At 49.1% G+C, this 67513-nt stretch overlaps 2 protein-coding genes across 12 annotated transcripts; both read left to right on the forward strand.

Annotated features, from left to right (window-relative positions):
• The first annotated feature begins 8799 nt into the window (after positions 1–8799).
• CCL24 (C-C motif chemokine ligand 24) lies at positions 8800–23521 on the forward strand. 9 transcript variants are annotated; one of them, XM_077995211.1, is made up of 4 exons: positions 8800–8938; positions 20250–20325; positions 20545–20662; positions 22023–23521. In XM_077995211.1, the coding sequence occupies exons 2-4, from the start codon at positions 20253–20255 to the stop codon at positions 22189–22191; spliced, it is 360 nt and encodes a 119-aa protein (XP_077851337.1). In that variant the 5' UTR covers positions 8800–8938; positions 20250–20252; the 3' UTR covers positions 22192–23521. The 9 variants fall into 9 exon arrangements, 8 of the variants coding, with proteins under 8 accessions (XP_077851337.1, XP_077851332.1, XP_077851331.1 ...); XM_077995206.1 differs by having other exon boundaries at positions 8801–8938; positions 20194–20325; XM_077995205.1 differs by lacking the exon at positions 8800–8938 and adding an exon at positions 8941–9079 and having other exon boundaries at positions 20194–20325.
• Positions 23522–41061: 17540 nt separating this feature from the next.
• Positions 41062–60662, forward strand: CCL26 (C-C motif chemokine ligand 26). 3 transcript variants are annotated; one of them, XM_077996601.1, is made up of 4 exons: positions 41062–41191; positions 57898–58048; positions 58150–58264; positions 60405–60662. In XM_077996601.1, exons 2-4 carry the CDS (start codon positions 57976–57978, stop codon positions 60499–60501), a joined length of 285 nt encoding a protein of 94 aa, XP_077852727.1. In that variant the 5' UTR covers positions 41062–41191; positions 57898–57975; the 3' UTR covers positions 60502–60662. The 3 variants fall into 3 exon arrangements, with proteins under 3 accessions (XP_077852727.1, XP_077852725.1, XP_077852726.1); XM_077996599.1 differs by lacking the exon at positions 41062–41191 and adding an exon at positions 48054–48194; XM_077996600.1 differs by lacking the exon at positions 41062–41191 and adding an exon at positions 49898–50037.
• Positions 60663–67513: the final 6851 nt, after the last annotated feature.

Here is a 67513-nt window from a genome sequence, read left to right on the forward strand (position 1 = left end):
CGAGTAGCTGGGATTACAGGCGTGCACCACCACGCCAGGCTAATTTTTGTATTTTTAGTAGAGGTGGGGTTTCACCATATTGTCCAAGCTGGTCTCAAACTCCTGACCTCAGGTGATCCACCCGCCTCAGCCTCCCATAGTGCTGGGATTACAGGTGTGAGCCATCGCGCCTGGCCACTATGACTTTTTCCTTTATGATCCAGCTGAGGTAGGACGTGGGACTCAACTCCAGAGGGAGGGAATCCAACTTTGGACCAGATTGAGGACTAGCTAAAACAGAAAAGAGGCAAAAGCACCTCTGCATGAGGCAGAGGGAAAGAGGACTTCTTGCTCAAGAGTTTGAGACCAGCCTAGGCAATATGATGAAATCCTGTCTCTACTAAAAATGCAAAAATTAGCCAGGCATGGTGGAGTACCCCTGCGGTCCCAGAAAAAGAAAACGAAAAAGAAAAAAGGATTAACCACCAATTCTTCACCAACTCTTCCAAAACATAGAAGAGGAGAGAATATTTTCCAACTCATTCTATGAGGACAGTATTACCCTGATACCAAAAGCAGACAAAGATATCACAAGAAAAGAAAAATACATACCAATATCTCTTATAAAATAACTAGGAATAAATTTAACCAAGGAGGTGAAAGAATTATATACTGAAAACTACAAAACATTGTTGAAAGAAATTAAGGAAGACCCAAATAAAGTTTTTAAAATCTCACATTCAGATTTTTCAGCTGTGGACCTCTCAAGAACTCCAAAATATGGCTGTGTGTGGTGACTCACGCCTGTAATCCAAGCACTTTGGGAGGCCAAGGTGAGCGGATCACTTGAGGTCAGGAGTTTGAGACCAGACTGGCCAACATGATGAAACCCCATTTCTACTAAAAATACAAAAATTAGCCAGGTATGGTGGTGTGTGCCTGTAGTCCCAGCTAATCAGGAGGCTGAGACATGAGAATTGCCTGGACCTGGGAGGCTGGTAGGGGGAGGATGCGGTGAGCTGAGATGCACTCCAGCCTGGACAACGGAGGGAGACCCTGTCTCCAATAACAACAACAAAAAATAATTGCAAAATACTCAGAACCTCTCGTGTCACATAGATGTTCTCCAATTGGAGTTGGCACATTCTGGGGACTGTGTTCCTAAGGAGACCATTCCTTGGGAGGAGTCATTCTTTAGGGCTGTGGACCATAGTGGCAGAAAGCAGGGAGAGAGACTAGGGCAGGGGAAGCAGGAATCACTAGGCATTTCTCAGACATTCTGGAGAAGAGGATGAGCAAAGTGGTCTGTCCTGTGCCCCTTGCCTTCCTGGCGAGGTTAAAAGCCTTGTGAGGGCAGAGATGCTCCCGGATGCCGCAGAAGGGTTGGTGTTGAGAATCTTCCTATCTCCCCTCTCAGTGCCTTTGTCTGTCTTGGTGTCTCCTGCCTCCCCGTGGGGCTCCCTGGGGATTCTACCTTCCCCAGGCTTCCAAACTCACTGGGTGACTAACTTTCCAGCTTGTCCAAAGACTTCCTTTGTGGCCTGAGCTGCTGAGCTAATGAACAGAAGCTGATTTCCAGTGGGGTTGGGTGGCTGGGGCATCACCTGTATTTCACTGTTCATTTCTCTGCAATGCTTTGCAGTTTGCAAAGTGCTCCTGTGTGGGGTGGGTGTGGTGGTTCACGCCTGTAATCCCAGCATCCTGGGAGGCCAAGGCAGGCAAATGGCTTGAGCCCGGGGGTTCAAGATCCACCTGGGCAACTTGGCAAAACCTCATCTCTACAAAAAAAAAAAAAAAGCAAAAATGAGCTGGGCTTGGTGGCGTGTACCTGTATTCCCGGCTACTTGGAAGGTTGAGGTGAAAGGATCAATTGAGCCCAGAGAGACTGAAGCTGCCAGTGAGCTGTTATTATGTGGCAAAGCAAAACCCTGTCTCAAAAAACAAAGTACTCCTGTGACTCTGTCTCATTCAATCTCCCAATAGTAAAATAAGGTGTTGCAAGCAAGCACCATTAGTGCCAGTGCATGGAGGAAGAAAGTGCTGTCCAAATTCATATCCTCCTAAAGGGTAGAGTCAGGGCCCTGGCTCCAGCAGCCGGCAGCTCTCCACTGCACAGGGCTTTCCTGTTTTCTGCCAGATGCTCTCTCTCTCTCTTCTCTTTTTTTTTTTTTTTTTTTTTTTGGAGACAGAGTCTCACTCTGTTGCCCAGGCTGCAGTGCAGTGGCATGAGCTTGGCTCACTGCAACCTCTGCCTCCTGGGTTCAAGCAATTCTTGTGCCTCAGCCTCCTGAGTATCTGGGACTACAGGCGCACCACCATGCCTGGCTAATTTTTGTATTTTTAATAGAGGCGGGGTTTCATCATGTTGGCCAGGCTGGTCTTGAACTCCTGACCTCAAGTGATGCACCCGCCTTGGCCTCCCAAAGTGCTGGGATTACAGGTGAGAGCCACCGTGCCCGGCCCACACACTGTCTCTTGGGATCCCGGATGCACACGTTTCCTGGCTATTCCAACTGACCCCATGAGTGTTGGGGTCAAATAAGTAGGCAGAGTGTGTCCATCTCCAGCCTCAGACTGTCAGTGTCCTGCGGCAGTGTGGTGAGGGGGTTGGGTCTCTGCAAGCAGGGCTCCAGGGTTTTTTGGTTTTAGGGAAGCAATCCAGCTGTGTGGGTCCTTCAGGAAGGAAATCCTTTCACTTCTTCTTTTTTTTGTTGTTTTTTTTGAGACGGAGTCTCGCTCTGCTTCCCAGGCTGGAGTGCAGTGGCCGGATCTCAGCTCACTGCAAGCTCCGCCTCCCAGGTTCATGCCATTCTCCTGCCTCAGCCTCCCGAGTAGCTGGGACTACAGGTGCCTGCCACGTCGCCCGGCTAGTTTTTTGTATTTTTTAGTAGAGACAGGGTTTCACTGTGTTAGCCAGGATGGTCTCGATCTCCTGACTTCGTGATCCGCCTGTCTCGGCCTCCCAAAGTGCTGGGATTATAGGCTTGAGCCATCGCGCCTGGCCCCACTTCTTCTTTTAGTGAAGTTCTTGACCATCATATTTTGTGGATTAGCAGAATCTGGTCCCTTCTTGGCCTCCAGTCAGGAGGTATTTCTACCTACAAGGAGAGGCATGCCACCTAGTCTCAGGGATTGACAGGAACACTGGACGGTTAGGGCTTCCGGCCCCCTTCTGTCCTGGAATTCCCTGCCTTCTGGGCTTCCCCAGCTGTGGATCCTCAGCAAGAATCTTGTGCATATGCTTGTAGCTCTTCCTTTCTCTTGCATACATCTGTTTTCAGTGAGCCTCAGGTTAGTCAAGATCCTCCAACCTCCTTCTCAACACCGTTCTTTTTCTTTCTTCTATTTTTCTTTTCTTTTTTTTTTTGAGACGGAGTCTTGCTCTGTTGCCCAGGCTGGAGTGCACTGGTGTGATCTCAGCTCACTGCAACCTCTGCCTCCTGGGTTCCAGCGATTCTCCTGCCTCAGCCCCCCGAGTAACTAGGATTACAGGTACCCACCAACATGCCCAGCTAATTTTTGTAATTTTTAATAGAGATGGGGTTTCACCATGTTTGCCAGTCTGGTTTAAAACTCCTGACCTCAGGTGATCCACCCGCCTCAGCCTCCCAAAGTGCTGGGATTACAGGTGTGCACCACCACACCCGGCTAATTTTTGTATTTTCAGTAGACACAGGGTTTTACCATGTTGGCCAGGCTGGTCTTGAACTCTAGACCTCAAGTGATCCACCCGCCTCGGCCTCCCAAAGTGCTGGGATTATAGGAGTGAGCCACCGTGCCTGGCCTCAATGTTATTCTCTTCTCTCCATGTGTCTTAAGGACTTACAGAGCAGGAGCTCCCTAAGACAATGTCCTGGGCCCCACCTGGCGGTATATCATATCATAGCCGGCTCACACCAACCTGGGAGAGTGGATTGTCAGCATCTCTCCCCAACTCCACTTTCAGGGACATCGTTTGGGTAGCTTGAATTCAGCCATGGTGGGAGGGTTTACACCATGGCAATTGGCAAACGCTGCCAATCACACTTGTCCCCACAGAGCCAGTTTGTTAAATATTTGCCAGTGTAACCCTGGCTTCACCTTACCTTGGTCAACCAGACCTGCCCAGGTGTTGGCTAATAATCCTTGGTGTTGGTATCAGCCTCTCCCATGTGGCATTCCTGTGTCCCCCTCCCCACCAGGTCAGCCTGGCCTTGGGGGACTGAGCCAGCCAGAAGGTGGCAATTGAGGTCAAACCAGCATCCCTGAATTGGGAAGGATAAGAGGATATGGATGGAGGATGGATAGCTTCTGTGACAGACATCACATGTGCACACACACACACACACACACACACACACACACACACACACCTGGTTTACTTTATGTTTTCATTATTTTTAAAAAATTGAGACAGGGTCTCACTCTATTGCTCAGGCTGGAGCATAGTGGTGCAAACATGGCTCACTGCAGCCTCAATCTCCTGGGCTCAAACAATCTTCCCGCCTCAGTCTCCCAAGTAGCTGGGACCACAGGCACGTGCCACCATGCCCTGCCAATTTTTTTTTCTTGCTCTGTTGCCCAGGCTGGAGTGCAATGGCGAGATCTCGACTCACTGCAACCTCCACCTCCCAGGTTCAAGCGATTCCCCTGCCTCAGCCTCCCAAGAAGCTAGGATTATAGGTGTGTGCCACCATGCCCGGCTAATTTTTTTTCGTATTTTTAGTAGAGATGGGGTTTCGCCATGTTGGCCAGGCTGGTCTTGAACTCCTGACCTCAGGTGATCCACCTGCTTCGGCCTCCCAAAGTGCTGGGGTTACAGGCATGAGCCACTGTGCCCGGCCCCAGCCAAATTTTTAATTTTTGGTAGAGATGGCATTTCACTATGTTGCCCAGGCTGGTCTCAAATTCCTGAGCTCAAGCGATTTCCCACCTCAGCCTCCCAAAGTGCTGGGATTATAGCTGCGAGCCACCAGAACTGGCCTGGTTTCCTTTAATACTGGTGGGTTTATTTTAATGGGTATAGGGGAAAACATAGCTAATGCACTAAATCTGTGACTTTTTTTTTTTTTTTTTTTTTTTTTGAGATGACATCTCCCTCTGTTGCCCAGGCTGGAGTGCAATGGCACAGTCTCGGCTCACTGCAACCTCCGCTTCCTTGGTTCAAGCAATTCCCCTGCCTCAGCCCCCAAGTAGCTGGGACTACAGGCGCCTACCACCATGCCTGGCTAATTTTTGTATTTTTAGTAGAGAGGGGGGTTCACCATGTTGGCCAGGCTGGTCTGGAACTCCTGACCTCAGGTGATCCACCCATCTTGGCCTCCCAAAGTGCTGGTATTACAGGTGTGAGCCACCACGCCTGGCCCTAAATCTGTGATTTTGTGGCTATTTTTGGATGAAACCATTAAGTGTACCATAGATCGGGTAGCGAGAAGAAATTATTTTAAAAAAAAATGAAGGTTATGAGTGAATGGATGAAGTTTGGCTGTTGGCGATGGAGCACTGGTGAAGAATTTTAGGTGGGGGTGACCAGGCTGGTGTGCGTTTTAGGAGGGGCTTTTTTTTTTTTTTTTTTTTTTTTGAGACGGAGTCTCACGCTGTTGCCCAGGCTGGAGTGCAGTGGCGCGATCTTGGCTCACTGCAAGCTCCGCCTCCTGGGTTCACGCCATTCTCCTGCCTCAGCCTCCTGAGTAGCTAGGACTACAGGCGCCCGCCACCGCGCCCGGCTAATTTTTTGTATTTTTAGTAGAGACGGGGTTTCACTGTGGTCTCGATCTCCTGACTTTGTGATCCGCCCGCCTCGGCCTCCCAAAGTGCTGGGATTACAGGCTTGAGCCACCGCGCCCGGCCGGGGCTTTTGTTTTGCAGCTGTGCACGGAACAGAGTGGAGAGATGTGAGTTGGGAGGCAGCGGAACGGGCCAAAAAGGAACAGGTGGATCTGGGAGGTGTTAAATAGGTAGAATCAACAAAATGAGAGGCCTGATTAGGTGTGTGTGTCGGGGAGGAGGCGGGGGGCGGTGGGAGGGAATTGTGGGGGAAGCGATGGTGCCTTCCCTGGAGAATTTTTAAGGAATGATACCACCAGTTGCATTTGGAGCAGGAATGTGAGATATCACATGATAGATATTCCTGCCGCTTGTCCCCAGCCGCCCAACCTCACTTCTTCCTTTTTTTATTTTTTGTTTTTATTTTTTGAGACAGAGTCTTGCTCTGTCGCCCAGGCTAGAGTGCAGTGGCACGATCTCGGCTCACTATAACCTCCGGCTCCTGGGTTCAAGCGGTTCTCCTGCCTCAGCCTCCCCAGTAGCTGGGATTACAGGTGTATGCCACCACGCCTGGCTAATTTTTGTATTTTTAGTAGAGACAGGGTTTCACCATGTTGGCCAGGATGGTCTCGAACTCCTGACCTCAAGTGATCTGCCCACTTTGGCTTCCCAAAGTGCTGGGATTACAGGTATGAGCCATCATGTCTGGCCTGATCATGGACTCTTATTGGCCGCCTTGCCTTCCTCTTGTCAGAGCATTTAGACAGGACAAAGAAAGAAAAGGCATCCAAATCAGAAAGGAAGAAGTTAAGGCCGGGCGCGGTGACTCACGCCTGAAATCCCAGTCACCATGCCCGACCCACCTCTTCCTTTTGCCTTCCAGAAACTCAGCCACATCCCACTGTTCACCTGGCTCTCCTGCCCCTGGTCTTCCCTTGGCCTGGAATGCCCTGCTTCCTTTTCCACCTGGGAACTCCCACCTGTCCTGTTCTGAAGCTTCCCAGATTCCCTGTGCAGAGCCCTTTCAACCTGGTAGTTACCTGGCAATAGCAACGAATACCCCTTACTAACTAGTCCTTATCAATATTTACTGTAGGCTGGGAGCTGTGCCTGCACCATGAGGGACAGTCATTCAGTCACTCCTTGTGATACCTAGAGGAGGGACAAGGACTTGTCTCCACTTCCCAATGACAAAGCCAAGGCTGGGGTAGAGCCAGGATCAGAATCCAGGACTAATTGCCTCCCAAATGTATGTTCTCAATGAGTCTGATTCCTAAATCTTATGCTGTATTGTAATTATTATTGTTACTACTCTGAGACAGGGTCTCACTCTGTCTCCCAGGTTGGAGTGCAGTGGCATGATCATAGCTCACTGCAGCCTCGACTTCTGGGGCTTGAGTGATCCTCTCACCTCAGCCTCCTGAGTAGCTGGGACTACAGATGTGTGCCACTGCACCTAGTTAATTTTTTTTGTTGTTGTTTGAGATGGAGTCTCTATCTTTTTCTTTTTCTTTTTTTTTTTTTTTTGAGACGGAGTCTCGCTCTGTCGCCCTGGCTGGGGTGCAGTGGCGTGATCTCAGCTTACTGCAAGCTCCGCCTCCCGGGTTCATGCCATTCTCCTGCCTCAGCGTCCCGAGTAGCTGGCACTACAGGCACCTGCCACAACACCCGGCTAATTTTTTGTATTTTTAGTAGACACGGGGTTTCACCGTGTTAGCCAGGATAGTCTCAATGTCCTGACCTCGTGATCCTCCCGCCTTGGCCTCCCAAAGTGCTGGGATTACAGGTGTGAACCACTGCCCCCAGCCAAGATGGAGTCTCTTTCTGTCACTCAGGTTGGAGTGCAGTGGTGCAATCCTGGCTCACTGCAACCTCTGCCTCCCGGGTTCAAGCAATTCTGCTTCAGCCTCCTGAGTAGCTGGGATTACAGGTGCCCACCACCATGCCCAGCTAATTTTTATATTTTTAGTAGAGACGGGGATTCGCCATGTTGGCCAGGCTGGTCTCAAACTCCGGTTCACACCTGTAATCTCAGCACTTTGGGAGGCCAAGGTGGGAGGATCACTTGGGGTCCAGCAGTGTACCTGGCTAATTTTAAATATTTATTTTTTGTAGAGACGGGGTCTTACCATGTTGCTCAGGCTAGCCTTGAACTTCTGGGCTCAAGTAACCCTCCCAAAGTGCTGAGATTACAGGCATCAACCACTATACTCAGGCTCTAATTATTTCCGTGTTGGTTTTTCCAGTGGACTCTGAGCTCTTATAACATGAAGTCTGAAATACATCCTTCACTGGATCCCAGAATGCCTCGGCTGAATAGGGCTCCCTCGTCTGAGACTTGAATTTCCTACATGGAGATCTGTCATGGGGTGCTTGCATACCTGCCTTGGTGGGGCTCTTGCTGTCATCCGAGGTGGTCAGATATGTCTCTGGACAGCTTGATCTGCTTCCTTCTCTTTGGGCCTTTAACATCTAAGAGGCAGCCGTGACACTGAGACATACAAAAAGATCCTCTCGAGCTGGGCACGGTGGCTCACACCTTTAATCCCAGCACTTTGGGAGGCTGAGGCCTGAGGTGGATCGCCTGAGGTTGGGAGTTTTGAGACCACTCTGGCCCACACGGTGAAACCCCATCTCTATTAAATATGCAAAAACTTAGCCGGGCATGGTGGTGGGCACCTGTAATCCCAGCTACTCAGGAGGCTGAAGCAGGAAAATCGTGTGAACCTGGGAGGCGGAGGTTGCAGTGAGCTGAGGTTGCACCACTGCACTCCAGCCTGGGCAACAGAGCGAGACTCTGTGTCCCTTCCCCCCACTCCACCTCCCCCCAAAAAAGATTCTCTTGACTTCTTTGATCTGCAGCATCCCCGTTTACCATCTGATTAGCAGTGCCCTCGGCTTCAGCTGCTATCTGTGCCTCCTGTTCCCGTCCCTGTTGAACTGTTGAAAGCCCTCCCATCCGGAGATCAAAGGGCAAGGCACTCCACAGCTGCCACCTGTTTTCCTCCCCAGCCCCATCTGGGACCACACCCTTTCCAGGGCAGAAGTCTGCATGGACAGAAGTCTGTCTGACAATGGGCTCACTGTGCTCTTCTGACGGGGACCGCCACCCACGCTACACCTGGGCCCCCATCAGGGTCTGCCTGTTGCCACAAATCCAACCTCTTGGAAGTCCTTGTGAACCTTGAACTCCTGAATTTCCCAGCCAAGCCAGGTGAGAGGCACGGGAGGCACCCTTCCCTCCCCAGACACCCCTCCTCTCGTCCCGTTCTTCCTGCCACCCCAGATCGAGTGAGTCAGAGGAAATGATTTCTGCTCTGCACTTGGCACCAAGTTGTCACCCTGTCACCTCTGGGTAAGTGGCTCCCCTGTGTCCAGTATTCTGGGACTGTGTGTGTGTGTTTGGTAATGAGGAAGCAGGATACCCCAGGGAGCAGTGACACCCCCAGTCTGCACACCTGAATCCAGCCCCCTGCACTCCCCACCCCAGTGCCCATTCATCCTGGCACCCCACTGCCCTCTCCCCCCTGCATCACACCCCAGATGTCCACCTGCTTCCTTTAGGAGGCTGGGACAAGAATGCAAGAAGGAAGTGAAGGAGGCTGGGCAAAGATGGTGGCCGTGAGAGTCTAAAGGAAGGGGTGGATTGGAGAGCGGCTCAGAAAGTGAACTCGGCGTGGTGGCATTGGTGCCACTCAGCAGAGCATGCTGCCTGGCACCATGACAAGGGCATAGGTTTCTTCCCAGGAAGATGTAGGGCCAGTTCTGCTCCATCGTGGCTTAGGAGTCTTGAGCAAGTCATTTAACTCTCTAAACCTCAGTTTTCTTTTTTTTTTCTTTTTGGAGATTGAGTCTTGCTCTGTCGCCCAGGCTGGGGTGCAGTGGCACAATCTCGGCTCACTGCAACCTCTGCCTACGGGTTCAGGCAATTCTCATGCCTCAGCCTCCAGAGTAGCTGGGATTACAGGCACCCGCCACCATGCCTGGCTAAGTTTTGTATTTTTAGTAGAGATGGGATTCACCATGTTGGCCAGGCTGGTCTTGAACTCCTGGCCTCTGGTGATCTACTGCCTCAGCTGCCCAAAGTGCTAGGATCACAGGCGTGAGTCACCATGCCCAGCCTGAACCTCAGTTTCCTTACTGGTGACATGGGGACAATAAGAGGATAAGATGAGTTCAGAGGAGCCATGTGGGGCTTTAGGGGAACAGCTGAAGGGATACTGGTCTAGTGGCATTTGATGGAGTCCCTCACTGAGGCTTGAGGCCTATTCCCTCCACCATTCTGGGAGGTGTACCGTCACACCCATCTTTCAGTAAATGAGTTAAGCTTCACAGAGGCTAAACACCTTGCCTGGGGCCACCAAGTGAGCATATGGTTGGGACAAGGCTGAAACCCAGGAGTGTCTACCTCTAGGGTCATGCCATCCCCATGGTACTACACTGGGTCTTGAGCTGGGTGGGGCAGTTGAGGCTGTCTAATCTCCCTGGGCTTCCAGTTCCCAGCCACAAAGTGTGGGGACAGGTGAGACTCTAAAGGGTCTTCTTGTTCTGATTTTTTTTTTTTTTGAGATGGAGTCTCGCTCTGTTGCCCAGGCTGGAGTGCAATGGTGCAATCTTGTCTCACCGCAACCGCTGCCTCCTGGTTTTAAGCAATTCTCCTGCCTCAGCCTCCAGAGTAGCTGGAATTACAGGCATGCACCACCATACCTGGCTAATTTTGTATTTTTAGTAGAGACGGGGTTTCTCCATGTTGATTAGGCTAGTCTCGAACTCCTGACCTCAGGTGATCTGCCCGCCTCAGCCTCCCAAAGTGCTGGGATTACAGGCTTGAGCCCCTCCCTTGTTCTGATAATTTATTGGACATCAAGACCTCTCCCTACCTTCCCTGCCTGCCTCGATTATCTACTAGAACCCCTGGTGCTCCAAGCCCCACAGCCCCTGTGGACTGTTTTTATCCATGAATGGTCCCCCTAACACATGCACTCAAGTTTGAAACCTAAGTGTTATCCTGGACAGTCCTTCCTTTTCCTCAACCAGTATGGCATCAGAGCTCAGCAAATGCAATCCTGAGTGATCCTCAAATCCATCCCCTTCTTTCCATCGTAACTGCCTCCACCTCTCCATCCTAGATTTCCTACCACAGCCTTCCCAACAGTTCTGCCACATGACTTACTGCAGCCAGAGCGATTTCTTTAAGGCTCCAACCTGACCAACTCACCCCTCTGCCTTGACTTCATCTGTGTGGCCTCCAGGGCTTGAAATACCCTTCTGTGCCCAGTTTCCTCCCTGCCAAGCCCCACTCCCCTTGGTCAGCCTAACTCAGCACAAGGGGCATCTCCTCCACGAGGTTTTCTCTGACTTCTGCTCTCCATTGTGGCCTCGGTAGACTTCCATCTGGACACTTATCACCTGTGTCATAATTGCCTCTGTCTCTCAGGGCTAGTATGAGAGTTCTCCAAGGCAACACCTGTATATAGTTTTTCTTGGTATGCGTGGGATGGGGCATGTGGTATATAGCAGGGTTCGATGAGGTATGTATGTATGTATGTATGGATGGATGGATGGATGGATGGATGAGTGGATGGATAGATGGGTGGGTGGGTGGGTGGATGGATGGGTGGATGGATGGATGGATGGATGAATGGATGGATGGAAGGGTGAATGGATGGATGGATAGGTGAATGGATGGATGGATGAGTGGATGGATAGATGGGTGGGTGGGTGGGTGGATGGATGGGTGGATGGATGGATGGATGGATGAATGGATGGATGGAAGGGTGAATGGATGGATGGATAGGTGAATGGATGGATGGATGGGTGGATGGATGGATGGATGGATGGATTAATGAATGGATGGATGGATAGATGAGTGGATGGATGGGTGGATGGATGGGTGGATGGATGGATGGGTGGAGATGTGGATGCATGGGTGGGTAGGTGGATGGGTGGATAGGTAGATGGATGATGGCAGGATGAATGGGTGGATGGATGAATAAGTGGTTGGATAAATGGATGGATGGATGATGGATAGATGGGTGAATGGATGGGTGGATGAGTGGGTGGATGGGCGGGTGGGTGGATGGATGGATGGATGGATGGATGAGTGAGCAGATGAATTAATGGGTAGGTGGATGGATGGATACCTGAAAAGCCTCCCTTGGGGCTGAATTCCTGTAGCTTAAGTCTCTGGTTCCTGCTAGATGGTGAAGACCTGCCTGTGCACTGCCGGGCGCAGTAGCTTACGCCTGTAATCCCAGCATTTGGGAGGCCAAGGCAGGCAGATCACCTGAGGTCAGAAGTTCGAGACCAGTCTGGCCAACAGAGTGAAACCCCGTCTCCACTAAAAGCACAAAAAAATTAGCTGGCGTGGTGGCATGCACCTGTAATCCCAGCTACTTGGGAGGCAGAGGCAGAGGAATTGCCTGAACCAGGGAGGTGGAGGTTGCAGTGAGCCGAGATTGTGCCATTGCACTATTGCCTGGATGACAGAGCAAGATTCCGTCTGAAAAAAAAAGAAGAAGGAAGAAGAAGAAGGAAGAAGGAGGAAGAAGAAGAAGAAGAAGAAGAAGAAGAAGAAGAAGAAGAAGAAGAAGAAGAAGAAGAAGAAGAAGAAGAAGAAGAAGAAGTAGTTGTTTACTAAAAGCCCTTACATCCGTAACTTTCTAGGATTCTAGAATCACATGAGACCATAGGTAAAAGGTAGCCTCATCCTCCCCACCCCCAACATTTCATAGATGAGGAAATCAAAGCTTGGGAGGAGTGAACAAGTTGCCCAAGCTCATACAGCCAATGTTTAGCAGATCGGGGATTAAAATATGTCACTACACCATAGCCTATGGTTTGACCTAAAATTTAGTTTCAGACCTTAATAAGAGGACACAGGATTTTTTTTTCTTTCTGTCTTTCTCTGTGTGTGTGTGTGTGTGGTCTACTTTTACCCTAATTAGGGCCATCAGATCCAGTGCCCCCCCCGCCCCCATTCTCAGGTATTTACAGTTATTTATTGTCAGAGATGAGAGACCCCTTCTTTTATTTATTTATTGAGAGATGGGGTCATGTTATGTTACCCAGGCTAGTCTTGAACTCCTGGGTTCAAACGATCCTCTTGCTTCAGTCTCCCAAATAGCTGGGACTACAGGCATGCACCACAGTACCTGGCTAATTTTTTGTTTATTTTTTGTAGAGTTGAGGTTTCACTATGTTGCCCAGGCTGGTCTTAAACACCTGAACTCAAGCAATCCACCTGCCTCAGCCTCCCAAAGTGCTGGGATTACAGATGTGAGCCGCATCGCCCAGCCTACTAATATATATATATATATCTTATATATTTATTTTATATATGTATAATATGCATTATATATTATATAATATTCTATATTTATATAGAATATTATATATTATATAATATATAATATATATATATATTTTTTTTTTTTTTTGGAGACGGAATTTCGCTCTTGTTGCCCAGTCTGGAGTGCAATGGCGCGATCTCCACTTACCACAACCTCCGCCTCCCGGGTTCAAGCAATTCTTGTGCCTCAGCCTCCCGAGTAGCTGGGATTGTAGGCATGCGCCACCATGCCCGGCTAGTTTTGTATTAGTAGAGATGGGGTTTCTCCATGTTGGTCAGGCTGATCCCGAACTCCTGACCTCAGGTGATCCACCCGCCTTGGCCTCCCAAAGTGCTGGGTTTACAGGCATGAGCCACCATGCCCAGCCCTCATATTTTTTACCTTAGGGAAATCTTGTATTACTGTAATATATATAACTTTATATATACATATAAAGTTCCTTAAAGTCCCTTATTAAAGGGGGTGACCATAACAAAACATTTCAATAAAATGAGAAATGTTCCTTCTTGCATCACCGCTGGTGGTCCTACACTTGGGGAGAGGCCACTGTGGCCAACACCCTACTTCTCAGATGGAGAAACTGAGGCCAAGAGAGGGACAGGGTCTGCGCTGGAGCCATCGGGGTTCTAAGAGCCTCACACTGCTGTGGGTCACTTCCCACCCACCCTCCACGCTCCTCCACACATGCTCTTTCTGCCCCTGCCAGGTTCCCACTTCTACTGTTTCCATCTTCCTCTTTCTAATTTTTGTTTTTTAAGAGTCTGGGTCTTACCATGTTGCCCAGGCTGGACTTGAACTCCTGAGCTCAAGCAATCTTCCCACCCAAAGTGCTGGGATTACAGGTGTGAGCCATTGCACCTGGCTTTCTCTTTCTCTTTTTACCTATCCTCTTCCTTTCCTTTTTTTTTTTTTTTTTTTTTTTTTTTTTTGAGATAGAGTCTGGCTCTGTCACCCAGGCTAGAGTGCAGTGGCGCGATCTCGGCTCACTGCAACCTCTGCCTCCCGGGTTCAAGCGATTTTCCTGCTTCAGCCTCCCAAGTAGCCGGGACTACAGGTGCGTGCCACCACGCCCAGCTAATTTTTCTATTTTTAGTAGAGATGGGGTTTCACCATGTTGTCCAGGCTGGTCTCGAACTCCTGGCCTCAGGTGATCCTCCTGCCTTGGTCTCCCAAAGTGCTGGGATCACAGACCTGAGCCACTGCACTTGGCTTTCTAGTTCTCTTTTTACCTATCCACTCCCTTTCTAGTCGGCTTTCCTAAGACCTCCTCCTCCCTCTCTTTATGTCTCTGGCTGCTGGATTCCACCACCTCAAATGGGAAGGATGCAGTTTCCCGTTTCGGGAGCTAAGTGGCCCTGTGATGGTGTCTGCTCACGTATCCTTGTAAGGTATCAGCTCTTCCCTCATAAAACAGGGTTAGTAATCCCTGCCTTAACAATTTCCCTGTATAGAGTATAAAGATTGGGTGTTTCGGTTGGGCGAGGTGGCTCATGCCGGTCATCCCAGCACTTTGGGAGGCTGAGGCGGGTGGATCACTTGAGGTTAGGAGTTTGAGACTAGTTCAGCCAACATGATGAAACCCCGCCTCCACTAAAAACATAAAAATTAGCCAGGTGTGGTGGTGGGCACCTGTAATCCCAGCTACTCGGGAGGCTGATGCAGGAGAATCGCTTGAACCTGGGGGGAGGAGGTTGTAGTGAGCCAAGATCATGCCACTGCACTCCAGCCTGGGTGACAAAGAGAGACTGTGTCTCAAAACAAAAGCAACAACAACAACAACAAAATACTGGGTGTTTTGTCCCGGTGTGGTGGCTCATGCCTGTAATCCCAGTGCTTTGGGAGGCCAAGGCGGATGAAACACTTGAGGTCCGGAGTTTGAGATCAGCCTGGCCAACGTGGTGAAATTCCATCTCTACTAAAAATACAAAAATTAGCCGGGCATGGTGGCAGGCGCCTATAATCCCAGCTACTCAGAAGACTGAGGCACGAGAATTGCTTGAACCCAGGAGGCCGAGGCTGCAGTGAGCCGAGATCAGGCCATTCCACTGCAGCCTGGGTGACAAAGCGGAAAAAAAAAAAAAAAAAGATTGGGTATTTTGTGTTTTTTAAGGCCTTGGAAAAGCCCTTAAAGGGTATTACTAATCTGGACTCAAGCACCCCACCCCACACAGTCCCACCCAATGACCTTCTGCTCGCCCACTCTTGTTGCAACATGGGGATAGTGGGCATCCCCGCCCTGTTTACCCCATACTCACTCTTCTCCTGAGTGCTGCCTCTGCCTGGCCATCCTTTCTCCCTCACTTCCTCCCTTCCACACACCACACTCCCAGCACCCACTGAATGAGAAAATTCAGGCAGTCACCCGGCATCCCCTCTGAATCACTGGGGAGCAAAAATTAGAAGAGCTGTCATAAGACGTCATGATGAGCTGGGCACAATGGCTCATGCCTGTAATCCCAGCGCTTTGGGAGGTCAAGGTGGGAGGATTGCTTGAATCCAGGAGTTGGAGACCAGCCTGGGCAACATAGGGGTACCCCGTCTCTACCAAAAATTTAAAAACTTAGCTGGGTGTGGTGGCCTGCACCTGTAGTCCCAGCTACTCAGGAGGCTGAGGCAGGAGGATTGCTTGAGCCCAGGAGTTGGAAGCTGCAATGAGCTATGATCACGCCACTGCACTCCAGCCTGGGCAACAGAGTGTGACCTTGTCTCAAAAGAATTTTTTTTTTTTTTTTTTTTTTTTTTGCCAGGCACAGTGGCTCACGCCTGTAATCCCAGAACTTTGGGAGGCTGAGGTGGGTGGATTACCTGAGGTCAGGAGTTCGAGACCAGCCTGACCAACATGGTGAAACCCCGTCTCTACTAAAAACACAACAATTCGCAAGACATGATGGTGGGTGCCTGTAATCTCAGCTACTGGGGTGGCTGAGGCGGGAGAATCACTTGAACCTCGGAGGTGGAGGTTGCAGTGAGCCAAGATCGCGCCACTGCACTCCAGCCTGGGCAACAGAGATAGACTTCGTATAAAAAAAAATAATAAAAATAAATACATAAATAAATACATTTTTAAAGACAAAAGCCTCTGCATGTATAAAGGGCCTTCCCACGACTTTTCTCACTTAACCCTCTCTAATTGCTCTGCCAGCAGAGGATAATTATTGTCAGCTGATGGGAAGGTAAAGGCAGATAGGGACAGGTGCCAGGCTAATGAAGCCCTGAGTTGGGCTCTCGGCACTTTTCACTCTGTAAGCACAGGCAGTGAGATCAGGTGCTGCCGGGCTCCCTGACTTCAGTCTTGCCTCCATCAGGGGACCCGCCTGCTGACTTTCCCTGTGTGTACGCTGACCCCAGTTGTGCTCTGTGAGCAAAACCCACAGAGGAGTCTCAGGTCCAGAGGAAACTGTCTCAGAGTTGATCCATCATCTATCCATTCTGCAAACGCTGGCCATGGCACAGGTGATTTGCTTGGCACTTGGCGGGTATAGAAATTGATCTCAAGGTGTTCAGGTCAAGCATGAGACTGAGACACAGACACCCAGCTGGCCACCAAGTGATGAGTACCACTGTGCTCCCACTATGCCACTGTGTGGGTCCTGCATTGGTGTGTGCCCTGGAATCCCAGAGCGGGAAGTTGGAGAAGGGGAATGGAGAGAACCGTAGGGAGGGTTTGGGTATAGGAGTGTGGGAGACCGCACAAATGTTTCTTACGATTAGGAATAATTGAATCCTGTCAGTAACAAGATGAACCTCTGATCAATTAAGCAGCTGACCAGTCGTTACCTCCTCCTCCTTGCTCTTGTTACCCAATAAATATAAAGGGCTGTAGAGGCTCAGGGGCTGCTTTTGCTCAGTAGCATCAGGGAGCTCTCTTCTCCCTTTGCTGCCTTTCCTTAAAACAGTTTCTTTTGTTTTTTTGTTATCATTTCTACATTGGTCCCTTTGTTCAGTCTTGTGATGACGGTTTCAAGCAGTAACAGTAGTAACTGCTGGAGAAAGGGTATCAAGTAGTAACCGTGGCAGTCAGCCACATGGGAGTAGTGGGTGAAGGGAGTCTCTGAGCATGAGGTCCTGACCTGGGATCCTGGAATGCGGGGGTGGAGTGAGATGGGAGCCATGTCCCACTCTGTCTCACAAAGTTGCCTCAGTCCCTTACAACTGAACTGGACGTTATGACTTACAGGCTTCCGCATAGTTGCCGGTGCCGTCCGTCCTCCAACCTCAGTGCAGCTGTCAGCTATGAGTCCCTCCTGGACTTTCCTCCTGGCACAATTGGCCAGTTTTCCTGTGGTTTTGTTTGTTTTCTTTTTCTTTTTTTTTTTTTTTGTAAAGATGGGGTTTTGCTATGTTGAGCAGGCTGGTCTTGAACTCCTGGCCTCAAATAATCCTCCCACCTTAGCCTCCCAAAGTGCTGGAATGACAGACGTGAGCCACCTCCTCACCCAGCCTTGTTCTTTTTTAAGAGACAGGGTTATGCTGTCACCGAGGCTGGAGTTCAGTGGTGCTCTCCCAGCCCACTGTAGCCTCAAACTCCTAGGCTCAAGCGATCCTCCTGCCTCAGCCTCCCCAGTAGCTAGGACTACAGGCACACACCACCATGCCTGGCTAATTTTTCTATTTCTTTTGGAGACAGGGTCTTGCTATGTTGCCCCGGCTGGTCCCAAACTCCTGGCCTCAATCAATCCTCCTGCCTCAGCCTCCTAAAGTACTGGGATTACAGGCATGAGCCACGGTTCCTGGCCCCTTGTTTCTCCTATGTTTCCCTTCCTCCCACCTACCCCCACACACCTTGTTCTGGGTCCAGGTCCCCAAAGCAGACCCTGAGACGGGGATTCATGGGCTTGTGGTTTATTAAGAGATACTTCCACGAGAGACCATCAGGGGACTGGGAATCTGGTCAGGGGGAAGGGGCCAAGCAAAGTCCTGCTGCACAGAGGGTTACAGATTTGACCCAGCTGGAAACTCAGGAAACAGGGTTGGTCATGCTGGACCTGGAGTCAGCATCCCTCTGGCAGGCACTGGCCACCCCAGAGGATGTGCTTTTCTAGGCACTTCCTACTTCCCTAGAGCCTTGGTGACTAAGTGGCTCCGGCAACTTGAAGGTGCAGGTGATGGCTGTTGGGACTTCAAGGCCACCAAGAGCTGATGGAAAGCGGCCCTGAGAGCATCTGCTTTGCTCTGTCAGGACCTGTCATGGATGGATGGATGGATGGATTGATTGATTGATTGATTGATTGATTGTAAGACAGGGTGTTACTCTGTTGCCCAGCCTGGAGAGGCTGTGGTGTGATCACAGCTCACTTCAGCCTTGAACTCCTGGGTTCAATTCATCCTTCTAAGGGAGGAGACCACCCCTCATATCGTCTTATGCCCAATTTCTGCCTCCAATGAAAGAAGAAGTAAAAACTAAAAGGGAGAAATGAAATCCACAGGCAGCCAGCCTGGCGCGGCACCCTGGGCTGGTAGTTAAAGATAGACCCCTGACCTCATCGGTTGTGTTATCTATAGATTACAGACTTTGTATAGAAGTGCACTGTGAAAATCTCTATCTTGTTTTGTTCCGATCTAATTACCGGCGCATGTAGCCCCCAGTCACATACCCCCTGCTTGCTCAATCAATCGCGACCCTCTCACGTGCACCCCCTTAGAGTTGTGAGCCCTTTTTTTTTTTTTTTTTTTGAGACGGAGTCTCGCTCTGCTGCCCAGGCTGGAGTGCAGTGGCCGGATCTCAGCTCACTGCAAGCTCCGCCTCCCGGGTTTACGCCATTCTCCTGCCTCAGCCTCCCCAGTAGCTGGGACTACAGGCGCCCGCGACGTCGCCAGGCTAGTTTTTTGTATTTTTTTAGTAGAGACGGGGTTTCACTGTGTTAGCCAGGATGGTCTCGATCTCTCGACCTCGTGATCCGCCCGTCTCGGCCTCCCAAAGTGCTGGGATTACAGGCTTGAGCCACCGCGCCCGGCCGAGTTGTGAGCCCTTAAAAGGGACAGGAATTGCTCACTCGGGGGGCTCAGCACTTGAGACAGGAGTCTTGCCGATGCCCCTGTCCGAATAAACCCCTTCCTTCTTTAACTCGGTGTCAGAAGTTTTGTCTGCAGCTCGTCCTGCTACACACTTCCACCTCAGCCTCCCCAAGAGTGAGACTACAAGTCTGCACCACCACGCCTGGCTAATTTTTTTTTTTTTTTTTTGAGACGGAGTCTCGCTGTGTCTCCCAGGCTGGAGTGCAGTGGCGCGATCTCGGCTCACTGCAAGCTCCGCCTCCCGGGTTCACGCCATTCTCCCGCCTCAGCCTCCCAAGTAGCTGAGACTACAGGCGCCTGCCACCTCGCCCGGCTAATTTTTTGTATTTTTAGTAGAGACGGGGTTTCACCGTGTTAGCCAGGATAGTCTCGATCTCCTGACCTCGTGATCCACCCGCCTCGGCCTCCCAAAGTGCTGGGATTACAGGCTTGAGCCACCGCGCCCGGCCCTGGCTAATTTTTTTATTTTTTGTAGAGACAGGGTCTTGCTATGTTGCCCAGGCTGGTCTCAAACTCCTGGCCTCAAATGATGCTCCCACTTGAACCTTCCAAAGTGCAGGGATTATAAGCATGAGACACCGAGCCCAGCTGACCTCTCAATGACTGTTACACACCCTTGATCACAAATCTGTCTCCCCATTAGAATCCTCCCAGTGCCTGGCACAGAGCACATGCCTAACAAAAATCGGGTGAATGAATGAAAGCATGAATGAATGGAAGGGAGAAGATAGGGATGACTCTGCCCATTTTCAGCTGAACTAACTGAGGCTCAGGGAGGTGAGTGATTTATCCAGGATCCCACAGGGTGTAGCCAACACAGGTAGGGTCCCATGGGCCTTCTGACAATGCATCCAACACCTTTGAACTTGGCCGAGGTGGAGTGATGCCCCCTCCCCCAGCTCTTTCGTTCGGAGCCCAAAATAACCCTTGACTCAGCTGGGCAACAACGGGACAACAACTTCCTCTTTCCAGACCACAGGCCTCAGGACTTTCAAGGAAGCGTGGAGGAGGCTTGGGGGCGTGTTTCCTTCTAGTTGCCCCATAAAAGGCAGAGGGAGGGAGTTTGGGGTGCTCTGCAAGGACCCAAGCTTTTTATCCCCAGGTCCTTTCCTCCCGCACGTTGGCTTTGAGCCCCGAGCTGGTGCTTCTGCTCTCTAGGACATGGCAGGCCCAATGACCATCGTAACCAGCCTTCTGTTCCTTGGTGTCTGTGCCCACCACATTATCCCTACAGGTAAGACCTCGGGCAGGATGCAGTTCCAAGGGCATGGCTGGGATGGCACAGTGGAGGGTGCAGGACTGACCAGCCTGGGGCTGGAGGAAAGCGCTGGGGAAAGGGCAGCCCAGTGAATGGACTGGTGGTGTTTGGTGCAGGGTTCAAGCTCCAGCTCTGAGGCCCAGAGCCGAGGGGAGGCTGGGAAAAGACGTGGCTTCTCTCTCTCTCCTCGTCTAGGCTCTGTGGTCATCCCCTCTTCCTGCTGCATGTCATTTCTTTCCAAGAGAATTCCTGAGAACCGAGTGGTCAGCTACCAGTTGTCCAACAGGAGCACGTGCCTCAGTATGGGAGTGATGTGGGTATCCTTCATGGGCATGTGGCAGGAGAGGGGCTGGGGCAGGTACAACTCCAGTGTCCCTGAGAAGCAAGGTCAGCCGGCCCTGGCTCTGTGCATCCCTGGGGAAGTCACCTCCCCTCTCTGGTCCTCAACTTCCTTGCCCATAAAACTAGAAGGAGGATATATTTATTTTTTAATTTATTTTATTTCTTTTTTTTGGTGGGGGGGAGATAGGGTCTTCCTCTGTCACCCAAGCTGAAGTACAGCGGCATGATCATAGCTCATTGCATTGCAGCCTCAACCTCCTGGGCTCAAGTGATCCTCCCATCTCAGCCTCCCAAAGTGCTAGGATTACAGCCATGAACCACCACACCCAGCCAGAAGGATTTTTTTTTTTTTTTTTTTTTTTGAGACGGAGTCTCACTCTTACCCAGGCTGGAGTGCAGTGGTGCAATCTTGGCTCACTGCAACCTCCACCTCCCAGGTTCAAGCAATTCTCATGCCTCAGCCTCCCGAGTAGCTGGGATTACAGGTGCGCACTGCCACGCCTGGCTAAGTTTTGTATTTTTAGTAGAGACAGGGTTTCACCATGTTGACCAGGCTGGTCTCGAACTTCTGACCTCAAGTGATCTGCCCATCTCGACCTTCCAAAGTGTTGGGATTACAGGCGTGAGCCACCAGGAGAAGGATTTAGATTCAATATCTACTGAGCACCAAATATACAATGAGGCACCATTCGGGGGCACAGGACAATGTCTTATCTAATTCTCTCAACAATTCTATGGGGTAGGGATGGTTGTTCCCATTTACAGAGGACAACTGAGGCTCAGGAAGGTGACTTGCTCAAGGTCACATGGGTCGACATGTGTCTGTCCTCCAAATAGCTTCATAGGTAGTAACTGTGAACTCATTTTGTAAACAGAGGCATGAAGTAGAAATACAATGATAAGGCCAGGTGCAGTGGCTCACGTCTGTAATCTCAGTGCTTTGGGAGGCTGACCTAGGAGGGTTGCTTAAGGCCAGGAGTTTAAGACCAGCCTAGGCAATATAATGAGACTCCGTTTCTGCAAAAAAAAAAAAAAAAAAAAAAAAAAAAGCTGGGCATGGTGGCATGTTCCTGTAGTCCCAGCTACTCAGGAGACTAAGGTGGGAGGACCGCTTGAGCCTGGGAAGTTGAGGCTGCAGTGAGCTGTGATCGCCACTGCATTGCAGCCTGGACGACAGAGTGAGACCGTGTCAAAAAATGAAGATGGCATCATCTCAGCAACTTGCGAGGAGGCCTTACTGTCTCTGGGCGTCCACATCCTCCCCACCATGAAGTTGAGTGGCCCAAGGTCCCTGTCGACCTCAGTTAATCCCCTGTCCCTTTCTTCCACAGCTTCACCACCAAGAAGGGCCAGCAGTTCTGTGGCGACCCCAAGCAGGCGTGGGTCCAGAGGTACATGAAGAACCTGGATGCCAAGCGGAAGAAGGCTTCCCCTAGGGCCAGGGCAGTGGGTGTCAAGGGCCCCGTCCAGAGATATCCTGGCAACCAAACCACCCACTAATCACCGCCCAGCCCTCCAGCCCTGAGTCTGGGCCTGGGCTGCTTGGCGGGCTGCTCGGGGTCTGGGGAAGCCATAGTGATGGGGGGAAGAGCTAATTTTCCTGTTTCTTAGCAACACTCTCCAGGGATGTGTCTCTTCTATGAAAAACTCCAGGGAGCAGGTGATGTGGTCCCCGGGAGCTGAGCAATGGCTCCAAGCATCCAAAGCCCCTTGCCTTTCTGGAGCTGGGTGAGAAGATCCCAGAAGGAGAGCAGTGGCAACTCTTTGCCCTTCTTCTCCTGACCTGGTTCTGATGCTTTTTTTTTTTTTTTTTTTCCCCGAGATGGAGTCTTGCTCTGTCACCCAGGCTGGAGTGCAGTGGCACAATCTCGGCTCACTGCAACCTCCGCCTCCCAGGTTCAAGTGATTCTCGTGCCTCAGCCTCCCAAGTACCTGGGACTACAGGTGTGCGCAACCACGCCCAACTAATTTTTGTATTTTTAGTAGAGATGAGGTTTCACCATGCTGGCCAGGCTGGTCTCAAACTCCTGGCCTCAAGTGATCCACCTGCCTCAGCCTCCCAAAATGCTGGGATTACAGGTGTGAGCCACCGCACCCAGCCTACTCAAATTTTTATGTTGGAAAAAAAAAATAAGTAAAGCATAGTGGTTTTTTTTTGGTTTTTTGTTTTTTGTTTTTTGTTTTGAGACGGAGTCTCGCTTTGTTGCCCAGGCTGGAGTGCAGTGGCCGGATCTCAGCTCACTGCAAGCTCCGCCTCCCGGGTTTATGCCATTCTCCTGCCTCAGCCTCCCGAGTAGCTGGGACTACAGGCGCCCGCCACCTCACCCAGCTAGTTTTTTGTATTTTTTAGTAGAGACGGGGTTTCACCGTGTTAGCCAGGATGGTCTCGATCTCCCGACCTCGTGATCCGCCCGTCTCGGCCTCCCAAAGTGCTGGGATTATGGGCTTGAGCCACTGCCCTCGGCCAGTTTTTTTTTGTTGTTTTTTTTTTTGTTTTTTTTTTTTTAAAGAAATGAACGTGGAGGACCAGGGTGAAGGGCCAGTCTGGGTAGTTTAATGTTTTGGTGAAGATATGACTTTAAGGAGATTCCCTGCTTTGCGACAGTTTGCTCCATGCTGTCTTGGGGCCAAGGACCTGTTCTGCCTTTAAATCTGGGCTCACCCAACATTTTGGTGAAGGGAAGATGGGGTGGGGGGATAAGGGGGAGAAAAGACCCTAGCTTTTTTTTTTTTTTCTATGCATGAGATACTGTGTGGGTTTATCAAGAGTGTAGACAAAGTTGCTGTTCTCAAATAATAGTCCAAATAAAATGAGATTTTTTTCTTCGAAGGTTGTTGTGTCTTGTGTGTTCTGTTTTTTTTCTTTTGTTTTTGTGATGGAGTCTCAGTCTTGCTGCCCCAGGCTGGAGTGCAATGGTGCGATCTCAGCTCACTGCAACCTCCACCTCCCAGGTTCAAGCAATTCTTCTGCCTCAGCCTCCTGAGTAGCTGGGGCTACAGGTGTCTGCCACCACGCCCAGCTAAGTTTTTGTATTTTTAGTGGAGACAGAGTTTCACCATGTTGTCAGGCTGGTCTCGAATTCCTGACCTCAGGTGATCCACCTGCCTCAGCCTCCCAAAGTGCTGGGATTACAGGTGTGAGTCACCGCGCCCAGCATTGTATATTTTTGACTCTCTTGGAGTGGGTAGGATTGGGCTGTGACCAACGGTGTATGTGCCCAGAAAGCATCCCAGGCTGCCTTTCCAAGACTGGAGGGGAAGAAGACAGCCGGAGCCCAAGGCATCTGGGAGTGACCTTGGCCTGCCGCTGGGAGTCCTGTTATTGACTTTGAAAATACACATGCACAGCTAGGTTCAATTAAATAATTTAAAAAATATTTGAGACAGGGTCTCACTCTGTTGCCCAGACTGGAGTGCAGTGGTGCAATCATAGCTCATTGCAGCCACGAAATTCTGGACTCAGGCAATCCTCCCACCTCAGCTTCTCTAAGCAGCTGGGACTACAGGTGTGTACCACCACACCTGGCTAATCTTTTAATTTTCTTTATGTTGCCCAGGCTGGCCTAGAACTCCTGGCCTCAAGCAGTTCTTCCACCTTGGCCTCCCAAAACACTGAGATTAAAGGTGTAAGCCATTGCACTTGGCCCCAAACTAATTTTTTTTTTTTTTTATGGAGTTTCACTGTTATTGCCCAGGCTGCAGCACAATGGCGTGATCTTGGCTCACTGCAACTTCCACCTCCCAGATTCAAGCGATTCTATTGCCTCGGCCTCCCAAGTAGCTGAGATTACAGGCACCTGCCACCATGCCCAGGTCAGGCTGGGTATTAGGAGGCTAAAAAATGATACACGATGATGTTTTGCTTCAAAGAATTAGAATTATAACATGAACACACTCACAAATCAAGAGCACTGTGGGTTCAATGCCAATTCTGCTTTACAAGTTGCATGACCTTGAAAGAGAAAAACTCTTTTTCTATGCCCACAACAGTTTTGACACCAAATATGTAAGTTATCCACACGGTGTAGCTTTCTAATTCTCTGGCTGGGTGCAGTGGTTCATGCCTGTAATCTCAGCACTTTAGGAGGCCAAGGCAGGAAGATCTTGTGAGCCCAGCAGTTCAAGACCAGACTGGGTAATATAGGGAGATCCTTTCTTTACCCAAAACAAAAAAAATTATTTTTATTTATTTTTCAGACGGAGTCTTGCTCTGTCTCCTAGGCTGGAGTGCAGTGGTACCATTTCAGCTCACTGCAACCTCCACCTCCCAGGTTCAAGTGATTCTCCTGTCTCAGCTGAGTAGCCGGAACAACAGGCATGTGCCACCACGTCCAGCTAATTTGTGTATTTTCAGTAGAGACGGGGTTTTACCATGTTGGCCAGGCTGGTCTCGAACTCCTGACCTCAAGTGATCCGCCCATCTTGGCCTCTCAAAGTGCTGGGATTACAGATGTGAGCCACTGTGCCTGGCCTACAAACAATTTAAAAAGTAGCTGGGAACCCAGGAGGTGGAGCTTGCAGTGAGCCGAGATCTCGCCACTGCACTCCAGCCCGGGCAACAGCGTGAGACTCCGTCTCAAAAAAAAAAAAAAAAAAAAAAAAAAAAAAAAAAAAAGTAGCTGGGTGTGGTGGTACAAGCCTGTAGTCCCAGCTACTTTGGAGGCTGAGATGAGAGGATTGCTTGAGCCCAGGAGGTTAAGGCCCCAGTGAGCCTGCACTCCAGCCTGCGCAACAGAGCAAGACTTTGTCTCAAAAAAAAAAAAAAAAAAAAGGGCGCATGATCAGTGGGGCATGGTGGCTCATGCCTGTAATCCTGGTACTTTGGGAGGCTGAGGCAGGCAGATTGCTCGAGCCTGGGAGTTTGAGACCAGCCTGGGAAACATGGCGAAGCCTCGTCTCCACAAAAATAAAAATAAAATAAAAAATTAAAATACAAAGTGCATGATTTAGTAGAGGACAATCAGAGCTCAAACCACTGGAAAGTGGCATGAGACCCTGTCATGCAGAAAACTCGCGATTGTCTAGAAGAACATTCTCCCAAGCTGGGAAAGAGCCGAGACCAGAGAACTCAGACAAGTCCAGCATGGCGAGTAGGTGAGTGTATGCGGATTTACATACAAGGACTCTTAGCTAGCAGCAGGACAACTTCAGAGACCCGCCCTGCTACCCGTCTCTATGCTGCTTTGAAGCTAATTTTCTGGCTCTTTGCCTATTGTATGCAATGAGACTATTTGCCTTGGCTATGTTCCTGGATCCGCTCTGGGACGTTTGGGTTCTCTGCGACACCTGCCCCTTGGCTCGGCACCATGGCCTGGGAGGTGAGGTTTAAGCAGCAGACATACAAGGGGTCCCGATCCAGACCCCAAGAGAGGGTTCTTGGATCTCACACAAGAAGGAATTCAGGGCGAGTCCATAGAGTAAAGTGAAAGCAAGTTTATTAAGACAGCAGAGGAATAAAAGAATAGCTACGCCATAGACAGAGCAGCACTGAGGGACACTGGCTGCCCATTTTTTATGGTTATTTCTTGATGATATGCTAAGCAAGGGGTGGACTATTCACGCCTACCCTTTTTGGACCATATACGGTAACTTCCTGATGTTGCCGTGGCATTTGTAAACTGTCATGGCACTGGTGGGAGTGTAGCAGTGAGGACGACCAGAGGTCACTCTCATTGCCATCTTGGTTGTGGTTGATTTTGGCCAACTTCTTTAGTGCAACCTGTTTTATCAGCAAGGTCTTTTATGACCTGTATCTTGTGCCGACCTCCTGTCTCATCCTGTGATTTAGAATGCCTTAACCATCTGGGAATGCACACAGTAGGTCTCAGCCTCATTTTACCTAGGCCGTATTTAAGATGGAGTTGCTCTGGTTCACACGCTTCTGATATATATATCTTTTTTTTTTTTTTTTTGAGACGGAGTCTCGCTCTGTCGCCAAGGCTAGAGTGCAGTGGCGCGATCGACTCACTGCAAGCTCCGCTTCCCGGGTTCACGCCATTCTCCTGCCTCAGCCTCCCGAGTAGCTGGGACTACAGGCGCCGCCACCTCGCCCGGCTAATGATTTTTGTATTTTTAGTAGAGACGAGGTTTCACCGTGTTAGCCAGGATTTTTTTTTTTTTTTTGATATGGAGTCTTGCTCTGTTGCCCAGACTGGAGTGCAGTGGGGCAATCTCAGCTCACTGCAGCCTCCGCCTCCCAGGTTCAAGCTATTCTCTGCCTTACCCTCCTGAGTAGCTGGGATTACAGGTGTGTGCCACCACACCCAGCTAATTTTTGTATTTTTAGTAGAAATAGGATTTCACTATATTGGCCAGGCTGGTCTCAAACTCCTAGCCTCAAATGATCCATCCACCTCGGCCTCCCAAAGTGCTGGGATTACGGGCATGAGCCACCATGTGTGGCCAACATATACCCTTAAGTAACCTGGTGGGGATCCATCAACCTACAGATCCATCCCCCTCGGAAGTACACACCCACTCCATCAGTCTTTGCCAGCTGTATGTGAGGGGTGGGCTTTCAGCAAGTGGGAGCAGAGTAAGTTCCATGGTTCAAAAAAAGCCCCAAGGCACAGAGAGCCACACACTGGCAGCCAGGAGTCCGCAGAGCACCACAGAGGCCTAGTAGTAGGCATTGCATATGCAGTAGCTACTAAAGTTATTGTAAGTCTAATGCAAAGCAGAATAAGTAGCAATGCAAAACAATACACAGCAGGGGACATTCTGATGGGAAGAAGGAGCCTGCAGAACCAACTTTGCAGAGTTGGTACCTGAATGGTGACTGGGATTCCACCCGGAGAGAAAGCATGTTCCTAAGGAGGGAGGAGAGCCAGAGCATTCAGGGATGAGACTGAAATACAGTGTCCCAACTGCATGAGACCACAGGACTCTCACCACAGCCTCTGCAGCATTCATCCTGGAGAGTCTATGCTTGGTCCATAGTGTAACCACCCAATGCATTTATTTTGCCCAATGCCCAGGTAAAGCCAATTTATCAAGACAGGGGAATTGCAACAGAGAAGTTTAATTCATGCAGAGTTGGCTGTACAGGAGATCGGAGTGCTATTATTACTCAGCCTCCCCAAAAGTTCAGAGACTAGGGTTTTTCAAGGATAGTTTGATAGGCAGGGGGCTAGGGAATGGGAGCTGCTGATTGGTTGGGGATGCAATCATAGGGGTGTGGAAAATGGTCCTTTTACATTGAGTCCACTTCTGGGTAGAGCCACAGAGGAGTCACTGGTCTGGGTGGAATCATCCAACAGTCAGAAATGCAAAAGTCTGAAAATACATCTTTTTTTTTTTTTTGAGACAGAGTCTTGCTCCGTCACCCAGGCTGGAGTGCAGTGGCAGGATCTCAGCTCACTGCAAGCTCCACCTCCCGGGTTCACGCCATTCTCCTGCCTCAGCCTCCCCAGTAGCTGAGACTACAGGCGCCCGCCACCTTGCCCAGCTAGTTTTTTTGTATTTTTTTAGTAGAGATGGGGTTTCACCATGTTAGCCAGGATGGTCTCAATCTCCTGACCTCGTCATCTGCCCGTCTCGGCCTCCCAAAGTGCTGGGATTACAGGTTTGAGCCACAGCGCCCTGCCGAAATACTTGGCCTTTTTAAAGGCTTACAACTTTAAGAGGTCCATGTGAAAGGGTCGTGATAAATCGAGCAAGCGTGGGAAACGTGACTGGGGGCTACATGCATCAGCTAACAGAACAAAAAGTTTTACAATGCTTTTTTTCATACTGTGTCTGGAATTTACAGATAACACAAGTAGTTTAGGTCGGGGGTTGATGTTATTATTACTACTTTTTTTTTTTTTTTTTTTTTTTTGAGATGGAGTCTCCCTGTGTCTCCCAGACTGCAGTGCAGTGGCACAATCTCGGCTCACTGCGAGCTCCGCCTCCCGGGTTCACGCCATTCTCCTGCCTCAGCCTCCCGGTACCTGGGACTTCAGGCGCCAGCCACCATGCCCGGCTAATTTTTTGTATTTTTAGTAGAGACAGGGTTTCACCTTGTTAGCCAGGATAGTCTCTATCTCCTGACCTCATGATCCGCCCGCCTTGGCCTCCCAAAGTGCTGGGATTACAGGCGTGAGCCACGGCGCCCGGCCTTATTACTACTTTTTTTAACTCCTAGGGCTGGGTGGTGGTGCCAAGGTTGTCTGGCTATTTATCTTACTTTTGTTTGTTTCTCTCTTTCCTCCTGTCTTGTGAACTAGGCAAGGTGGGGGGAAGAGGGCAGCAGGAGTAGTAGTGGGCTCCTTCCTTAAACATATTAAACATACAAAAGGTAGAGTAAAAATTTAGTATGATATCTTATGGGGTGGGGCCACCGTTGTGTATGTGGTCCATCAGGCTGGGTGCAGTGACTCATGCCTGCAATCCCAGCATTTTGGGAGGCCAAGGTGGGTGGATCACTAGGTCAGGAGTTTGAGACCAGCCTGGCCAACATGGTGAAACCTCATCTCAACTAAAAATACAAAAATTAGCCAGGCGTGGTGGCGCACACCTGTAATCCCAGCTACTCGGGAGGCTGAGGCAGGAGAATCGCTTGAACTGGGAGACAGAGGTTGCACTGAGGTTGAGATCGCACCACTGCACTCCAGCCTGTGTGACAGAGCGAGACTCTGTCTCAAAAATAAGGAAATCAACAAAACAAAGCAGCTCTGTGCCTTCCCTTTTTCCTACTGCAAAGTGTTCCCCCTCCCCTGCCTGCCTCTGAGTCTCTTCAAGGGATGGAGGCTGACCCCCTTGCTGTAACAAGCTCGGAATGAGTAGTGTGTTAGTTTTCATTTGGGTGGTCTTCATTTATTTCCCCAGAGGTTGTACCGTATGGTGGCTATACTCCAGCCAGGAGCCATGAGAGGATTGAAGCAGGCGGGGCAGAAGAAGAGGGTAGCAGGCATCTGGGAGTGTGGGGAAGCTGGCACTCTGTTGCACTACCAGCTAGAGCATCTACTGGACCAGCCTCTTTGGAGGACAATCTGGTAGCATCTGCTAAAATGCTTAACACACATATCTGTTGACTCAGCAACTCCACTTCCTGAAGGGAACCCTATGCAAATGCAAAGAGGTACCTGGGCAGGGAGGTTTATTGCAGTAATATCGGTAGTTGTGGAAAACTGGCAACAAGTTCATTTGCCCATTCATAGATGACTCGATAAAGATCTATTTTTTGGGGGGCGGGGGACAGAGTCTTGCTCTGTTACCCAGGCTGGAGTGCAGTGGCGCGATCTTGGCTCACTGCAACCTCCGCTTCCCCCATTCAAGTAATTCTCCCGCCTCAGCCCCTCCCCGAGTAGCTGGAATCACAGGCACCCGCCACCACACCTGGCTAATTTTTGTATTTTGTAGAGACAGGGTTTCACCATGTCGGCCAGGCTGGTCTTGAACTCCTGACCTCGTGATCCGCCTGCCTCGGCCTCCCAAAGTGCTGGGATTACAGGTGTGAGCCACCATGCCTGGCCAAAGATCTATTTTTAAAAGAAAACAATCAAAATGCACAAGAGTATGTACTGTATGATACTATTTGTGCAACAAAAAACATACACATATGATTAGTAATTTGCTGGACATACAAACTATCAAAGAACGGGGTCCTGATCCAGACCTCAGGAGACAGTTCTTGGACCTAGTGCAAGAAAGAATTCTGGACAAATAGAGTAAAGTGAAAGCAAGTTTATTAAGGAAGTAAAGTTATACAGAATGGCTACTCCATAGGCACAGCAGTGGCATGGGGTGTTTGAATAAGCATCTTTACAGTTAGTTTTGATTCTGTGCTAAAGAACGGATGGGTTATTCATGAGTTTTCAGGGTAACTAAGGATTCCTCTGCCTTTTTAGACCATATAGCATAACTTCTTGACATTGCCATGGCATCTATAAACTGTTAAGGCAGTGGTGGCTGTGTCTTTTAGCATGCTAATATATTATAATTAGAGTATAATGAGCAGGGAGGAGGATCAGAGGTGACTTTCATTGCATCTTGGTTTTGGTGGGTTTTGGCTGGCTTCTTTACTGCAATCTGTTTTTTTGTGGTTTTTTTTTTTTTGAGACGGAATCTCACTCTGTCACCCAGGCTGGAGTGCAGTGGCATGATCTGGGCTCACTGCAACCTCTGCCTCCTGGGTTCAAGCTATTCTCGTGCCTCAGCCTTCCAAGTAGCTGGGACTACAGGCGCCCGCCACCACACCTAGCTAATTTTTTTTTTATTTTTAGTAGAGACAGGGTTTCACCATGTTGGCCTGGCTAGTCTTGAACTCCTGACCTCAGGTGATCCACCCATCTCAGCCTCCCAAAGTGCTGGGATTACAGGTGTGAGCCACCATGCCCAGCCTTGACCAGCTTCTTTACTGCAACCTGTTTTATCAGCGAGGTCTTTATGACCTGTATCTTGTGCTGACCTCCTGTCTCATCCTGTGACTTAGAATGCCTAACCTGGAAATGCAGCCCAGTAGGTCTCAGCCTCATTTTACCCAGCCCCTATTCAAGATGGAGTCACTCTGGTTCGCACGCTTCTGACAGGATGGCAATTCAGGACTAGGATTTGGGATAGAGAAGATATACTTTTATTAGTACATTTCTATGGTGTTTGAACTTTTTACTATGTGCATTAATCTCTTTTATGATAAAAACTCATGTAGGGAAGCTGATGAGGTGATGCCATATCTCTTTTTCTTGGGCTGCCCCAGTCGGTGTGCTCCTGATGTTTTCCCATCATCAATAGTATCTCTATCTCTGGACCGAGGTGCCTTATCCCAAAGGCTACTCTGCTATGTCAGGCCAAAAGTGCCAGGGAATTAAAACCCTCAGGGGGAAGTGCAGTGGCTCATACCTGTAATCCCAGCACTTTGGGAGGCCAAGGCAGGCAGATCACTTGAGGTCAGGAGTTTGAGACCAGCCTGATCAACAAGGTGAAACCCTGTCTCTACCAAAAATACAAAAAAATTAGCCAGGCATAGTGGCAGGCACCTGTAATCCCAGCTACTCAAGAGGCTGAGGCAGGAGAATTGCTTTAACTTGGGAGGCGGAAGTTGCAGTGAGCCGAGGTTGTGCCACTGCACTCTAGCCTGGGTGACAGAGCAAGACTCTGTCTCAAAAATAAATAAATTAAAAAAATAAAGTTGGGGAAGCCAAACCACTTCAACCGGTTTAAATAAATGAAAGAGAGAGAGAGAGAGAGAGAGAGAGAGAGAGAGAGAGAGAGAGAGAGAGAGAATGAGAGTGAACTCAGGCTTGGGAGTCAGCCAGACCTGGATTTGATCCCAGTACCATCAGTTTCTGGCTGTGTGATGCTGGAGGAAGCTCTTTGACCTCAGCTTCCGTATCTGTAAAGTGGGCATCATAGAAATATCTATTTCAGGCCAGGCACGATGGCTCATGCCTGTAATCCTAGCATTCTGGGAGGACAAGGTGGGTAGATCACCTTGAGGTCAGGAGTTCAAGAACAGCCTGGCCAACATGGCAAAACCCCATTTCTACTAAAAATACAAAAATTAGGTGCACGCCTGCAATCCTAGCTACTCAGGAGGCTGAGGCATGAGAATCACTTGAACTTAGGAGGCGGAGGTTGCAGTGAGCTGAGATCATGCCACTGTATTCCACCCTGAGTGACAGAGGGAGACTCCATCTCAAAAAATTAAATTAAATTAAAATTGGCCGGGTATGGTGGCAGGTGCCTGTAATCCCAGCTACTCCAGAGGCTGAGGCAGGAGAATTACTTCAACCTGGGAGGCAGAGGTTGTAGTGAGCCAAGATTGCATCACTGCACTCCAGCCTCGGCGACAAAATGAGACTCTGTCTCAGGAGAAAAAAAAGGAAATATCTATTTCATAGGTGGGTTGTGAGGATAAATTAGGCATTTAATGCATGAGAAGCACTAAGCTCAATGCCTGGTTCATAATAAGGCTTCATAAATGTTAACAGGAGAATGTCCAAGCTCGGCTGGGAGGCAGAGGGGCATAGTTGGTCCTGCTATACCCGGGGCCCCTGGCAGACACTGCTATGGCCATTCTAGTAGGCTCTGGGCCCCCCGCCTCCCCCGTCTCATTTTTCTAGCAGCCACAAATGCCTCTGGATAAAAAAAGGCACCAGTTGGGCTGGGCATGGTGACTGATGCCTGTAATCCTAGCACTTTGGGAGGCCGAGGTGGACAGATCATGAGGTCAGGAGTTCGAGACCAGCCTGGCCAACATGGTGAAACCCCGTCTCTACTAAAAATACAAAAATTAGCCAGGCGTGGTGGCGGGCACCTGTAATCCCAGCTACTTGGGAGGCTGAGGCAGGAGAATCACTTGAACCCAGGAAGCAGAGGCTACAGTGAGCTGAGATTGTGCCACTGCACTCCAGCCTGGGCAACAGAGCAAGACTCCGTCTAAAAACAATAAAAATAAAAATAAAAAGGCACTGGTTGGAATGACACCTTTGGGGCACTTGAACTGTCCACCAGACAGCCTGGCCTGCCCTTGCCTGGCCTTACAATAGAACATGAGCCTTGGACACGCATGGCCAGTCCACGTGTGTGGAGATCATACGCTGACCACCCTGTTGTGCGTCAGGGCAGGCCACCAGCATGATGACACATCCACAGAGTCACCACACTCTTTCTGGAGCCACTTTGTGAAGGAGGAATCTGAAGATGGAGGGGATGTCGGGGGTTGGCTGTGGTCAGGGAGGGACTGGGCTTGGTCTGTAGCCAAGTTAGGCCAAAACTGGCCCATGTTTGGGCGGAGTCCTCTTTTGTCCCCAGGTAAACTTGTCATATGACTCATGAAAACCGATTTTTTTTTTTTAGGGTCTCCCTCTGTCACCCAGGCTGGAGTGCGGTGGTGCAACCTTGGCTCACTGCAGCCTCCAATTCTCAGGCTCAAGCGATCCTCCCACCTCAGCCTTCTGGTAGCTGGGATCGAAGGCGTGCACCACCACACCCGGCTAATTTTTGTATTTTTGGTAGAGACAGAGTCTCACTATGTTGCCCAGGCTGGGCTCAAACTCCTGGGTTCTATCGATCTGCCCCTCTCAGCTTTCCAAAGTGCTGGTATTACAGGCGTGAGCCACACTGCGCCAGGACAAAAACTGATTTTAGTGTGCTGTAGTAAATACAAGGCTGGTGTATCACCAGGTACCATCGTAACCCGAGGCTAGGAGGGGAAAGAGAGCAAACATAAGTCCTTGAGCACAGTGGGTGAGAAAAGGAAGGAGAGGGACACACAAAACAGCAGTTCTCAACCCTTCCTGGGCTTCAGAGTCAGCTGTGAAGCTTTAAAAATGCAGATTACACTGGGCGTGGTGGCTCATGCCTGGAATCCCAGCACTTTGGGAGGCTGAGGCAGGAGAATTACTTGAACTGCAGAGTTTGCAGTGAGCCGAGATTGCACCACTGCACTCCAGCCTGGGCAACAAGAGAGAAATTCCATTTCAAAAAAGAAAAAGAAAAAAGAAAGGCCAGGCGCGGTGGCTCACGCCTGTAACCCCAGCACTTTGGGAGGCGGGTAAATCACCTGAGGTTTGAGACCAGCTGGACCAACATGGAGAAACCCTGTCTCTACCAAAAATACAAAATTAGCCTGGGAGTACAGGTGTATGCCTGTACTCCCAGCTACTTGGGAGGCTGAGGCAGGAGAATGGCTTGAACCCGGGAGGTGGAGGTTGCAGTGAGCCGAGATCATGCCATTGCACTCCAGCCTGGGCAACAGGAATGAAACTCCATCTCAAAAAAAAAAAAAAAAAAAGTTACCCAGGTGATTGCGATGTCCAAGCAGGATTAACAGACTCTTCTATACCGGGAGACAATGAACTGTGAACAACCCAGGGACCCAGGGCTTCATGTAGTTGGAAGAGGTCCAGGGAGAAGTGCTGATCTGGGTTGGGTGTCTGACTCTGAGCCCTTGCCAGGTAAGTATGGCAGCCGGTGAGCACAGTTCTGGTCTCAGTCACTTCTTCCTCCACCTGGCAGCTGGAACTGCCAGATAAAGAAAGGTCAGCATAGGGTCTTATCTTGTTCAAGGCCTTTGGACTTTTCAAAGCTTTCAACTCCTTGCTCCCCCTCCTCCTCTCTACCTCCCTGGCTTTTTGTCTTCTCTCCACCAGTCAGCCTCCCAGCAAGGGACACCAAGGCTCCATCCATCTCTTGATAGAACATGCTTCTAGAGAGTCATGGAGTGATGGGCTCTCTGGTAGGGACCCAGTAAATCCCAGCTTATAAATTTTTTTTTTTTTTTTTTTTTTAGACAGGGTCTCACTCTGTCATCCAGGCTGGAGTGCAGTGATGTGATCAGTAATATAGCAATATAGTAATTGCTATATTACTATGAGCAATATAGTGAGACCTTATCTCTATTTTAAAAAATTAGCCGGGCATGGTGGCACATACCTGTATTCTCAGTCTCTAAGGAGGCTGAGGCAGGAAGATTGCCTGAGCCCAGGAGTTGGAGGCTGTAGCGAGCCATGACCGTGACACTGAACTCCAGCCTGGCAACAAAGCAAGACTCTGGCCAGGCATGGTGACTCAGGCCTGTAATCCCAGCACTCTGAGAGACCAAGGCGGGCAGATCAGTTGAGGCTAGGAGTTTGAGACCAGCCTGGCAAACAGGGCAAAACTCTGTCTCTACTAAAAATGCAAAAATTAGCCACATGTGGTGGCACATTCCTGTAGTCCCAGCTACTCAGGAGGCTGAGGCAAGAGAATCATCTGAACCTTGGAGGCGGAGGTTGCAGTGAGCCGAGATGGCACCACTGCACTCCAGCCTGGGCGACAGTGTGAGACTCTGTCTCAGAAAAAACAAACAAACATAAAAGCCAGCCTATCTGTCATCGCCCAGGCTGGAGTGCAGTGGTGCGAACTCAGCTCAGTGCAACCTCCACCTCCCGGATTCAAGTGATTCTCCTGCCTCAGCCTCCCGAGTAGCTGGGACTACAGGAGCCCGCCACCATGCCCGGCTAATTTTTTTTGTATTTTTAGTAGAGACAGGGTTTCACCATGTTAGCCAGGATGGTCTCGATCTCCTGACCTCATGATCCGCCCACCTCGGCCTCCCAAAGTGCTGGGATTACAGGCGTGAGCCACTGCGCCTGGACTGTTTTTGTTTTGTTTGTTTGTTTGTTTTGAGACCAAGTCTCCCTCTGTTGCCCAGACTGGAGTGCAGTGGTGCGATCTCGGCTCACTGCAACCTCTGCCTCCTGGGTTCAAGCAATTCCCATGCCTCAGCCTTCCCAGTAGCTGGGATTACAGGCACATGCCACAAGGCCCAGCGAATTTTTTGTATTTTAGTAGAGATGGGTTTTCACTGTGTTGCCCAGGCTAGTCTCAAACTCTTGAGCTTGGGCAATCTGCCCAACTTGGCCTCCCAAAGTGCTAGAAATACAGGCACGCCCAGCCAGAAGTTTCCTTCTTAGAAAGCTGTACGTGGCCCTGTGTGATGGCTCATGCCTGTTACCCTAGCACTTTGGGAGGACAAGGTGGGAAGATGCTTTGAACCCAGGAGTTTGTGACTAGCCTGGAAAACATAGGGAGACCCCCATGCCTAGAAAATTTAAAAAAAAATTTAAAAAATTAGCAGGACATAGTGATGTGTGCCCGTGGTCCCAGCTACTCAGGAGGCTGAGGCAGGAGGATCGATTGCTGGAGTCCAGGAGTTGGAGGCTGCAGTGAGCTGTGATTGCATCACTGCACTCCAACCTGGACAACAGATCAAGATCCTGTCTCAACAAAAGAAAGGTATTCATTTGAGTCTTCTAGTCACTTATTCTGCCTGGGACACAGGCAAGATTTAGAGGAAATTATTCTGTTACTGACCATACCTGAGTAGGGGAGACTAATATTCCCCAAACGCTCAGCCCCAAGCTGACCAGCAAGAGGACCCCAGGCCCCCTCATCCCGCGGCTCCTACTAATTCCATCTTCCACTTTTTGCCACTTCTTTTTTTTGGGGGGTGGGGGGATGGAGTCTCACTCTGTTGCCCAGATTGGAGTGCAGTGGCGCAATCTCGGCTCACTGCAACCTTCGCCTCCTGGGTTCAAGCAATTCTGATGCCTCGGCCTCCCACGTAGCTGAGATTACAGTTGTGCACCACCATGCCCGGCTATTTTTGCATTTTTAGTAGAGATGGGGCTTCTCCATGTTGGTCAGGTTTGTCTGTGAACTCCCGACCTCAGGTGATCTGCCCGCCTCAGCCTCCCAAAATGCTGGGATTACAGGCGTGGACCACCGTGCCCCGTCAGCCTGCCGCTTCTTTTTTGCCAAGGGAAATAACCACTTTGCAGATAAAGCTTTTCAGCCTCTAAAAAGGCATTCCCTGGAAGTCTATCTCCCCAGCCTTCTAACTTCTGAATAATCACAAACCCAAAGGAACATTCAGTTCTTGCTATGGGTCATGGCCCGGTCACAATCTTGCTTGGGGAAACTTCTCTCAAGACTCAGAATGGGGAAGAGCTGAGCTTCTCCCAGGCAAGCGGCAGTTTGTTGTTATGTTCTGGAAGCTGGTGGGATGGGCTGCATTTCCCTTTTTTTATTGGCTGATTGAAAGTTGGAAGGGAATTTGCTGACTTTTGCTAACCTGCAGATGCCTCCCCTTATCTATCTAGCTGCTATTTGCCCTTGGCTCTGATATCGTCCCTTAACTACAGAGTAGTTTTAGCTTCGGGACAAAGTCTGGGGGAAGTCACCCTGAAGGTTCATTCTCAGCGTAAGGGTTGTGGGGATGGGACTCTGAGACTGACTCTCAGAGGCAGCACAAAGCACAGGCATGACACAGACCCGGCTCTGAGTCTTGGTTCTGCCATCCATGAGTTCTGTGGCCGCGAACAAACCACCTTCCCTCTCTGAACCAGTTTTCTAGGCTGTAAAAGGGGATAAGAAGACCTCCCTCGGCCATGTGTGGTGGCTCGTGCCTGATTAATCCCAGTACTTTTGGGGGCTAAGGTAGGTGGATCACTTGAGGTCAGGAGTTCAAGACCAACCTGGGCAACATAGTGAAACCCTGTCTCTACTAAAATTACAAAACTCAGCCGGGTGTGGTAGTACATGCCTATAGTCTCAGCTACTTGGGAGGCTGAGGCAGGAGAATTGCTTGAACTGAGGAGCTGGAGGCTGCAGTGAGCTGAGATTGCACCACTGCACTTCAGCCTGGGCTACAGAGGGAGACCCTGTTTCAAAAAAAAAAAGAAAAGAAACAGAAAGAAAGAAGAAAGCAAGACAGCAAGAAAGAAAAAAAAAGAAAGAAAGAAAAGACAAGGAAAGAATAAAGCAAGAGAGAAAGAAAAAAGAAGAAAGCAAGAAAGTAAGAAGGAAGGAAAGAAGGAAGGAAGGAAGAACAAACGAACGAACGAACGAACCACTGCCCTAGAACAGCTTTCAGCGTAAATGGATTAACTGGAAATAAACAAACAAAAGTTTGTTTTTCTTCCAACTCCAGGAGACATGGTTTTTTACTCGTTTGTTTGTTTGAGACAGGGTCTCACTCTGTCACCCAGGCTGGAGTGCAGCGGTGTGGTCATGTCTCACTGCAGCCTCAACCTCCTGGCCTCAAGTGATCCTCCTGCCTCAGCCTCCCCAAGTAGCTGGGACTACAGACACGTGCCACCATGCCCAGCTGACTTTTAAGATTTTGTAGAGACAGGGTCCCATTATGTTGCCTAGGCTGGTCTTGAACTCCTGGGCTCAAGCAATCCTCCTGCCTCAGCCTCCCAAAGTGCTGGGATTACAGGTGTGAGCCACGGCGCCCGGCCGAGACATGTTTTTCTTTTCCTGATTCTGCTCAGTCTCTGTTGCACACAAGCCAGGATGCTGCTTCCTCCAGGAAGAGCTTCCCAGGGCTGGGGAACCCCTCCTAACACACTGTGCCTCCTCTGACTCCCCTCTCTGGCTCCCCATGTTTAGGCCTCACTGGGACAGCAGACAGGGAGTTTCTTTACATCCTCTCACCTTACTGCTCTCTCTCTTTTTTTTTTTTCCTTTTTCGTCTTCTTCTTTTTTTTCTTTCTTTTTTTTTTTTTTGAGACGGAGTCTCTCTCTGTTGCCCTCGCTGGAGGGCAGTGGCGCAATCTCGGCTCACTGCAACCTCCGCCTCCCAGGTTCAAGTGATCTCCTGCCTCAGCCTCCCGAGTAGCTGGGATTACAGGTACGTGCCACCACACCTGGCTAATTTTTGTATTTTTAGTAGAGACCAGTTTCACCATGTTGGCCAGCCTGGTCTCAAACTCCTGACCTCAAGTGATCTGCACACCTCAACCTCCCAAAGTGCTGGGATTACAGGTGTGAGGAACTGCACCCGGCCTGTCTGCTTTTCTTTTCTCTTTTCTTTTCTTTCTCTCTCTGTTTTCCTTCCTTCCTTTCCCTTCCTTTCCCTTCCCTTCCCTTCCTTCCCTTTCTTCCCTTCCGTTCCTTCCCTTTCTTCCCTTCCTTTCCTCTCCTTCTCTTTCTCTCTTTCTTCCTTCTCTACTTATGCTCAAATTCTATACTCACCTTTCTTAAGGACAGGGATGGTGTCCTGTCCACCACGGTGTTTCCAGAGCCTTGGACAATGCTGGGGCTATAAGAATTCAGCAAACATTTGGCTGGATGTGGTGACTCGTGCCTGTAATCCCAGCACTGTGGGAGGCTGAGATGGGTGGATCCCTGGAGGTCAGCAGTTTGAGACCAGTCTGGTCAACATGGTGAAACCACATCTCTACTAAAAATACAAAAATTAGCTGAATGTGGTGGCGGGTACCTGTAGTCCCAGCTACTCGGGAGGCTGAGGCAGGAGAATTGCTTGAACCCAGGAGGTGGAGGTTGCAGTGAGCTGATCTGGACTCCAACCTGGGCGATAGAGTGAGACTCCATCTCAAAAAAACAAACAAACAAACAAAAAAACCCTCTTTACTGTCTCCCTGTTGCATTTATTTATTTATTTATTTATTTATTTAAGATAGGGGTCTTGCTCTGTTGCTCAGGCTGGAGTGCAGTGGTGTGACCACAGCTCACTGCAGCCTTGAACTCCTGGGCTCTAGCAATCCTCCTGCCTTGGCCTCCCAAGGAACTGGCACTACGGGCGTGTGCCACCACACCCGGCTAATTTTTGTATTTTATGTAGAGATAGGGTCTCACTACATTGCCCAGACTGGTTTCAAACTCTTGGGCTCAAGGGAGCCTGCCGCTTCAGCCTCTTGAGTAGCTAGGACTACAGGCACGCGCCACCATGTCTGGCTAATTTTTATTTTTTGTAGAGATGGGATCTCACTATGTTGACCAGGCTGGTCTTGAACTTCTGGGCTGAAGCAATCCTCCCGCCTGGGAGTGCTGGGATTATAGGCATGAGTCACCCATGCCTGGCTTCTTTCATATAAGGACACCTGTCATACTGGATAAGAGTCCCACCCCTATGACCTCATTAAAACTTACAGCCAGGCATGGCGGCTCACGCTTGTAATCCCAGCACTTTGGGAGGCCGAGGTGGGTGGATCACCTGAGATCAGGAGTTCAAGACCAGCCTGGCCAACATGGTGAAACTCCATCTCTGCTAAAAATACAGAAAGTAGCTGGGCGTGGTGGCACATGCCTGTAGTCCCAGCTACTCAAGAGACTGAGGTAAGAGGATTGTTTGAGCCAGAGGAGGTGGAGGCTGCAGTGAGCTGAAATCGCAGGTAACACGCCTGGGTAACACAGCGAGACTCTGTCTCTAAATAAATAAATAAATAAAAATAAAAACAAAGTAGCCAGGTGTGGTGGTGCATGCCTGTGGTCTCAGCTACTTGGGAGGGTGAGGTGGGAGAATCACTTGAGCTTGGGGAGATGGAGGCTGCCGTGAGCTGTGATCACACCTCTGCACTGCAGCCTGGGTGACAGAGTGAGACCCTGTCTCAAAATAAAAAAGGGGTGGTTGGGCATGGTGGCTCACGCCTATAATCCCAACACTTTGGGAGGCCGAGGCGGGCGAATCACAAGGTCAGGAGATCGAGACCATCCTGGCTAACACGGTGAAACCCCGTCTCTACTAAAAATACAAAAAACATTAGACAGGCGAGGTGGCGGGCACCTGTAGTCCCAGCTACTCGGGAGGCTGAGGCAGGAGAATGGCGTGAACCCGGGAGGCGGAGCTTGCAGTGAGCGGAGATCACGGCACTGCACTCCAGCCTGGGCGACAGAGCAAGGCTCCGTCTCAAAAAAAAATAATAAATAAATAAGTAAATAAATAAAAATAAACAAAAAAGGGGTGAAAAAAAAACCTTACTTACTTCTTGAACTTCTGGGCTGAAGCAATCCTCCTGCCTGGGAGTGCTGGGATTACAGGCATGGGTCACCCATGCCTGGCTTCTTTTCTTGTAAGGACACCTGTCATATTGGATCAGATTTCCACCCTTATAACCTCATTAAAACTTACAGCCAGGCACGGCGGCTCATGCCTATAATCCCAGCAGTTTGGGAGGCCGAGAAGTGGGAAGCCCAGATGGCAGCCTAGACCTTGGGAACCACAGCCAATGGGGGCTCCTGGGAGATCCACACAGAGGAACCTGGAGCCCAGGCAGCAACCTGAAGGGTATGGGGAAGGGGCTTCAGCCACAGGGAAGGGCCTGGAGGGAAGAGAGCAGGAGCCAGGGCCACCAGCTATGGGCTGACATCAAGGGCATACTCAAGGCCCTGACTGAGGGGGCCTCAGACACAAGTACCAAGAAGGCGTTTCAGCCAGGCGCGGTGGCTCACACCTGTAATCCCAGCACTTTGGGAGGCCAAGGTGGGCGGATCACGAGGTCAGGAGTTCGAGACCAACCTGGCCAACATGACGAAACCTCGTCTCTACTAAAAATACAAAAATTAGCCAGGTGTGGTGGCGGGTGCCTGTAATCCCAGCTACTCCAGAGGCTGAGTCAGGAGAATTGCCTGAACCCAGGAGGCAGAAGTTGCAGTGAGCCGAGATCGTGCCATTGCACTCCAGCCTGGGTGAAAAGAGCAAGACTCTGTCTCAAAAAAAAAAAAAGAAAAAAGAAAAAAAAACAGGAGTTTCAGCAGAAGCCATTTATAGACAGACATGCCCCTTGGGTGAAAGGACTCAAAATTTTTTTTTTTTTTTTTGAGATGGAGTCTCTCTCGCCCAGGTCAGAGTGCAGTGGTGTGATCTTGGCTCACTGCAACCTCCGCCCTCCAGGCTCAAGCTATTCTCCTGCCTCAGTCTCCCGAGTAGCTGAGACTACAGGCACTCACCACCACACCTGGCTAATTTTTGTATTTTTAGTAGAGAAAGGATTTCACCATGTTGGCCAGGTTGGTCTCGAACTCCTGACCTCAAGTGATTGCCTGCCTCGGCTTCCCACAGTGCTGGGATAACCGGTGTGAGCCACCATGTCAGGCCTCACATGTTTTATAAACAGGGTATAATCACTTACCCATACAGGAGGAAAGTTGATAAATAAAACTATATTAAACTCCATTAGAAGACATCCATAAGAGGCTGGGCACAGTGGCTCCTGCCTGTAATGCTAGCACTTTGGGAGGCCAAGGTGGGAGGATTGCTTAAGGCCAGGAGATTGAGGCCAGGAATTCAAGACCCGCCTGGGCAACACAGCAAGACCCCATCTCTGCAATTTTTTTTTTTTAATTAGCAGTGCATGGTGGTGCACGCCTGTAGTTCCAGGTACTCAGGAGGCCGAGGTGGGAGGATTGCTTGAGCCCAGAATTTTGAGGTTGCAGGGAGCTATGATCACACCACTACAAACAAAGAAAAAGAAAAAGAGAAGAAAGAAAGAGAAAGAGGGAGGGAGGGAGGGAGGCAGGCAAGAAAGAAAAGAAAAGAAAAGAAAAGAAAGAAGGAAGGAAGGAAGGAAAGAAGAAAAGGAAGGAGAAAGAGGGGAGGGAGAGAGATGGCAAAGAAGGAAGAAAAGAAGGTAAAGAAAGAAAGAGAGGGAGGGAGGGAAGGAAAGAAGGAAGGAAGGGAGGGAGGGAGGGAAGGAAGGGAGGGAGGGAGGGAGGGAAGGAGACCCGTAAGACAGTAGAAAGGCAATCTGCAGGGTGGGGGGATTATTTCTGCAATACATCTGTACTGGGTTGAATAACATACCCCAAGAATTCATTGTCCACTCAGACCCTCAGAAATGTGACCTTATTTGGGAAGGGCTGTTTGTAAATGTCCTCATGTAAGCCAAGAGGAGGTCTTGACTTGGGGTCCCAGGGGTACCCCAGATCCCAGGGACTGGAACGGCACTAGCGAGCTCTGGAGGATAAGCCAGGAATCTGGAATGGAGACTGAGCCAAAGACCCTGGGTAAGGGTCGGGGACTCTGTTTCTGGGAACCTGCCACGTTGGGGTTTGGAAGGAGGTAATGGGGCTTGTTTGGTGGGGAGAGGGGGGTAAAGTGTGGGGGTGTCTCATTGTAGGAGAGAGTTTTCAGAGGATAGACTCCATTGCCAAAGGCAGGGAAAGGCAGAAGTATGGAAAACAGCTGGGGTCTGACATGCTGTAGCCAGCCAGCCCTTTCCCTTGAAATGAGAAATATTCTGGCAAAAAAAAAAAAAAAAAAAAAAAAGAGAGAAATGGATATTCCCAGGAAAGCGGCAGAGAGACAGAGAGAGAGAAATAGTCTTATCTCAAGGAAGGAGGGAGAGAAGATAGGGAGGCCGTGGCTCCCATATAACGTTTCCTTAACTGCAGAATTATTTTTGTTTATTCACCATATCATTTCATTCCTGTTTATTAATTTATTGAAACATAATATACATATAGAAAAGTACACAGGCCAGGCACGGTGGCTGGCACCTGTAATCCCAGCACTTTGGGAGCCTGAGGCAGGAGGATCGCTTGAGGCCAGGAGTTCGAGACCAGCCTGGGCAACACAGAGAGACCCCCCCCATCTCTTAAAAAAAAAAAAATCAAAAAATTAGCTGGGCATGGTGGTGTGCACCTGTAGTCCTGGCTACTTGGGCAACTGAGGAGGGAGAATCCCTTGAGCCTTGGAAAGTTGAGGCTGCCATGAGCTATGACAGAGTCACTGCACTCTAGCCTGGGTGACAGAGTGAGATCCTATCTTTAAAAAAAAAAAAAAGAAGAAGAAGAAGAAAGGTATGCAAACTCTAAGAGTACAGCTCAAAGAATTTCCACAAGGGTTAAACGGTGAACTAGCAAATAGAGCATACCAGCCCACAGAAGTCCCCCTTGCAGCCCCTTTAAGTCAGTTGCCCCAAAGGGTGACCACTCTTCTGACTCCCATCTTTTTTCTTCTTCTTCTTCTTCTTCTTCTTTTTCTTCGTCTTCTTCCTCTTCTTCCTCTTCTTCCTCCTCTTCCTCTTCTTCTTCTTCTTCTTCTTCTTCTTCTTCTTCTTCCTCCTCCTCCTCCTCCTCCTCCTCCTCCTCCCCCTCCTCCTCCTCCTCCTCCCCCTCCTCCTCCTCCTCCTCCTCCTCCTCCTTCTTCTTCTTTTTTGAGGTGGAGTCTTTCTCTGTCGCCCAGACTGGAGTGCAGTGGTGCGATCTTGGCTCACTGCAGTCTCCGTCTCCTGGGTTCGAGCGATTTTCCTGAGTAGCTGGGATTACAGACGCACACCACCATACCTGGCTAATTTTAGTATTTTTAGTAGAGATGGGTTTCACTCGCATCCGTGTGAAGAGACCACCAAACAGGCTTTGTGTGAGCAATAAAGTTTTTTAATCACCTGGGTGCAGGCGGGCTGAGTCCGAAAAGAGAGTCAACGAAGGGAGATGGGGTGGGGCCGTTTTATAGGATTTGGGTAGGTAAAGGAAAATAACAGTCAAAGGGGGTTGTTCTCTGGCGGGCAGGGGTGGGGGTCACAAGGTGCTCAGTAGGGGAGCTTTTGAGCCAGGATGAGCCAGGAGAAGAAATTTCACAAGGTAATGACATCAGTTAAGGCAGGAACAGGCCATTTTCACTTCTTTTGTGATTCTTCAGTTACTTCAGGCCATCTGGATGTATAAGCGCAGGTCACAGGGGATATGATGGCTTAGCTTGGGCTCAGAGGCCTGACATTCCTGTCTTCTTATATTAATAAGAAAAATAAAATGAAATAGTGGTAAAGTGTTGGGGCGGTGAAAATTTTTGGGGGTGGTATGGAGAGATAATGGACGATGTTTCTCAGGGCTGCTTCGAGTGGGATTAGGGGTGGCGTGGGAACCTAGAGTGGGAGAGATTAAGTTGAAGGAAGATTTTGTGGTAACGGGAGGTATTGTGGGGTTGTTAAAAGGAGCATTTGTCATATAGAATGATTGGTGATGGCCTGGGTGTGGTTTTGTATGAATTGAGAAACTAAACGAAAGACACAAGATCCAAATAAGAGGTAAAAAACAGGTATTAAAGGACTAAGAATTGGGAGGACTCAGGACATCCAATTAGAGAGTGTCCAAGGGGGTTCAGTGTGTAATTACTGTTTGGTTGGTGAGTTTTTGGGCTCTATTTTTGACAGAAGTCTTTTTTTTTTTTAAGTTGGAAGCTGAGCTTGGTGAGGTGTCTTTAAAAGACCATTAGTCCATTCTACCTTTCCTGAAGGTTGAGGATGGTAAGGGGTATGAAGTTTCCACTGAATACCAAGAGCCTGAGAAACTTTTTGGGTGATTTGACTAATAAAGGCCGGTCCGTTATCGGACTGTATAGAGATGGAAAGGCTAAACCAAGGAATTATGTCTGACAAAAGGGAAGAAATGACTGTGGTGTCCTTCTCAGACCCTGTGGGAAAGGCCTCTATCCATCCAGTGAAAGTGTCTACCCAGACCAAGAGGTATTTTAGTTTCCTAACTCGAGGCATCTGAGTAAAGTCAATTTTCCAGTCCTGGGCAGGGGCAAATCCCCAAGCTTGATATGTAGGGAAGGGGGGGATGCTGAACAATCCCTGAGGGGTAGTAGAATAGCAGATGGAACACTGAGAAGTGATTGCCTTAAGGATAGATTTCCATGATGGCAAGGAAATGAGAGGTTCTAAGAGGCCAGCTAGCAGCTTGTAACCTACATGGAAGAGGTTACGAAATGATGACAGAATAGAATGGGCCAGTGCGGCTGGAAGGAGATATTTTCCTTGGTCCAAGAACCATTGGCCTTATGTGGGAAGAGATTGATGGGTGGAAGTTTCAGTGGGGGAGTAGGTGGGAGTGGCCAGATGAGAAGGAGAAAAACTGCCATGAGGGATAGAAGTTGGAAGGCTAGTTGCTTTTTTAGCTACCTTATCAGCATAAGCATTGTCCGGAGCAATGGGATCTGATCCTTTTGATGGCTGCTTTTTTAGCTACCTTCTCGCGTAAGTGTTGTCCTGAGCATGGGATCTGATGCCTTTTGATGGCCCTTGCAGTGAATGACTCCAGCTTCCTTTGGAAGTAAAGCGGCCTTGAGAAGAGTTTTTATTAAAGAGGCATTAATGATGGAGGACCCTTGTGCAGTGAGGAAACCTCTTTTTGCCCATGTAACAGCATGGTGGTGCAGGATATGGAAGGCATATTTAGAGCCAGTATAAATATTGACGTGTAGTCCCTTTGCAAGAAGGGCTCAAGTTAAGGCAATGAGTTCGGCTTGCTGAGAAGTAGTGGAGCGGGGCAGAAAGTATATGCATCAGGTGGGAGGAAGAAAATAGATTCTGGAAGTTATGAGAACTGTAGAGAGTGAGTTGAGCACAGTTTGTGATTTGGAGGGCCTCTAAAATTATTAAAGCAGTGGCAGCTGCTGCACGCAGACATGAGGGCTAGGCTAAAACAGTAAGATCAAGTTGTTTGGACAGAAAGGCTACAGGGTGCAGTCCCAGCTCTTGTGTAAGAATTCTGACCGCACTAACCATGCCTAGGAAGGAAAGGAATTGTTGCTTTGTAGAAGGGATTGGGGTTTGGGAGATTAACCAGACACGATGAGCAGGGAGAGCATGTGTGTTTTCATGAGAATTATGCCGAGATAGGTAACAGATGAGGAAGAAATTTGGGCTTGACTGAAGTAATAGGGGCTGTCTGTGAAGCCTTGCGGCAGCACAGCCCAGGTAGTTTGCTGAGCCTGATGGGTGTCAGGGTCAGTCCAAGTGAAAGCAAAGAGAGGCTGGGATGAAGGGTGTAAAGGAATAGTAAAGAAAGCATGTTTGAGATCCAGAACAGAACAATGGGTCATGGAGGGAGGTATTGAGGATAGAAGAGTATATGGGTTGGGCACCACGGGGTGGATAGGCAAGGCAATTTGGTAGATAAGGTGCAGATCCTGAACTAACCTGTAAGCCTTGTCTGGTTTTAGGACAGGTAAAATGGGAGAATTGTAAGGGGAGTTTACAGGCTTTAAAAGGCCATGCTGTAACAGGCGAGTGATAACAGGCTTTAATCCTTTTAAAGCGTGCTGTGGGATGGGATATTGGCATTGAGCAGGGTAAGGGTGATTAGATTTTAATGGGATGGTAAGGGGTGCATCATTCATTGCCAAGGAGGGAGTAGAGGTGTCCTATACTTGTGGGTTAAGATGGGGGATACGAGAGGAAGACACGAAGGAGGCTTTGGTTGGGAAGAAGAGTGGCAATGGATGTGGCTGTAATCCAGGAATGATCAGGGAAGCAGATACTTTGGTTAAAATGTCTCGGCCTAATTAAGGGAACTGGGCAGGTGGGGATGACTAAAAAGGAGTGTATAACTAAAAAGAATATTGTCCAAGTTGGCACCAGAGTTGAGGAGTTTTAAGAGGTTTAGGAGCCTGGCCGTCAATTCCCACAACAGTTATGGAGGCAAGGGAAACAGGCCCTTGAAAAGAAGATAATGTGGAGTGGGTAGCCTCCGTATTGATTAAGAAGGGGACAGACTTACCCTCTACCGTAAGATTTACTGAAAGCGTCTGTGATGGTCCAGGAATCTTCCGAGGTGATTGGGCAACATCAGTCTTCAGCTGCTAAGCCAAGGAGATCTGGGAAGGAGTCAGAGAGCCTTGGGCCGGAGTTTCAGGGGCTCTGGGAGTGGCTGCCGGTGAGTTGGACAGTCCGATTTCCAGTGGGGTCCCGCACAGATGGGACAAGACTTAGGAGGAATCCTGGGCTGCGGGCATTCCTTGGCCCAGTGGCCAGATTTCCAGCATTTGACGCAAGCTCCTGGGGGAGGAGGTTCTGGGGGAACCCCTGGCAGCTGTGGGTTCAGGAGTTTGGAATTTCTTGTGTGCTGGAGATGTGGCTGGGGTTTGTCTCACAGTGGAGGCAAGGAATTGCAACTCAGAAATACGTTGCTACTGGGCTGCCTCTACTCTATTATTGTACACCTTGAAGGCAGGGTTAATTAAGTCCTGTTGTGGGGTTTGAGGGCCAGAATTTAATTTTTGGAGTTTTATTTAATGTTGGGAGCAGATTGGGTAATAAAATGTATGTTGAGAATGAGACTTCTGACCTTTCAGAGTCTGGGGCTGTAAAGAGTCTGAGGGTTATTGCAAAACAGGCCATGAACCGGGCTGGGTTTTTATATCTGATGCAGAGCCTACGAGCTAACTGATTTGGGAGAGGTCGGATAAAGAAAAAGAGCATTAACCTTGACTATGTCTTTAGCTCCAGCCAACTTTTTAAGAGGAAATTGCTGGGCAGGTGGGGGAGTGCTAGTCACGGAACGAAACTGTAAGTCAGACTGGGTGTGAGGAGGGGAGGTGATAAAAGAATGATAGGGTGGGGGAGCGGAGGCTGAGGAAAAATTGGGACCTGGCTCGGCTTGGCCTGGCGAGGAGCAGCCTGGGGAGGAGGGGAGAGGTCAGATGGGTCTGTAAAAAAGGAAGATTGGAAAGACTCAGCGATGCTTGGAGTTGGGGCTGAGGGGACAGGCGGGAGGGAAAGAAGCAAGATTTGGGACGAGTTGCATTGGGAACAGAGACTAGGGAGGGACCGATGTGTAAAAGAATGCCTGGACGTCAGGCACCTCAGACCATTTGCGTATTTTACAAGAATTATCTAGATCGTGAAGGATGGAAAAATCGGAAGTGCCATTTTCTGGCTATTTGGAACCACCGTCGAGTTTGTATTGGGGTCAAGCTGTGTTGCAGAAGAAAATAAGGCGGCCAGGCGCGGTGGCTCACGCCTGTAATCCCAGCACTTTGGGAGGCTGAGGTGGGCGGATCACGAGGTCAGGAGATCGAGACCATCCTGGCTAACACAGTGAAACCCCGTCTCTACTAAAAATACAAAAAATTAGCTGGGCGCGGTGGCGGGTGCCTGTTGTCCCAGCTACTCGGGAGGCTGAGGCAGGAGAATGGCGTGAACCCGGGAGGCGGAGCTTGCAGTGAGCCAAGATCACGCCACGGCACGCCAGCCCGGGCGACAGAGTGACTCCGTCTCAAAAAAAAAAAAAAGAAAAGAAAAGAAAAAGAAAATGAGGCATTTAAGTTTTAGGTCAGGTGTGAGTTGAAGAGGTTTTAAAAGATTTTGAGAACACAGGCTAAGGGAAGAGGGAGGAATGGAGGGTGGAAGGTTGCCCATAGTGAAGGAGGCAAGCCCAGAGAAAAGAGAGGGTAGACACCCCGAGAGAAGAGTTGGAGGGTGCTTGCCCCCCAGGAAAGTGGAGAGAAAAAAGAGAGGGTAGAGACATGGAGAGAAGAGTTGGGGGGGGTGCTTGCCCGCCAGGAAAGTGGAGAAGGAGTGGGAGGTGCTTGTCCCCCAGGAAAGCGGAAAAGGGGTGGGAGGTGCTTGCCCCCTAGGAAAGTGGAAAGAAAAGAGAGGGTAGAGACACGGAGAGAAGGGGTGAGGGGTGCTTGCTCCCCAGGAAAGTGGAGAAGGGGTGGGAGGTGCTTGCCCCCCACTAAAGTGGAAAAGTGGGCTGCAATGTGGGTGAGCAGCCAAAGCAGGCGTCCCCACAACTGACTTGCCACCAAGGGAATGTGGGTGAATGACCAAGGCAGGCGTCCCCGCGGTGATCAGACACCAATGAAATGTGGGTGAATAATCAGGCAGGCGTTCCCGCAGTGATTAAACACCAAGGGAAGACTGTCTTCCCAAGTCTGTGACCGGTGCCGGAGTTATGGGTCTACGGATAAAACGCGTCTCCTTCGTCTCTACCAGAAAAGGAAAGGAACTGAAATTAAGAGAAGAGAGAGATTGAAGAGTGGCGACAAGATTGAAAGGAGAAAGAGGCTGAGGGATAGTGAGAGAGGTTGGAGAAGAGAGTAAAGAGAGGCCGCTAACCCAATTTAAAGTTGGTGAGATGTTCCTTGGGCTGGTTGGTTTGAGGACCAGAGGTCATAGGTCGATCTTTCTCAGGGAGCAAAGAGCAGGAGGACGAGGAATGATCTCCCAAGGGAGGTCCCCCGATCCCAGTCATGGCACCAAAGTTCACTCGCGTCCAAGTGAAGAGACACCGAACCGGCTTTGTGTGAGCAACGAGGCTGTTTATTTCACCTGGGTGCAGGCGTGCTGAGTCTGAAAAGAGAGTCAGCGAAGGGAGATAGAAGTGGGGCTGTTTTACAGGATTTGGGTAGGTAATGGAAAATTACAGTCAAAGGGGGTTGTTCTCTGGTGGGCAGGGGCGGGGGACACAAGGTGCTCAGTGGGGGAGCTTTTGAGCCAGGTTAAGCCAGGAGAAGGAATTTCACAAGGTAATATCATCAGTTAAGGCAGGAACAGGCCATTTTCATTTTTGTGATTCTTCATTTACTTCAGGCCATCTGGATGTATATGTGCAGGTCACAGGGGATATGATGGCTTAGCTTGGGCTCAGAGGCCTGACAATGGGGTTTCACCATGTTGATCAGGCTGGTCTCGAACTCCTGACCTAGTGATCTGCCCCCCGCCCCCTTGGCCTCCCAAAGTGCTGGGATTACAGGCACGAGCCACTGCGCCCGGCATGATTCCATCCTTTAAGGATTAGTTTTGTGGGCCGGACATGGTGGCTCAGGAGGCTGAGGCAGGGGAATAGCTTGAGCCTGGGAAGCAGAGGCTGCAGTGAGCTGAGATTGAGCCACTGCATTCCAGCCTGGGCAACAGAGCAAGACTCTGTCTCAAAAAAAAATAAGAAATAAATAAATAAATAAAAAGGGCAAAGAAGACTTAATAGACATTTCTCAAAGACATACAAATGACCACCAGGTGCATTAAAAGAAAAGAAAAGCTCAGCATCACTAATCATTAGGCAAATGCAAATCAAAACCACAGTGAGATATAGCACTTCACACCATTAGATGGCTATTATCAAAAAGACAAGTGAAGCCTGAGCAACATGGCAAAACCTCGTCTCTACCTAAAAAGAAAAAAAAAAAAAGAAAGAAAAACAGAAACTAGCCAGACGTGGTGACACACACCTGTAGTCCCAGCTACTCAGGAAGCTGAGGTGGGAAGATTGCTTGAGCCCAGGAGGTCAAGGCTGCAGCGAGCTATGATCCTGCCACTGCCCTCCAGCCTGGGTGACAGAGCAAGACCATGTCTCAATTAGAACAAAACATTTAAAAAGGATAAATGATAAGTGTTGATGAGATGTGGAGACCAGGGAAGCCTTGACTCTGTGGTTGGGAATGTAAATTGGTTCAGTCATTATGGAAAACAGCAGGGAGTTTCTTCAGAAAGTTCAAATAGGCAACAGGATTGCCAGTACAGCCCAGCAACCTCACCTCTGGGTACCTATCCAAGGTAATTGAAATAAACATGTCACCAGGCATGGTGGCTCACGCCTGTAATCCCAGCACTTTGGGAGGCCAAGACGGATGAATCACCTGAGGACAGGAGTTCGAGACCAGCCTGGGCAACATGGTGGCAACATGCAGAGGCTGCAATGAGCTGCGATCACGCCACTGCACTCCAGCCTGGGCAACGGAGCAGGACTCTATCTCAAAAAAAAAAGAAAAAAAAAAAGAAAAGAAAGAAAGAAAAAAGATTAGTTTTGCTTGTTTGGTTTGGTACTTTACACAGGTGGAATCCTATATTATTCTTTCATATCTAGCTTTTTTTTTTTTCCCTGAGACAGGGTCTTACTCTGTTGGGCAGACCCGAGCTTTGAACTCCTGGGCTCCAGCAATCTTCCTACCTCAGACTCCCAAGTAGCTGGGACCACAGGCATATGCCACAAAGCTCAGATAATTTTTCTTAGTTTTTGTAGAGATGGAGTCTTGCTATATTGCCCAGGCTTGCCTCCAACTACTGGGCTCAAGTGATCCTCCTGTCTCAGCCTCCCAAAGTGCTGGGATTAGCAGTGTGAGTCACTACACCTGGTTCATATCTGGCTTTTTCCCCTCAGCATTAGGTTGTGAGTTGTGTGTAATTGTAGTTCATTCTCACTGTGGAATAGTATTGTATTATGTTGATAAATGACAATTTATTTTCCATTCTGCTATTGACACACATGTGGGTCGTTCCCAGTTTGGAGCTATTATAAATAATGCTGCTATGAATGTTCTGGTGCGCGTCTTTTGGTGGACGTAGGAACACGTTTTTGTTTTTTAAGATGGACTTTCACTCTTGTTGCACAGGCTGGAGTGCAGTGGTGTGATCTCAGCTCACTGCAAGTTCCCTTTCCCGGGTTCATGCCATTCTCCGGCCTCAGCCTCCGGAGTAGCTGGGACTACAGGCGCCCGCCACCACACCCCGCTAATTTTTTGTATTTTTAGTAGAGACGGGGTTTCGCCATGTTGGCCAGGTGGGTCTCAAACTCCTGACCTCAGGTGATCCGCCTGCCTCGGCCTCCCAAAGTGCTGGGATTACAGGCGTGAGCCACCGCGCCCGGCCATGAACACGTTTCTGATGGGTACATGCCTAGGAGTGGAATTGCTCGATTATAGAGTGTGTGTATGTTTGGCTTTAATAAAAACTGTCAGTAGTTTTCCACTGCCCCCAGCAGTATGACTTGCCATGCAACACTTCCTCACTAACATTTGGTGTTTTCCGTCTTTTTCCATTGTAGTCATTCTGGTGAGTGTGTGAATACTGGCACATCGTGGTTTAAATGTGTATTTCTGTGATGACTAATAAAACCAAGTTGCTTTTTATATTTACCATGTGGGTTTCCTTCTAGTAAAGTGTTTACGTCTCAGCCATTGTCTTTCTTTTTCTTTTTCTTTTCTTTCTTTTTCTTGGGGGGTGGGGGTGGGGTGCAGCGATGGGATCATAGCTCACTGAAACCTCCACCTCCGGGCCTCAAGCAATCCTCCTGCCTCGGCCTGCCAAAGTGCTAGGATTACAGGAGTGAGCCACCATGCCCAGCCCCCGGTAATTAAAAAAGGTTTTTGGCTAGGTGTGGTGGCTCACACCTGTAATCCCAGCACTTTGGGAGACCAAGGGAGACCTGAGCCCAGGAGTTCAAGACCAGCCTGGCCAACATGGTGAAACCCCAGCCGGGTGTGGTGGCTCAAGCCTGTAATCCCAGCACTTTGGGAGGCCCAGACGGGCGGATCACGAGGTCAGGAGATCGAGACCATCCTGGCTAACACAGTGAAACCCCGTCTCTACTAAAAAATACAAAAAACTAGCCAGGCGAGGTGGCGGGTGCCTGTAGTCCCAGCTACTCGGGAGGCTGAGGCAGGAGAATGGCGTGAACTTGGGAGGCGGAGCTTGCAGTGAGCTGAGATCCGGCCACTGCACTCCAGCCTGGGCGGCAGAGTGAGATTCCGTCTCAAAAGAACAACAACAACAAAAAAAAAACATGGTGAAACCCCATCTCTACCAATAATACAAAAATTAGTCGGGCATGGTGGTGTGCGCCTGTAGTCCCAGCTACTCAGGAGGCTGAGACAGGAGAATCGCATGAACCTAGGAGGCGGAGATTGCAGTGAGCCAAGATTGCACCACCGCATTCCAGCCTGGGCGACAGAGGGAGACTCTGTCTCAAAAAAAAAAAAAAAGAAAAAAAAAGAGTGTGAACTAATTTGAAAATAGGGCCTTTGCAGAAGTAATTAGTGAAGAGGAGGACATACTGGGTTACAGTGGGCTCTAAATCCAATATGTCTTTGTAAGAAGGCCATGTAGGCCGGGCGCGGTGGCTCAAGCCTGTAATTCCAGCACTTTGGGAGGCCGAGACGGGCGGATCACAAGGTCAGGAGATCGAGACCATCCTAGCTAACACGGTGAAACCCCCTCTCTACTAAAAAATACAAAAAATTAGCCGGGCATGGTGGCGGGCGCCGGTAGTCCCAGCTACTCGGGAGGCTGAGGCAGGAGAATGGCGTAAACCTGGGAGGCGGAGCTTGCAGTGAGCTGAGATCCGGCCACTGCACTCCAACCTGGGCGACTCAGCGAGACTCCGTCTCAAAAAAAAAAAAAAAAAAAGAAGGCCATGTAGGGTGGCAGCTCATCACTGTAATCCCAGCACTTTGGGAGGTGGAAGGATGGCTTCAGCCACTGCCCTCCAGCCTGGGTGACAGAACGAGACTCAATCTCAAAGAAAAAAAAAATTAAAAAAAGGAAAGTTCAGCCTAAAGAAGAGAACATCTGGGGCAAACGTGATCATGGCTTCAGTGGATACTGTCGGACAACTCCCCATATCCCTTCAGTGGTCGCTTTTGTAAACTAAAGGCCACTTCCTGGGGACTCTTCCTGAGGGCCTTGTTCCTGGTCACAGAGAACCCTCAGTTTGCTCATAAGACAAGCCAGGAGTGTGGGGTACAGCCTTCAACCAGTGACAGCAGGGAACTGGGGGGTACCTGAGCCCCCGCCCCGCTAAGCCAGCTCTGAGGTCTGCCCTGCACAGGCTCCCAGAACTCCTTGGCTGCTCACGCCATGACCTGCTTGATAACTCCCCCTGCGTTGCTGCCTCTGCTTCCCTGCCTCAGTTTCCCCCTCCTCTCCTGGGGCTCCCATGGAATCACCTCCCAAATAAATGACTTGCACCAGAATCCTTGTCTCAGGGCCTGCTAGAGAAACTGAAATAAAAAGAACAGTCTTCAAACCTGCCCAAGCCTCGATTTCCTTTTATCTTCCAAAAGAAAAAAAAAGACAAGTTAAGCATTTTTGTAAAGAACAGGGTCAACAGGTAGAAGAAATGGGAATATAGATTTCAGTCAAAGAAGAATTTTTTTTTCCTTTTGAAATGCAGTCTCACTCTGTTGTCCAGGCTGGAGTGCAGTGGCACGATCTCGGCTCACTGCAACCTCTACCTCCCGGTTCAAGCGATCCTCCTGCCTCAGCCTCCCAGGTAGCTGGGATTACAGACACACAACACCACGCTAGGTTAATTTTTGTATTTTTGGTAGAGATGGGGTTTCATCATGTGGGCCAGACTCATCTTGAACTCCTGACCTCAAGGTATCCACCCACCTCAGCCTACCAAAGTGCTGGCATTACAGGGGTAAGTCACCGCACCCGACCAATAATTTTTTGTTTTTTTGAAGAGACAGAGTCTTGCTTGGTCAGCCAGGCTGGTGTACAGTGGCATGATCATAGTTCACTGCAGCCTTGAACTCCTGGACTCAAGTGATCCTCCTGCCTCAGCCTCCTGAGTAGACAGGCCTACAGGTACACATGCCACCATACTCAGTTAATTTTTATTTAATTTGAAAAAACAGTCTGGGTGGGGTGGCTCACGCCTGCAATTTCAGCACTTTGGGAGGCCAAGGTGGGCAGATCACCTGAGGTCAGGAATTCAAGACCAGCCTGGGCAACATGGTGAAACCCTGTCTCTACTAAACATACAAAAATTAGCCAGGCACAGTGGTACACACCTGTAATCCTAGCTACTTGGAGGCTGAGGCAGAAGAATCATTCGAACCCAGGAGGGGCTGCAGTGAGCTAAGACCGCGCCACTGTACTCCAGCCTGGATGACAGAGCAAAACTCTGTTTAAAAAAAACAAACAAACGGCTGGGCGCAGTGGCTCATGCCTGTAATCCCAGCACTTTGGGAGGCTGAAGTGGATGGATCACTTGAGGTCAGGAGTTTGAGACCAGACTGACCAACATGGTGAAACCCCATCTCTACTAAAAATACAAAATTAGCTGGGTGTGGTGGTATGTGCCTGTAATCCCAGCTACCTGGGAGGCTGAGTCACAAGAATCGCTTGAACCCGGGATGCAGAGGTTGCAGTGAGCCGAGATTGTACCATAGCACTCCAGCATGCGCAACAGGAGCAAAGCTCCATCTCAATTAAACAAAAACAAAAACAGAAACAAACCACCCTCTCATGATCATCCAGACTGTTCTGCCTGGTTTGAGTGACAGGCAACTCACCATCTATCCTCTTCCCACCTACGACAGCTCTGACTATCACAAAGTTCTGTTAAGTTCTTTTAAAAATTTGGCTGAAGCCAGGTGTGGTGGCTCACCCCTATAACCCCAGTGCTTTGGGAGGCTGGAGTGAGCAGATTGCTTTGAGACCAGGAGTTTGAGACCAGCCTGGCAACTTTTGAGCTCTACAATTTTTTTTTTTTTTTTTTTGAGACGGAGTCTCGCTCTGTCACCCAGGCTGGAGTGCGGTGGCCGGATCTCAGCTCACTGCAAGCTCCGCCTCCCGGGTTCACGCCATTCTCCTGCCTCAGCCTCCCGAGTAGCTGGGACTATAGGCGCCCGCCACCTCGCCCGGCTAGTTTTTTTGTATTTTTTAGTAGAGACGGGGTTTCACCGTGTTAGCCAGGATGGTCTCGATCTCCTGACCTCGTGATCCACCCGTCTCGGCCTCCCAAAGTGCTGGGATTACAGGCGTGAGCCACCGCGCCCGGCCAGTTTTTTTTTTTTTTTTTTTTTTGAGACAGAATTTCACCCTTTTTTCCCAGGCTGGAGTGCAATGGCGCGATCTTGGCTCACTGCAACCTCTACCTCCCAGGTTCAAGTGACTCTCCTGCCTCAGCCTTCCAAGTCGCTGGGATTACAGGCATGAGCCACCACAAAATTAGCCCGGCTAATTTTTGTATTTTTAGTAGAGACAGGGTTTCACCATGTTGGCCAGGCTGGTCTCGAACTCCTGACCTCAGACGACCCCCCTCCCCCCACCTCCACCTCCCAAAATGCTGGGATTACAGGCGTGAGCCCCCGCACCTGGCCCCACAAAAAAAAAAAAAATTCAAATTGACCAGGTATGGCCAACGTGGTGGCTCTTGCCTGTAATCCCCAACAATTTGGGAGGCCAAGGTGAGAGGGTCACTTGAGCCAAGAGTTTAAGACCAACCTGGGCCACATAGCAAGACCTTGTCTCTATTTTTTTCTTTTTCTTTTTAGAGACAGAGTCTTGGTCTGTCGCCCAGGCTGGAATGCAATGGCGGGATCTCGGCTCATTGCAACCTCTGCCTCCTGCGTTCAAGTGATTCTCCTGCCTCAGCCTCCCTAGTAGCTGGGATTACAGGTGCCCATCACCATGCCCGGCTAATTTTTTTTTTTTTATTTCTAGTAGGGATGGGGTTTCACCATATCGGCCAGGCTCTCCCTCTCTGGCTATATATATATATATGTTGGTTTGCTGTTGTTGTTGTTGGTTGTTTGTTTTTTCATTTGTTGTGTATTGTTTTAAGCGTCAGGTGATTGTGATGATCTGTCAGGTTTGGGATCTGTTAGAAGAGATCTCTCAAATGCCCCCAGCCAGCCCTGGCCCTGCCGGTGTCTCCCCGAGAAGATGGATGGGCTGGCACCTGCCTGGACCGTGTTTTTAAATATCCATTGTCGAGGTTGGGCTACTCTGTGTTCACATCTTGAGACCATCCAGAGCTCCACACGGAAATAAGCAAACAAAACTTTGCCCAAGAGCCAAAAACCTATCTACAATAACCAATTGTGCTATGAAGTCACTTAGCTCAGTTCACTGGAATATTACTTAATTTCCTCTGCTTTTTCTTTTTAAACAAGGAAGTGTTGACTCAGCCAACAGCACTGGGAACCAGACTCCCTGGGGCCTGCCTGCCTCTGCTTTTCTCCCAAATTCTCTTCCTTTTTTGTCCCTGTTGATGGAATTCAATAAAGGGATCTCTACCATCTGTCACTTGTTTTTTTTGTCGCTTGGTTGGTTGGTTTTTTGTTTTTTTGTTTTTTTGGCAGAGTCTCACTCTGTTGCCCAGGATGGAGTGCAGTGGTGCCATCTCAGCTCACTGCAACCTCTACCTCCCAGGTTCAAGTGATTCTCCTGCCTCAGCCTCCGGGGTAGCTGGGATTGCAGGTGCCTGCCACCACACCCGGCCAATTTTTGTGTTTTTAGTAGCGATAGGGTTTCTCCATGTTGGCCAGGCTGATCTTGAACTCCTGACCTCAAGTGATCCGCCCGCCTCGGCCTCCCAAAGTGCTGTGATCACAGGCGTGAGCCGCGACGCCCGGCCCCAGATTATCTTTCTTCGCTGTCTAATTTCCTTCCCACGAGTGTTAGGTTGCTTTTCCTTCGATGGGTCAAAAGTGCTGCTTTTGTTCCCAACCACAAAATTCTCTGGAATTGTTTTCAGAGCCATCTCAGCCTCATAAAAGGGGATCAAGCAGGAGCAGTTTGGGAGAAACCTGTGAAGGGCCTGATTTGCAGCATCATGATGGGCCTGTCCGTGGCCTCCGCTGTGATCCTGGCGTCCCTCTTGAGTCTCCACCTTGGAACTGCCACACGTACGTAGCTGGCCCATTCCCCTCCTGGGGTTCCTTCCTGGACCTCCTGGGAGTGGACGGAAAGGAGCGTCTCCAAAGCCCTTCCTCTCCCTGATTTTTAGGTGGGACTGACATAGCCAAGACATGCTGCTTCCAACACAGCCACAAGTCCCTTCCCTGGACCCGGGTGCAAAGCTATGAATTCACCAGTAGCAGCTGCTCCCAGCAGGCTGTAATGTGAGTATTTCTCAGACGTGCTTTCAGGGACCCTGTCAGCCATGGAACAGGATGGGTGCTGGGCAGACCCCCAGGATAAGCCTTAGGATGGGAACCTGGAAAACCCCCTCTGCACACTAACAAGTGTGACTCTGAGCTTCAGGTAGAAGAACCTGACTCTTTTTTTTTTTTTTTTCTTTTTGAGACTGAGTTTCGTTCTTGTTGCCCAGGCTGGAGTGCAATGGCATGATCTCGGCTCACTGCAACCTCTGCCTCCCAGGTTCAAGCAATTCTCCTGCCTCAGCCTCCCAAGTAGCTGGGATTACAGGCACATGCCATCATGCCCAGCTAATTTTTGTGTTATTAGGAGGGACAGAATTTCACCATGTTGGCCAGGCTGGTGTTGAACTCCTGAACTCAGGTGATTTGCCCGCCTCAGCCTCCCAAAATGCTGGGATTACAGGTGTGAGCCACTGGGCCCAGCCAACCCCCACTTTTAATAAACTCACGTGAGGTAAGGAGTTCAGGAATCATCAGCTGTGATGAATAATCTTGAAAATGTGGTTAACAATTAAATAACATGTTGAGTGTAGGGTTCCTTTCTGGGGTGGTGAAAATATCCTAAAGTTGATTGTGGTGATGGTTGCATAATCTATGACTATAATAAAAAACCATTGAATTATAATTATACCCTTTAAATGGATGGAGCTGTACATGGTGGGGAGGTTTAGACAATTGCTTGAGCCCAGGAGTTCAAGGCTGCAGTAAGCTATGATCGCACCACTGCACTCCAGCCTGGGTAACACAGACTTCATCCCTAACAAAAGAAAAAAAGAAAAAAAAAAAAAAAAAAAAAAAGAGTGAATTACAGTTATCCCCCAGTACCCACAGGGGATTGGTGCCAGGATTTCGGCATACAATTTCCCCTGCATTTATGCAGGTTTTGCATCACTGAGTACTGTATTTTCCATCCTCCTTTGGTTGGAAAAAGGCTGCCTATAAGTAGCCCCACAGAGGTCAAACCCGTATTGTTTAAGAGTCAACTGTATGTGCTGTATGAACTGTGTCCCAATAAAGCTGTTCTGTTACAATGAAAGAACCGGCCGGGCGAGGTGGCACAGGCTTGTAAGCCCAGCTACTCCAGAGGCTGAGGCAGGAGAATCGCTTGAACCCAGGAGGTGGAGTTTGCAGTGAGTCCAGATCGTGCCACTGCATTCCAGCCTGGGTGACAAGAGAGAAACTGTTTCAAAAAAAAAATAAAATAGGCCAGGCATGGTGGCTCATGCCTGTAATCCCAGCACTTCGGTAGGCCGAGGCAGGTGCATCACCTGAGGTCGGGAGTTCCAGACCAGCCTGACCAACATGGAGAAACCCTGTCTCTACTAAAAATAAAAGATTAGCCAAGCATGGTGGCACATGCCTGTAATCCCAGCTACTCGGGAGGCTGGGGCAGGAGAATTGCTTGAATCTGGGAGGCGGAGGTTGCGGTGAGCCGAGATCACACCATTGCACTCTAGCCTGGGCAACAAGAGTGAAACTCCGTCTCAAATAAATAAATAAATAAATAAATAAATAAATAAAGGCTAGGTGTGATGGCTCACGCCCTGTTATCCCAGCACTTTGGGAGGCCAATGTGGGCAGATCGCCTGAGGTCAGGAGTTCGAGACCACCCTGGCCAACATGGCAAAAACCCATCTCTACTAAAAATACAAAAATTAGCTGGGCGTGCTGATGCGTGCCTATAATCCCAGTTACTTGGGCGTCTGAGGCAGGAGCATTGCTTGAATCTGGGAAATGGAGGTTGCGATGAGCTGAGATCACGTCATTGCACTCCAACCTGGGCAACAGAGCAAGAGTTTGTCTCAAAAAAAAAAAAAAAAATTAAGTATCCTGGTGCAGGTTACATGCTACAGGCTAGAACTGGTGGAAAATGGTAAATGACACCTGGGAGAGGTGGGTCTGGAGGCATAGTTTCCAGTGGAAATCAAGGTAGCAAAGAGGAGGGAGGCAAGGCCCAGGAGAAGAGGGGACAGGGACAGACAGCAACAGGTTTGTGGCAAGGCCAGAAGACTAGTGAGGGAACCGCCCCTCCTTCCCTTTCTATCCCATCCCAGGAGGCAAAGAGTCTCAATATTAACTTATCCATGTCTCTCTTTCACAGATTCACTACCAAAAGAGGCAAGAAAGTCTGTACCAATCCAAAGAAAAAATGGGTGCAAAGATACATTTCTTTATTGAAAACTCAGAAACAATTGTGACTCAGCTGAATTTTTATCCGAGGACGCCTGGACCCGGCTCTTGGCTCTGCAGCCCTCGGGGGGGGCCTGCAGGATCTTTTCCGAAGGTTCCATGGGCCTGCTGGGGAGGAGTGAGTGTTTTCTCCCAGAGATATTTTAATAAAGGTTCTTCATAGAGTTGACTTGTTCATAACATTCTTTGTCCATAAAACCCGAGTTTTCTTCAAGGAAAGCAAACTGATTCAGTATGCATGGCTGGCTGCCTGGGAGGTCCTCAACCCCCGAGCGGACCCTGATACCGAATTCTGCCTTGGGTTTTTGTTTGTTTGTGCAAAAAAAAAGCAAGGGTAATTTTAAGACACTTTGGGAAAATGCTTGGTGAATGTTTTAACATTATTTAGAGGAATAAGTTTAGTTCATTTGGAAAAGGAAATAAACTTATTTCTGTGCAACACCTCACAGCCTGTTAGTACCGTGTAAATTGCAGTAGCTCCGAGTTGGGCAGCGTTTTCTCTTAAGAAAGCAAGACAGGGCCGGGCGCGGTGGCTCAAGCCTGTAATCCCAGCACTTTGGGAGGCCGAGACGGGCGGATCACGAGGTCAGGAGATCGAGACCATCCTGGCTAACACGGTGAAACCCCCTCTCTACTAAAAAATACAAAAAATTAGCCGGGCGAGGTGGCGGGCGCCTGTAGTCCCAGTTACTCGGGAGGCTGAGGCAGGAGAATGGCGTAAACCCGGGAGGCGGAGCTTGCATTGAGCTGAGATCTGGCCACTGCACTCCAGCCTGGGCGACAGAGCCAGACTCCGTCTCAAAAAAAAAAAAAAAAAAAGAAAGCAAGACAGGCCGGGCGTGGTGGCTCAAGCCTGTAATCCCAGCACTTTGGGAGGCCGAGACGGGCGGATCACAAGGTCAGGAGATCGACACCATCCTGGCTAACACGGTGAAACGCCGTCTCTACTAAAACATACAAAAAAATAGCAGGGCGTGATGGTGGGTGCCTGTAGTCCCAGCTACTTGGGAGGCTGAGGCAGAAGAATGGTGTGAACCCAGGAGGAGGAGCTTATAGTGAGCCGAGATCACGCCACTGTACCCCCGCCTGAGCGACAGAGTGAGACTCTGTCTCAAAATAAATAAATAAATAAATATAAAATAATAAAATAAAATAATAATAATTATTTTTGCAATTTCTTGCAATTTTTGTGAATCTATAATTATTGTTTATAGTTATTAATTATTAATATCTATAATTATTATAGATTTACAAGAAGTTGCAGAAATAGTATGGGGAGGTCAGGTGTACCTTTTTTATTATTGAGACAGAGTCTTGCTCTGTCACCCAGACTGGAGTGCAGTGACATAATTATAGCTCACTATAGCCTCTACCTCCCTGAGTTCAGGTGACCCTCCCACCTCAGCCTCCCAAGTAGGTAGGACTACAGACATGGTCCACCACACCCGGCTAACTTTTGTATTTTTGGCAGAGACAGGGTTTCACCATGTTGCCCAGGCTAGTCTCAAATTCTTGGGCTCAAATGATCTGCCCACCTCAGCCTCCCAAAGTGCTGGGGTTACAGGTGTGAGCCACCATGCCCAGCCCCCAAATCTATCTTTTACTTAGTTTACCCCAGTGGCTACATCTTATGTAATTATAATGCAGTATCAAACCCAGGAAATTGACACTGGTATAAAGCGTGTGCATAGTTCTGAATTACTGTCATTTTATCACATGTACAGATTCACATCATAGCAACTGAGATCCCGATCTATTCCAACGTCACAGAGATCTCCCTCCAGTTATCCCTTGACAGTCACACCTCCCCTCCACCACCATCTTTAGCTCCTGGCAACCACCATCCTACTCTTTGGTACTATGAATCTGACTTTTTAGATGCTACCTAGGGAGTAAGTTAAATCAGGCAGTATTTGTCTTTCTGTCCCTGGCTTATTTCACTTTGCATAATGTCCTCCAGGTTTATCTATGTTGTTGCAAATGGCAGGATTTCCTTCTTTTTTAAGGTTGAATAATATTTCATTGTCTGTGTGTGTGGGGATCACATCTTCTTTATCCATTCATCCACTGATGGACACTTAGGTGGCTTCCATATATGGGCTGTTGTGAATAATGCTTCAGTACACGTGGAAGTACAGATACCTCATTGACATGTTGATTTATTTTCTTTTTTTCTTTTTTCTTTCTTTCTTTCTTTTCTTTTCTTTTTTTTTTTTTTTTTTGAGACAAGAGTCTCTCTCTGTCACCCAGGCTGGAGTGCAGTGGCGCAATCACAATCTCAGTTCACTGAAACCTCTGCCTCCCAAGGACCTCTGCCTTCCGGGTTCATGCCATTCTCCTGCCTCGGCCTCCCGAGTAGCTGGGACTACAGGCATGCGCCACCTCGCCTGGATAATTTTTTTTTTTTTTTTTGAGACGGAATCTCGCTTAGTTGCCCAGGCCAGAGTGCAGTGGCACGATCTCAGCTCACTGCAAGCTCCCCATCCCAGGTTCACGCCATTCTCCTGCCTCAGCCTCCCGAGTAACTGGGACTACAGGCACCCACCACCACGCCTGGCTAATTTTTTGTATTTTTAGTAGAGATGGGGTTTCACCGTATCAGCCAGGATGGTCTCAGTCTCCTGACCTCGTGATCCGCCCACTTTGGCCTCCCAAAGCGCTGGGATTACAAGCGTGAGCCACCGAGCCCCGCCTGATAATTTCTGTATTTTTAGTAGAGATGGGGTTTCACCATGTTGCCCAGGCTGGTCTTGAACTCCTGGCCGCAGGTGATCTGCCAACCTCGGTCTCCCAAAGTGCTGGGATTACAGGCGTTAGCCAGCGCGCCTGGTGACATGTTTATTTCTTTTTTTTTTTTTTTGAGACGGAGTCTCGCTCTGTCGCCCAGGCTGGAGTGCAGTGGCCGGATCTCAGCTCACTGCAAGCTCTGCCTCCCGGGTTTATGCCATTCTCCTGCCTCAGCCTCCCGAGTAGCTGGGACTACAGGCACCTGCCACCACGCCCGGCTAGTTTTTTTTTTTTGTATTTTTTAGTAGAGATGGGGTTTCACCGTGTTAGCCAGATGGTCTTGATCTCCTGACCTTGTGATCCGCCCGCCTCGGCCTCCCAAAGTGCTGGGATTACAGGCTTGAGCCACCGCGCCCGGCCGACATGTTTATTTCAATTACCTTGGATAGGTATCCAGAGGTGAGGTTGCTGGGCTGTACTGGCAATCCTGTTGCCTATTTGAACTTTCTGAAGAAACTCCCTGCTGTTTTCCATAATGACTGAACCAATTTACATTCCCAACCACAGAGTCAAGTCTTCCCTGGTCTCCACATCTCATCAACACTTATCATTTGTCCTTTTTAAATGTTTTTTTCTAGTTGAGACATGGTCTTGCTCTGTCACCCAGGCTGGAGGGCAGTGGCAGGATCATAGCTCACTGTAGCCTTGACCTCCTGGGCTCAAGTGATTCTCCCACCTCAGCTTCCTGAGTAGCTGGGACTACAGGTGTGTGTCACCACATCTGGCTAGTTTCTGTATTTTGTTTTGTTTTGTTTTTTTTTGGTTTTTTTTTGGTAGAGACGAGATTTTGCCATGTTGCCTAGGCTTCACTTGTCTTTTTGATAATAGCCATCTAATGATGTGAAGTGCTATATCTCACTGTGGTTTTGATTTGCATTTCCCTAATGATTAGTGATGTGGAATATATACATATATATTTTAGTGTACTTGGTGGTCAATTGTATGTCTTCGAGAAATGTCTATTAAGGCTTCTTTGCCCACTGGTTTTTTGTTTTTTTCTTTTGTTTTGTTTTGCTTTGCTTTTTGTTTGTTTGTTTCATTTTGCTTTGTTTTGGTTTTTTTGAGACAGAGTCTTGCTCTGTTGCCCAGGCTGGAGTGCAGAGGCTCAATCTCAGCTCACTGAAACCTCTGCCTCCTGGGGTCAAGCTATTCCCCTGCCTCAGCCTCCTGAGTAGCTGGGATTACGGGTACGTGCTAATTTTTGTATTTTCAGTAGAGACAGCATTTCACCACGTTGGCCAGGCTGGTCTCAAACTCCTGACCTCAGGTGATCCGCCCACCTCTGCCTCCCAAACCAAAGTGCTGAGATTACAGGCCCCGTTTTTTTTTTTTTTTAGATGTAGTCTCGCTCTGTTGCCCAGGCTGGAGTGCAGTGGCGCCATCTCAGCTCACTGCAGCCTCTGCTTCCCAGGTTCAAGCGATTCTTATTTACATTTACATTGTAAAAATACAAAATCAATCATGAGAGCTATTGGCTATTAGTACCTGGCATTGAGGAAGCGCTTATTGCTCAAAGTCCAATCTTCTTAATTTTTTATCTCAGGTCTTGGATGATGTTTTAGATATTGTTTCCCCAGAAATAAACCTTAAGATAAGAATTTACATGTAATATGTTTTGAAGGTGATCTCAGAAGACACCAACCTGAGAGAGAAAAGGGAAAGCCTCCAATAAGTGTGTATTATCAAGCAAGTTACCAATGTGGATGACGATGCTAAATGGTGTTGAGGAGCTCTGGGCAATGATGTAGAATCCATGTCTCAGAGTTAGCCCCGCCCACGGGGCAAGGGAGCAAGGGTGTTTATACACCAACTCCCGGCAGTCATTGGCTGATGGCTGATGTGGTGGGGCAGGGGTGAGTGTTAATTCTCCAGGACTTCCTGCCTGCTGTGTACAAGGGCAGAGTGGACCACCAGAGTTCCAGATTATGCAGGCTGTAGAATATAATTAATTGTAAGGGGCCGGGAATGGTGGCTCACGCCTGTAATCTCAACACTCTGGGAGGTCGAGGAGGGCGCATCACTTAAAGTCAGGAGTTCAAGACCAGCCTAGCCAACATGGTGAAACCCCATCTCTACTAAAAATACAAAACATTAGCCAGGCGTGGTGGCAGGTGCCTATAATCCCAGCTACTTGGGAGGCTGAGGCATGAGAATCACTTGAACCCAGGAGGTGGTGGTTGCAGTGAGCCAAGATCATGCCATTGCACTCCAGACTGGGCACCAAGAATGAAACTCCATCTAAAAACATAATAATAATAATAATAATAATAATAATAATAATAATAATAAATAAAATAAAATTCTGCTTGCCAAGCTAGACATAAAAGGGCGGAACGCCTCTTCCTTTTGATAAGAATGTCAAGGTTACGGCCAAGCACTGTGGCTCATGCCTGTAATCCCAGCACTTTGGGAGTCTGAGGCAGGGGGATCACCTGAGGTCAGGAGTTCGAGACCAGCATGAGGGGGTGAAATCCTGCCTCTACTAAAAATACAAAAATTAGCTGGGCATGGTAGCAGGCGCCTGTAGTCCCAGCTACTTGAGAGGCTGAGACAGAAGAATTGTTTGAATCTGGGAGGCAGAGATTGCAGTGAGCCGAGATCGCACCACTGCACTCTAGCCTGGGTGACAGAGACAGGCTCCATCTCAAAAAAAAAAAAAAAAGAATGTCAAGGTCACATTTTTCAGAAGCCCTCAGTGATTTTTGTCATGTCCCCAAACAGCAGTGGCTCTCTCTGGCCTCTGGTACCTTTTATTTCCCGTGTACGGAGCTTTTAGCTTTTATACAATTGTAATATGGTTATTGATGTTCTTAGCTCTGCTACCAGACTGCAGCCTTCTTGCGTTTGGGGATTAATTCATTTTTTTAATTAAAAAAATTATTATTGGCTGGGTGTAGTGGCTCATGCCTGTAATCCCAGCACTTTGGGAGGCCAAGGTAGGCGGATCACAAAGTCAGGAGTTTGAGACCAGCCTGGCCAATATGGTGCAACCCTGTCTCTACTAAAAATACAAAATTAGCTGGGTGTGGTGGCGCATCCCTGTAATCCCAGCTACTCAGAAGGCTCAGGCAGGAGAATTGCTTGAACCAGGGAGTCGGAGGTTTCAGTGAGCCGAGATCGTGCCACTGCACTCCAACCTGGGCAACAGAACAAGACTCTATCTCAAATAATAATAATAATAATAGTAAATTGTTATTATGAGGTCTGGTGCAGTGGATCACACCTGTAATCCCAGCACTTTGGGAGGCTGAGGTGGAAGGATCATCTGAGCCTGGAAAGTTGGAGGGTGCAATCAGCAGAGACTGAGCCACTGCACTCCAGCCTGGGTGACAGAGCGAGACCCTGTTTCAAAAAAAAAAAAAAGTATATTATTATTATAAAAAAATTTGGGGGGCTGGCCCAGTGGCTTATGCCTATAATCCCAGTACTTTGGGAGGCAGAAGCTGGCAGATCACTTGAAGACAGGAGTTCAAGACCAGCCTGACCAACATGGTGAAACCCCGTTTCTACTAAAAATGCAAAAATTAGCCAGGTGTGGTGGCACCCACCTGTAATCCCAGCTACTTGGGAGGCTGCGGCGGGAGAATCGCTTGAATCCGGGAGGTGGAGGTTGCAGTGAGTGGAGATCACACGGCTGCACTCCAGGCCAGGCAACAGAGCGAGACTGCATCTCAAAAAAAAAATTATAGAGACAGGGTCTTATGTTGCCCAGGCTGGTCTCAAACTTCTAGCCTCAAATGAGCCTCCCGCCTCAGACTCCCAAAGTGCTGGGATTACAGATGTGAGCCACACCACCCAGGCCTCAGGGATTAATTCTATCTTGCACAAATGAAAGACTTGGGAAACATCTGTGTAATATGCCACCAAACACAAATACTGCCAGACACCCTTAGCCCAGGCTCAACTCTGAATGAGAGCAGAGTACCTAGGGGAAAAGATCCAGACATCCAAGCTTGCAAGACAGTCAAATTCCTGGTTGATAACTCTATGAAGAGGGACTTCTAACTGTAGTTCTACAAATTTACCAGCAGATGGCAACAGTCTCCTACCATCTTTTAAAGTTTCCTACCACGGCTCTGTTGATAACTGGCAGATTTACAGAAAAGTCTATTCTGTGAGTCTTTACCAGAGTCGTGTGCAATCTCTTTGGGAGGCGGGCAGGAAAGAGACAAAAGTAAAGGAAGACTGAGCTCAATCTTCAGAGGGTACGTTTCATTGGAGAGCAATGAAATA

Source organism: Macaca mulatta, chromosome 3, assembly GCF_049350105.2.
Source record: "Macaca mulatta isolate MMU2019108-1 chromosome 3, T2T-MMU8v2.0, whole genome shotgun sequence".
In the NCBI taxonomy this organism is placed as follows: Eukaryota; Metazoa; Chordata; class Mammalia; order Primates; family Cercopithecidae; genus Macaca; species Macaca mulatta.

Bases quoted from the DNA above. Each gene is read 5' to 3' on its own strand.
- CCL24 (XM_077995204.1), top strand. The intron at 20,326-20,544 runs GTAAGACCTCGG...CTCCTCGTCTAG, and splicing joins CCACCACATTATCCCTACAG to GCTCTGTGGTCATCCCCTCT. The intron at 20,663-22,022 runs GTGGGTATCCTT...TTTCTTCCACAG, and splicing joins TGCCTCAGTATGGGAGTGAT to CTTCACCACCAAGAAGGGCC.
- CCL26 (XM_077996601.1), top strand. From the start codon at position 57,976: ATGATGGGCCTGTCCGTGGCCTCCGCTGTGATCCTGGCGTCCCTCTTG. The intron at 58,049-58,149 runs GTACGTAGCTGG...CCTGATTTTTAG, and splicing joins CCACCTTGGAACTGCCACAC to GTGGGACTGACATAGCCAAG. The intron at 58,265-60,404 runs GTGAGTATTTCT...TCTCTTTCACAG, and splicing joins TGCTCCCAGCAGGCTGTAAT to ATTCACTACCAAAAGAGGCA.